This window comes from Apis laboriosa, unplaced genomic scaffold, assembly GCF_014066325.1.
Source record: "Apis laboriosa isolate Shangri-la unplaced genomic scaffold, ASM1406632v1 scaffold104_cov149, whole genome shotgun sequence".
Taxonomy (NCBI): Eukaryota; Metazoa; Arthropoda; class Insecta; order Hymenoptera; family Apidae; genus Apis; species Apis laboriosa.
Window position 1 is genome coordinate 1873353 of NW_025220694.1, and position 72089 is coordinate 1945441.

The 72089-nt window shown below is 26.4% G+C and overlaps 3 protein-coding genes and 1 long non-coding RNA gene across 8 annotated transcripts; 2 read left to right on the forward strand and 2 right to left on the reverse strand.

Moving 5' to 3' along the window:
- Window positions 1-13670: 13670 nt before the first annotated feature.
- LOC122710981 (sodium-coupled monocarboxylate transporter 1-like) lies at window positions 13671-23657 on the reverse strand. Of its 2 annotated transcripts, none has more exons than XM_043929723.1 (15): window positions 23214-23657; window positions 19198-19400; window positions 18911-19070; window positions 18748-18813; window positions 18426-18477; window positions 18286-18353; window positions 15793-15944; window positions 15565-15705; window positions 15227-15451; window positions 14965-15148; window positions 14793-14879; window positions 14491-14660; window positions 14194-14352; window positions 14000-14111; window positions 13671-13929 (listed from the first exon to the last, which is right to left on the reverse strand). In XM_043929723.1, the coding sequence occupies exons 2-15, from the start codon at window positions 19383-19385 to the stop codon at window positions 13894-13896; spliced, it is 1800 nt and encodes a 599-aa protein (XP_043785658.1). In that variant the 5' UTR covers window positions 19386-19400; window positions 23214-23657; the 3' UTR covers window positions 13671-13893. The 2 variants fall into 2 exon arrangements, with proteins under 2 accessions (XP_043785658.1, XP_043786512.1); XM_043930577.1 differs by having other exon boundaries at window positions 19198-19418.
- Window positions 21837-28596, forward strand: LOC122712072. The gene is made up of 3 exons (XR_006346297.1): window positions 21837-22094; window positions 28146-28268; window positions 28448-28596. It is a non-coding gene; the product is annotated as an uncharacterized LOC122712072 (long non-coding RNA).
- On the reverse strand, window positions 25122-31088 carry LOC122710291 (endoplasmic reticulum transmembrane helix translocase). Its single transcript, XM_043928449.1, has 19 exons — window positions 30964-31088; window positions 30601-30880; window positions 30164-30429; window positions 29867-30095; window positions 29639-29792; window positions 29345-29497; window positions 29074-29256; window positions 28848-28985; window positions 28641-28761; window positions 28412-28566; window positions 28126-28301; window positions 27808-28047; window positions 27500-27715; window positions 27242-27431; window positions 26888-27136; window positions 26468-26804; window positions 26183-26354; window positions 25957-26100; window positions 25122-25864 (listed from the first exon to the last, which is right to left on the reverse strand). Exons 2-19 carry the CDS (start codon window positions 30865-30867, stop codon window positions 25757-25759), a joined length of 3498 nt encoding a protein of 1165 aa, XP_043784384.1. The 5' UTR covers window positions 30868-30880; window positions 30964-31088; the 3' UTR covers window positions 25122-25756.
- A 987-nt stretch (window positions 31089-32075) lies between these two features.
- On the forward strand, window positions 32076-50089 carry LOC122711173 (protein spaetzle 5-like). 4 transcript variants are annotated; one of them, XM_043929808.1, is made up of 8 exons: window positions 32113-32160; window positions 32684-32853; window positions 35652-35806; window positions 45193-45282; window positions 46418-46576; window positions 46675-46833; window positions 48374-48616; window positions 49493-50089. In XM_043929808.1, the coding sequence occupies exons 2-8, from the start codon at window positions 32788-32790 to the stop codon at window positions 49662-49664; spliced, it is 1044 nt and encodes a 347-aa protein (XP_043785743.1). In that variant the 5' UTR covers window positions 32113-32160; window positions 32684-32787; the 3' UTR covers window positions 49665-50089. The 4 variants fall into 4 exon arrangements, with proteins under 4 accessions (XP_043785659.1, XP_043785915.1, XP_043785825.1 ...); XM_043929724.1 differs by having other exon boundaries at window positions 32076-32853; XM_043929980.1 differs by having other exon boundaries at window positions 32076-32853; window positions 48437-48616.
- The last annotated feature ends 22000 nt before the right edge of the window (window positions 50090-72089 follow it).

Genomic DNA, 72089 nt, shown 5'->3' on the forward strand with positions numbered 1-72089 from the left:
TACACCGAATCTAAAATGACTCGTGCAGACAACTAACTGAATCTGAAGGCATTGTTGACGAAGGGGAAAGAACAGCTGAACTCGACATAATCGTTTCTAACTATAGTGAACACGGTTCTGACAAGCGTGGTGAAAAGAAAGGAATAGATTTAATTATATATAATTAATATATATCATATGAATCTAAAAAAGATCTGATTCTTATTCATATAATCTTTCAATTTTATACATTTTTATTCATTGCTGAATATTAAAATTCAGTATTTTTTTCTATTCTGGTATTACTATACCAGTATAATAATATAACAAAAATAGAAAATTTTAATATATTTACAGAAATAGTTTAATAATTCTTGATCATATATCATGTATTTTATTACCTATCTTTATTATAAAAGAAAATATCAAATTGTGATAGATTTTAAGATTTTAAATAAAAGTTCTTCCTTCTTTCTTATACTTATCTTATACTTAATAGTATAAGATTAATTATACTTAATAGTATAATATTTCTTATACTTAAAAGTATATTTAATATTTTTGGTATTATTACATTTTACTTGTAGCACATGTATTGATGGATCAATTCTAAAGGTCAAAACAAATATATAGGTAAGCTAATTAAAGCTTATTGTCAAGTTATAAACAATTGAAATGTACACTATAGTATATACATTATTGTATGTACAGTATCATAAAATTTCTTGTCTTGTTAAATAAAGTAAGTATCATAAAAAAAAAAAATAAATAAATAACGAACAGATTGCGGTTGCGATATTGTTGACTCAATCAGTTGCCTGAGAAAACTGGTTATCTACTCAACTAAACCGCGAGTTGGTTAATTAACTGCTGCTCCATGCATGTTGTCGCATTTCTTTTAATTAGTTTGTTCTCTCTATCATCTACAATCTAATGATCTGTTCATTATGTTTTTATTAAATGATGTTATTTTAACAAATATAAATTCTCCATGCATCTTTCCTTCTCATCACAAAGAAAAACAACAAAAGTCTCTTAATTATACAATACTTATTTACTTCGACCAATCTATTCAGGGATACTATAAAATATCAAAGGTAATAATAACTTTCAAAGCAATGATTGTCAAGTTAAAATAAAAAAAATATTATCGGTGCTTCGAATTTTTTTCGTTAAAAGATTCTTCAGATTTTAATATTCTTTCCTTCTTTGTTTTTTTTTTTTATTTAAAATAATTTAAAAAAAAAACGTACGTGTATCGATATCCTTGAAGACATATATCCACGATAAAGATTAAGAAAAGGATCTCACAATCTCGTTTATAGATCGAGAAATATAAATTTTTTAGGTTTAAATACACAAGTTAGCGGCACAAAGCCGGTCACACAGGAGACGAGCGTCTAGACGGACGACGTTGAAATGGAGCAGGTCGATAACGCGATGCAGCACCTCGAGCCGTGACGTGGCTACGACATCGGGATTGTGATTAGGGGCTGGTCGGCAAACAATGCCTAATTACATAATTATTGTGCCGCGGGCCCGTAATTAAGACACATTACTCCTCCCGGCTGGTAATTCATTACGCTTAATGTCTTCCCTGCCTCCACCGTTTCATCGCGGATGACAGTCGCGACGGTTCCGCTAAATACCGTTACCGTGAAATATTACCGACCACGACCAAGACCACGACCACCACCACCACCACCACCACCACCACGACCATCACGAGCCATGTCGACGGAGTCGAGAGGAGTCTCATTGCTTTCTAACAAAGCGGACCCTAACTAGACGCTCGTGCACAAGGATGCCGTTTGATCCTTGGAACGATGTATCAACGATGCTCGTTTTATCGGCCACCACGTGGATAATTGTGCTATCAATCGATACCGATTGTTTCGTTAGTGGGAATAAGTGTGAAGTTGTTGCTGCTGCTTCGATTAGGGAACGATGAAAGGAGCAAATGGATGAATGGGAATGAAAAGAAAGAAATGTGTTTTTTTTTTCTTTCTTCGTGTAAGATCGTGATGTTTTCTCTCTGTTTTAATTGTTGAATATTATCGAAAATGTTATAAAAGAAAATGTTCTTGAGTTTACAATAATTGTGGTATTTTTATTCTTGTATTTTTACATCTCGAATTAATTAATCTTTCGTTTCGAATGTTTAATATGAAAATTACGTTGATTTTATGGGAAAAATATTGCACGAGTTCTTACATTCTATCTTCCTTTTCGAAAAATCTTTTCTAAAAACTTGTCATACGCTTTGAACGATGTAGATTCATATCTAATATTTATATATGAAATATTAAATAATTTAAATCGATTATTCGAATATTTTAAAACTCATTGAATTTAATGTTATTCCTAGGATTTCTTAAAATTTTCCTTTATTTTATATCTAAATACAATTGATTTTGCTACAAAATTTTGCAGCAATTCTATTTCTAACCAAGCCAATTATATCAGACATTTATTTAATTTTTTTTATAAATTGCCGTTCTCTTTTAAAAATCATATTAAAAGTGTAATGTAAATTTAAAAATTAATCTTCAACATGTAATCTTTAATATGTAATTTTTTTCGACAATATTATTTTCTTATATATATTCTTTCTTGTATTCAATTTAATAATAGTTTTTTCCAATTAATGTAAATTATTATTATTATTATTATTGTTATCTTAAATTTTCTCGAATCGAGATGAGTAATCCTAATTTGATTAAATTGTAATTTTCAACTATTAATTATCATTAAAGTATAAAATCAATTAAGAATTTTTTTCATATAATTGTTTTTTTTTCAATATTTTTACCACTTATTAATATACTAACTCCTGTTATAAAATATATTTGATTTATTTTTATACAAACTATTATTTTGAAATTATTGAAAATATTACAAAATTTTTTGTTTATTATTTAAAGAAGCTCGAATGCCAATGTTTTAAACGAAATTATATATTCGTTATTGCCAATTTATTATGCTTTTCAAGATAAATACAACGATGCATATATATTATTTTTTATCAATAATATATCGACTATTTTTATAAATATTGATACAAGCTTCAACTTCGATAAAGTTCTTCTTTAAAATCCGCAAAAGAGTAAACAATCGAATACCGAAGTTGACGCTTGCTACCAATATTTATAAAAATATTCGATACATTATTGATCAAAAATAATCGTCGAATTCCTCTTCAAAAAGCGTAACAAAACTGGCAATATTAAAAAACACGTGTAGTTCCATTTAAAAAAAAACTTACATTGGCATTCAAGCCTCTTCAAACATCAATATAAAAAAAAAAAAAAAATCGAAATATCATGTTAAGTTTCCCGCATGAAGTCAAACAACTTCCATATGAAACATTTTTTTCGTATTTTCAAATAATTCAGAAAATAATACAGCACATATATATATATATACGAGCAAACCCAACATGCTATACATTTTTATTCCTATTATTCGAAATAAATTTAACAAAAAAATTCCTCTCCCCGAATTCCATGTTCCAATTTTCAATTCCATGCGCAAATTTCAAATCTCCATTTGCGAATATTCCCTCGCGTCTCTAAGCTAAATGTGCCATTTCGCAAAAAAAAAAAAAAAATTCTTGAAAAATAGCATGCAAGATAGGAAACAAGCAAGCGAGCAAGCCAATGATCAATCGCAAAAATTCATATGGTAAATTGCAATGTCTTCGCCGTTTATTTGAGATCGTGAGAGGAGAGGAAAAGATGAACGAAACGTAATGTTTCTCGTTGACAAGGGTGACACGCGAAACACACAGGGCAATCCACGTTTCAGCGAAAAATATTCACTCGTCATTATGTCCGACACGAAGCGACGAGGTCCCGATGGGCCTTCATTGAAACTCGTGGCGAGATTGGCGGATGCTCGATAGAAAGCGTAATCTCGATATGACGGAAACCTCTGCACCCTTCGAATCCCGTAGGACTCGTGACTGGTTAAAAGATTACCGTGAAATCACCTGGCCGCGCCTTTTCGCACTGACTGTCTTTTGTTAGCTTCTCTCTTTGCCAACGTGATTGTTGCGACACGCACTTAAGTAATTATGACGTTATTGTGATTAATTGCCCTGGCTAAGGTACATCTTATCGACGAAGCGCTTGCTTAGGGATTACATGCAATGAAAATGTGAAAGTTGGAAGAGAATACGTGTATGATATAATAACGTTGCAATTACGAAGTCGTGTTGAAATACATGTATCAATAGTGAGATACGATTCAATGAGGAAGAAATGAAGTGCTTTTTGAAGAAGGATTATTTTATCGTGTCTATGAATTAATATTGCTTATTAATCATGTTTGAATTTTTGGTATGTTTTTGATATGTATAAAAGAAAAAATAAGACTTTAGAAAAAAAAAATTCTGTAAATAAGATACTTTTATCAATTATTGTATTTTTAGATTATTTTTTCGTATGATAAATTGTAATACTACAAAATTTAAAATAATCAATTTTTAAAATAAAGTTTAACTATTATTCTAATTAAAAGTGTAAAATATTTATTCTTCATTTCAAAAACAATATTTCTTTATGATTCTTTATGATTTAATTTGATTTGTTTATAAACTTTGTTAGAAAATTTAAAAAATAAGATATATTTGCTTTCTATTAAATAAAAAACGGTAAAATATTGATTATTTGAGAAAGATATATAGATTTAGATAAACAGGAAGAACAAATTTATGAATTATGAAATATTATTTCTATGAATGTTTATTATGAAAGAAATGTATTATAAAAAAGTAATCGTTTTTAGATATTATCTCAAAACATATTTTCCATAATGTAAACATTTTTAGATATGCTATTTTAAATTTCTTATCAGTCATTAGATAATCAAAATTCAGATAATCGATGTTCTACTATAATACGAATAATAAAAATATTATTTTTATTTTTTTTCAACAATTTAGTAATTAAAACAGTCTACTAATTAAATTTTATATTTACTTTTATTATTATGCCGCATAGTAAATGAAAAAAATTTTTTATGATACCTTCAATTATTGTACACCTTGCAAAAAATAATTAATTTTATTTTGTAAAAAACAAACAATATATGGAACATAATAATTTAGAGCATAATATTTGAAAAAAGAACAAAATAATTGAAACGCAATAACTGAATTTTTCATTTTTTCTCGAGATTTATTTCCAACTATTTGTATTTGATCCATTCGAGCCATTTCATAAATTTTCATTATTTATTTATTTTCTCTATTATTTAAAGTTATTTTAAACTTTCCCTTAATTTTTATCAATAAAATAAAATATTAAATTATATTTCGAATACAATGAAAAGTAGAAACGAAGTAAATCAAATATCTTAATCATAATTTAAAAGAAATGAATTAAAAAAGTAATCGATAAAATAATCAATTCATCAATTGTCTTAAAAATGAAAACTTTATATTTAATACAGTTTTGAAGCTTTTCCTTTTTGCTTGCCACATGAAGTCAAAATGCATCGATATAACTCATTCGTTTGATCGATCTAGCGTAAATTAAATATCAACAAAACATGCGTTTTCAATCGTATAACCGTTCTAATTACCTCTGTGGTTGTTTACAATGGACGTTTCAAATCAAAATCATATATAAATTAACCCTGAAATTGGCAATATATACGACCAATAAAAACGATCGTTTACAAGATGGAAATGTCAAATCTGTCGCTAGGACGAATTAATGTTTAAAAGATAAATAAACATTAACAGCTTTATGTTTTAAAAAAAGGAAAAAAAATGCACCGAATAGAGAAAATGGAACAATTATAAAATCGATGATTATCTGCTTTTTCAATTATACGATGCATACTTTTTCGAAATAATCTATTTTTACATGAATACATATGTTTTATACCAGTACAGATAATATTATTCAATTTATTTTTTTGATTAGTATTACATTTAAAATAATATCATTTAATTTAAATTTAATTTATTATTTGAATAAAGCGCCCTCTATCTAATTCATATCTAATTTCCCATATATATATATATATATATATATATATATATATATATATATATGTGCATTTTTATTCTGATAAAGAATTACACATAGCAAAATTAATTTATACATGATTTATGATATATACGTATTTATCAAAAAGATTCAACTTGTTTATTAATATTTATTAATCAATGTGTTTTTAAATATAATTATATGTTTTATTTCATACAAAGATGGAAGATTAATATTAGATAATATTATTACTTACCTAAATTACAAAATCCTTCATCATTAAATTTGCCAATCATGCAAACTTCTGGTTCTGCATTCATATTCTACATCTTACACTTCACTTGCACTCTTACACTCATACACTTTATGTTTTCATTGATTTAATTGAAAGAATTATACTAAAACTATAACAAAAAACAAAATAATTTGCATGATATGATAATAAATGCATTTACACACTTAGCGCCTATTTTAGTTGCGCAGTTGTCCTTTGCGCTATGACGTCACGGCATGAAATGAATAGAAGTCTAGATGTCGTTAACTTCGCTATTCATGGTTAGCAAACAACTTCACGTTGTTAATGATTAATGGATAATTTCGCGTATGTTATTGGAAACTTCATTCCATCATGGGATTATTGGATGTTAATATTCGATTGGCATCAGTCATCGTTAACTAAATTGATCAGGATACACATAATATAGGTATACTATGCATATTATATATATTAATATAAAATATGTATAAAATACAATTGTGTTAAAACTTATTAAACGATCACACCAAAAATGGAACAATTGAACGTGGAAAAAATTTCGAACGCTATTTGATCACTCGAAACAAATTAAGCGCAACGGCTGTTATAAATTTCATCTTGACGAACGATAAAATCGCCGCTACAACCGCACTCGATTTGATTGGATTTTTTCCTACCCCTATTAATAATAGTCACGTTCAACACTGTTCATGTTACGTGTTGAAAAATATTAAATTGAGCATCCAGACTTTTTAAAATTCATACGTATTCTGTGCGATAAAGTATGTATATACGTTTTTGCTCTATTTAAAGTCGTAAATAAAAATTTCTTTCATATATTTTTTTGCAAAGAAACAAGAAAAATGGAACTGTGAATGAAATGTAATAAAAGAATTATCATGAATAATTGTGAAAAACAACTCAAAATAATTTCTTTAAAATAATGAAACAAAGGTATTTAGTTGATTCATTTGACACGCTATTGAAAAAGTAGCAAACGCATTGACGATTGTTAATAGGCTCTCCCGACAATACCAATTCTTTTTAATTTCGATAAAACGGTAGATAAATACAACTCGTTCGCTGAATCGTTCAATTTAATTAAAAGCCTTTTCGTGTGTGCAATTTTCTTCAATTAGCGAAACGGCTCCCTTTAAACACGCTCCTTTCACGAGTGTATCACTCTATCTTCGTTACAATTTATCGAACGTTCTACTGGTAATTATGCGCCTTTATAACTTGCTCGCCCGGCTAATACGTCACGTTTGCGCGCGAAATTTTTATTCTAACGATCTCGTGTATCGTGTACAACATTTCGGAACACGAGCTCGCCACAATCCATGACGGCACTACTCGATCTACATTAATTGGCGTCATTATTGCTCTGCCCATTTTTTGAGATAAACCGATTTTCCGTCTCTCGTTCCGCATTAAACTGTGCACGCTTATTTTGTACTTTTTATGCCTCGAGTGGTTTTCCTTAAAACCCTGTTTTTTCAAGTATTAAAAATATCCTCTATCAAAAACGTGAAAATTTAAATCCATGCGTATACAAAATAATAATAATAATTCAACCTAATTGTTCATTCTTTTTCTCTTTAATGATTTGATTGTTGATTATATCTTTTTTTTTTCTTCTTTCTTTCTTTTAAATTGAATTTGTTATATTCTCTCATTTAAAAAATATATTTTTTTTTTCTAAAATATGATTTGCAGTGTAAATTAACACGTTGCAAAAAATTCTATTGAATAAATACAAGAATACCTAATTCCATGGGTTAACATTCGAAGCCTGAGCTTTCTGGAGATTTTCCGTAGCCAAATACAACGATGACGATGCGACAACATACTCTGAGAGTTCGGAGGTCTATTTACACGAGTTCGCAAATATAGCCATAGGTATCGAAGCCAACCGAAGCGAAGAATTGATAAATTAGTTATTCCCTCAGTCTGCTGCTGTTCCTCCAGGTACGTTTGATTTGAGGTTTCGAATAATCATACCTATTTATATTGAAAATCTCTGGAGAAATTCTCAACATTCGCTTATCTAATACATATACATGTTTGAAATAATATTATATTCATAAAAATATTTTTTAATTACATTATTTTTTCTCTTTCTCAAATTGAAAAGTAATTAAAGATTTTTAATATTTAAATAAAAAAATATTAAAATAAAATATTGAATAAAATATATTTTTCTACAAATCTGAACGATTTAATGAGATAAATATATATAATTTAATATACTTCAAAAATTGAGGATTTCAAAAGTAATCTTTGTAAATTTTCATTTAATGAGATTAAATTTTCTTTAACGAAATATTCATTATTACAGGAATTATAAATAGTATCTGTAATTTTATCGAAAAAAGTCTCATCAAGTTATGGTGAATCATATGATTAAAATTGTCGCTTTTATCATAAATTCTTTAACAGTGAGTGGAAAATATTTTTATATCAATTTGAACAATTTAAATTAAATTTTATTCATAACAAATTGTATAAAGAATATTTTTCTATGAAAAACTTGATAAATATATATAATTTGTATTGCTAAATATGTATTATAAATATGTATAATCTAATACATGTCAAATATTGGAAATTATACGAGATTATAAATTATTTGGGAAAGCTTTAATAGAAGGCGTAGCTGGCCCGTTTATCATCGGATAACAGTTCCGGAGTACATCCTTTGAATGTAACTCTACCCTTGGGTAAACAAGACTAAGGGTTATGACCATTCTCGTTTGTCTTTGCATTCGGAGAATCTTCGCGCGAAATCCCTAGCCAGGACCCAATTAACTGTCTAAGAATTCGATTCTATCCCATGGTAATTCTAAGATAGTACGACTCTAACGACAGATTAGGAAAGACAATATTTGCTGTGATGCTTCTGCGCCTAATCGCGTATTGCCTAGCAGATGTGCTTCACTTAATATCGCTCACTATTTGTCTTTCCTTCCAATAGAAGCTTGAGACTTAAATAAACATAATAATTTAAAGATTATCAAAAATTTTTGATAAATTTAAATTTTTATCATTCATTTGTTCATCATATTTTAAAAATTGATAATAAAATTTTTAAAAATTGATAATAAACTTTGTACATAAATATGAAATTTTTCTTTTTCTTATAATAAATATAATTTAAATATTAAAGCTATCTTGTTTTTATAAATTCTAAATTAGAAGAAAAAATAATAGTTATTAAGAGCAAATAAATTTATTATAATGTATTTAAAAGTAATAATATTATAATAATGTAATGGAATGTATGTATAAATATAAAGTTGAAATCATCTTTATATTCGATTTTTATACTCTCTGATATCAATTGTCTAATTATAAAATCACATAAAATTACATTTCAAATGTTTTTTCTAATTTCTAATATATTTCTAATTTTGTATTTTCTAATGGTAATGATTTTTTAATTTAAAATTAATTATTATAATTTATATTTTCTTCTCAATATCTAATGATTTTACATTTATAGGTACTTATTGTTTCTCTATATCGAATATTACAAGACTATTATAATTACTATTTGGAATTAATTAAAATTGCTCTGCAACTCAAATAAAAATAATAAGTTAGTAAGATAAAATATATAACAAAAAATATATAAAAATTGAAACTGTCTTCTTATTACTGCAAACTCTTTACTGGCTATATTTTTTGCAGAAAGTCACGTCCAAAATGGAGACAACTCAACTAAATTGCAACGTGTCTAAGGATCCTCCGTGTTCGACCACAGAGACCCGTATCCGCATCTGCGACGGTTTGAATTGAAGATTTTTGCGGACGGTAACTCGTTGGCTCACGCGCTAACGTATTTGCAAGATCCGCTGTGCTGATGGACATATAATGCGACGTGTGATTGTAGGCCCGCCAATCGCGGCCGATTGTGCCTCTGAAGGCCCGCTAACTATCTCAAACTAGCCCCATTCAAACCGCCACGACCTCTCTCTATCCATCTCTATCTACCAACTCGGCCTCTGTATCTCGCTCGTTTCAACCCTTATTCACCACCATCTCCCGGTGCCCGTGCGTCTCGTTCATCCCCGAACTTCGCATCTTCGTTGCTCCCGACTCGTGTCTCGTTTGCACTGACTTCACATTCCGATTTTCCCTCCTCTTCTGTGAAAACTCCGTCCTCGTTCGAATTCGATGTATTTCTTGCCGCACGTTTCTTCTGCACGGCGCACATCCTTTTCTAATTTTCGACTGGCTCTTTCACCGCACACGTAATCTTCTATTTTATTCGCTATACCCTTCCTAATGCGATAGCTCGGTCCATACAAATACAGCCACAGCTTCACCTGTTTCCTATCTCGCCTCACGAATCGAATGTTTTACCTCTCATTTAAAATTCTTTATCTCGCTCCATTCAACTCTCACTATAGAGACATTTCGTTTTTCGAGGTTTTTCACGATTCTTTTCACTTCATTATTTAATCCTAATTTATCTATTTTCTTTTCATAATGTTTAATCATGTATCTTATTTAATTCGGTTTTCTTAATAAGTAATGTTTAAAAATCTAATTTGAATGAAAAGATAATAATATTTACGTTTAATCTCTATTTTTCAAGTAAATTTTTAATCTTTTTTTTTTTGAAGTATATATTTTATCAGTAAAATACTGTTTTAAATGTTAATTGTGTAATTTTAAAATTTTTCAAATGTTTTTTGAAAAAAAAAGTAAAGAATTATTAATATTGAGTTGAAAAAATATATATATTTTTCTTATCATTGTTTTTTCTATATATAATTTAACATCGTAATGATAATTTTATAATTTTATAAATTAAAATTACTTATCAAAATTGCTTATATTTATAAGTTTAAAATTATTGCTTAAAATTTTATAATGATTTTTTGTAACTGAAATTAGACTTCTAAAATGACATTATCTTAATATTATATAAACTCTAATCGTTTCTTTTAAAAAAACATTTCTAATCATACTTCATCATTATCACCTCTCATTCGTTTGATTTTCACGATTATACTGATACCGCTTCATTTCTCTCTCCGTCATCCCCATTCTCTCTATCCTTTCACCACTACCGATCATCTTTCCTTTTCCAACGCCCCTTATCTTTATTGTCGATCTCCGTTCAACCTGTTTCACTCGTCGGCACAATCACGTGTTACATAGGTACATACATTCTACTAGGCTATTCGTCCCGATTCGAATTCTCGACCCTATATAACCGTGGCACGTTCTACGTGGGAATTTCAAATCTATCAGCAACCCAGACGAATGCAAATCGCGCATGAAGCGCGCTTAATAAAGCCCGCACGCGGCCCGCAACTCGCAATTTTCTTTTCGACGCTACGTGTCGCGCGCGCTCCTCTTAATGAAACCTTCGCATGCACTGTGCGAGATTCACAGCTACGTTTCCATTCAACACGCATCTCCACTTCGATACTATTAGAAAAAGAACACGTTCAGGATCGTTAAGATTCGACAGAAAGAATTAGGCGATTTTATATTATTCTGTTGGAAAAGAATCGTATTTATAGGAAGAAAAGAACAAAATCCATTTGTAACAACTTTAAGGAGAGTAAAAAAAATTGCTTACAGAATTATTGCTTTAAGAAAAACATTAATTGAAAAAAGTATTATATTTTTACACAATAATCACTTAATCAATTGATAAATCTTCATTTTAATTTTTGAATTAGAATTTTTCAAATTTGATTCTGATTTGTACCGAAATATTAAAAAATAGTAATTTTTTTAACAATAAACAATAAAAAATATAATCTATTGATTTAATGCTGAATATTATTAATCAAAAATATCATTTTAAATGCAAAAGAAGAGCATATTTGCATATTTGTATTTTTATTGTAAAATAGAATCTAAAGTCTATAATAAATTGTTTATTTTTTATCGACATTTACATTTAATATCACATGATGTAAAATTTTTTTAGTATTTTTAATTGTATTATTTAATTATATATTACATCTTTAATAATTTATCAGACTATCTTTTATTCTGAAAAAAAAAGAAATCTGAACTAAAAATAGAAAAATCTAGCAAAAATCTATAACAATTTACGAAAATTATAGAGCAAAAAGAATGCAACAATAAAAATATTATACAAATTTGAAGTAACAAAATTAAAAAAAATTCCGATTTCCTATCACAAATAAAAAATTATATTTTTAATTTCTTATTCATTCATGTTTTTAATAATTTATAGAATAATGCGAACTAACATTCATACTTGAAGTTTTATTTTATTTTTGTTAAGAAATCCCATTTCGTTTCATTACATCAGACATTATTCTCACTAACTGTAAAAATATATATCGATGAAAATATATATCCTTTTTCCAATGAATCTGTTTTGAATTATTTCATCCAAATAAACGTCTCCTCAAAATATCAAAAAATGTAGTGATATGTGTGAATATCAATCTCGATGATCAGTATCAATAATCGAACTGGATAATGCTTTTTGACTAGACATATTTCTAGGCGAAAATTGAATTTGAAGGAAACAGAGTCAAGAGATAAGCGCGGAGAAGCGTAGCAGCTATTTGCGTGGCCTTAATAAGGACGTTTGATGGCGTTGGCTTTCCCTTAACAAGCCGGCTAATATCCTGGGGCCTTGGCTCCCCTTGGTCTGTCTTCTCTGTCCCTATCTCTGTTCCTTCTTCTCACTTCCTCTATCGACTTCGCTAACCTACCGCACGGTGAACACCGTCGGGAATCACTAAAGCTTGAAAACCGAACAAACTCAGTTAGAGAACTCGGTGTGAGGAGCAACTGGACCTAGCGGCAAAACCGAGCCTTCTCCGCATCTGCGATTCTCTTACGCAGCTTGCCACGTTTATAAACTGATTTTATTCAGTCTTGGATGGTCGTTTAATAGTTCTAATTGTAATTAAAAAGATCATATTAAAAACCATCTTTATCAAATCTTTTTCTTTTAAGAAAATAGAGACATATTTTAAAATTTTTAATTTTCCTTCTGTAAATTTAAATTTTTTTTAACAAAATATTTGTGCATAATAATACATAAATGCTGTAAATATTATTTATAATTATAATGCAAAAGAACTTCATTCAATCTTCATTCAATCAGAAACTTGTTATGAATCTTATCATTAAAAATTATTTTTATTATATTTAATTTTTTTATAATAATATTCTATTAAATGTTTTCAAATGAATAAATTTAATAGAATATCACTAATGAATAATTTTAATGAATAAGAAATGAATAATTTTAATGAATAAGAATTTGGGCTGTAATGATAAAAAATTTGATAGTAATATAAAATGCATAAAATATAATATAAAAATTTATTTTATGTATATTTTTTAAAAATTCTATATAAAATAATATACGTATTTCTAATAATTGCATATTAATATATATACACATGTACAATAATAAACTTCGCTTTACTTGAATTAGCAGATCTACAACTTATGTAGATACCATAAGAAATATTATCTATAATATCTTAAATTTAAGTACTGGAACATGATCAAAGAAAAAGTAAAATTTCACAAATATTTGAAAATTTTAGTTTCAATATAAAATTTGAACTATTCAAAATAACATTTGCAGAGATATAACAAAACTTTAATTTCATTCTTTGCAAATATTAAATAAATTATGGATTATGTTATAACGCTATTAGGAAAATGTTGATTTCTCTATAACAGAAAAGAAAAAATTATTAATTCAAAAAAATATTTTTAATACTTTTAATATATAATTAATTACCCTTTTCTTTTTCAAATCGTATAATAAAAGACTTGCTGTTGTTGCCAATTCATTATTTCTGCTATTATTTTCAGTATTAGTAACATATTCATTTTTAGGTTTTGGAAGCCATCTAAAACATACGATATTTTAGAATAGGTTGCATATAGTTAAATAGTTAAATATTAAGTAAAGATATATTATTTTTAACTTACGAATGAATCATTGGTGAAAGCAATTTTTTATCGATAGAAGAAACATCCGTAGGACCAGTCCACCAACTAATGAAATTACCTACGATGATGACAATTAATGTGCCTAAACCAGTGAACCAATGATATGACAATCGATAAAGAGGAAATACATCATCTTCACTGAAAAAAAGACATTTTTATTTAGTACTTGTTTCAAATAAAGTAACAAACAGACCAATTTATCTCTGATTAATTTCAACAATAATTATTTAGAATTTAAAGATTCAATAATTATAATCAAGACTAAGATTAACTTACTTTGGACGATCAAATTGCTTCAAGAAACTTTCAGAAATATTGCCTTGGCAATGAGAAAAGAGCACCGGAAGTTTTTTAGGAACCAGGAGACCGGCACCGATGGACCAATTTGCACCTAAACTCGCCCAGCCGGCGATTACGAATCCTACGATAGCACCCATGAATGCACCCTAATTGATAGAAAAAAATGATTAAAATTTTTATAATTATTTATTGAAATACTATAACAAAATACTATAAAATTACGAAAATGTGTAAAAAAAAATACATAAGAAAAAAATAATATTCCATAAATAATTTACCTTAGAATTTACCCATGGAAAGAACATACCTAATGTAAACACTCCAAAAGAAGTGCCTGCAGCTATTGCTGCTAAGCTTCCAGTTATCTGAAATTATATTGAAATAATATAAAAATAAAACTTTATCAAGAAATTCTTATTTTATAAAAATATTAATTGAAAAGATACTTACAACTAAAACACCTCCTAATTTTTCTACTAAAAATAACAATCCTATAGCTATACAACCAAGCAAAACAACCAAACATTTTACAAAAATAAAGGAGCATTGGTCGCTTGGTTTCATACCGAAGCATCCTTTCACGAAGTCTTCTAAAACAACCACTGACGTCGAATTAAAACCTACAGAAAGAGTACTGGAGCAAAGTGAAGCACGATTTAATAAAGAATTATAATTATATTATAAAAAATTAAAATAAATTTATAACATTTACCTGAGAGCTGCTCCAAAAATTGCAGCAATAAAAAGACCTGGCACTCCATGTAAATGTTTTGCAATTTCCATTACGTAAGCGGGCAATAATTGGTCATCGGCAGTAATCAGACCGGAAGCTCTAGGATCGCATTTAGGTGGAGACCACCAGGCTACAAGAACTAGGCCACACCAACAGCATAATGATATGAACAACATAATACTGATAGTAAATATCGCTAATGATCTAAAATGAAATATAAAATAACATACAGAATCATTACAAATATAACTATCATTATAAATATCATTATAAATATAATTTTTTTTACATCAAAAATTAATTTTATACTCACTTACAGTTTGGACGTTTTCAAATCTTTCAATGATCTGTATCGTTGAACCATAGTTTGATTCACGGATATATAAGCGGTACTATAGAGCCATGAACCAATTAACACGGTCCATACTGTATGTCTTGTATAAGGAGATGGATCAAAACTAAAGAAAACAAGAGGAAAATAAAATAATCGATTCATAAACTTATCCCATTTTCTAAATACATATATAAAATTAAATACTTCTTACTTCAAAAATTCAATTCTATTGGCATCCAAAGATCTCTTCCATATCTCAGCAGCGCCAATTTGATAAGTACCCAATATACTAACAGTGAGAACACCAGCGACCATGATTCCAACCTGAAGCGCGTCTGTCCAAACTACTGCTTTGATACCACCCTAGTAATCACATTCTCCAATTAAACCCACCTTTCATCTACATAACCATCATGATAGCCACGAACAATCGCGACTAATTATCCTTTCATCGAATTCCGTCTCATCTAATATTACATTTAAAACAACGAAAAAATAACAGTATACAGTAGTATATTATCCATTTAAACATCCACAATTGAAAAAAGAAAAAGAAATGAATGTAAGTTACCGATACTCGATAAACATAGACTCAAACCACGTTTAGTTCTAAAATAAAGATTCTAAAAATCGAGATGGAGATAGCGACGAAGGAAATTTAAGTGGCCTCTTTTACTCATTATACAAAGTTTCTCTATAACAAGGGCCATCAAAACATGGAGGAAGAATTATCGAACGAGCGACTGACAAAAAAGTTTCATGCACACAGTTTTAGTATACGCGATCGTTAAGCGAAGGATAAGCTTGCAGACGGAGCAAAAGCGGTAATAAACAATTTTCCAAAGAGTCACTGGGCCGCGATAAATTTTCATTAATTCGCGGGCCACAACAAATTGCTTGAATAATTACAAGCGCGCGCGAGCATGCGATTAATCACTTCGGCGTTGGCTTTGTGATCTGCTAGCACGGGGAACGAGCACTCGACGTGCTCCGCGCCATTGTTTCCGCCGGGCCATTGTCGAGCTTTCAGTTTCCGTCCATAAACATTTCCAGTAGCCGGGTCCGCGTGAGAGATTCTTCGCGGCATTGTCCACCGAAAATTGTTTCCTACCAGCTACCGGCGCCCTCCCGTCCGAGGAACTCCAGTTATCCCCAGGAGAATTCGCTGAACCGGCGTTCTTGGAAAATTAGCTCGCATATATACCTAGACTCGAGACTTCGAATTCTGCCTCTACGGTTGTTTTACGCGCATCTCGTCACCGTATGCGATACATCTTGTTAACATCTCGCGAGATGAATCCGCTTCGTCATGATCGTTTAACGCAATCACGTTCTCCTAATAAAATCCGTCCAAGGATCTCAGACTTTGATATTGACGGAACATTATTGCCATCTTGGATTCCAGTAAGATGAATTTAGAATAATAGGTTTCAAGGTGATTTTCTTGTAATACGATTTATATTGTCGAACGTAATATAATATATACAGTAATTCACAAAATTGGTCGTTATAAAGAAATTTCGAAAGAAAGATAATTTTAATTTTAATGAATTTAATATTTGCAAAATATTAAAGCGTAATGAATTGTATATTAAATATTTTTGTGAAATCAATTTCCAAAATTTTCACATGTTCATTCATTTTCAAGTTTTTTAAATGTAATTTTGCTTAAGAATTTTTATTATAATAGAATATTAGATGGAATATTAAAATTTAAATAATTTTTAATATAAAAAATTTTATTCTATTTCGTACCATTAAAATTATATTTGAAAACTGAAGAAAGTGAAATTCTAAATAATAATGAATGATATTTCATTCAAAAAAAAAAAAAATAAAGAATTGAGTTTTTATTTTCTCAAAGATATTTTTTATAAATAAAAAAAATATTTTATATATAAATTCATTGTACACATATATACAAATTTTCATTAAAATCAGAATTATCGAATTAAAAAAACATAGTACACAATAATATATGTTTCATTTCATGAATCATTATATTTATATATACATGTATTTGATGAAAATTTTTAAACGTCAAAAATAAAAAGAATAAAAATATTTAAAATCCAAGATTATGTCAAGTTTATTTGAAAGTCGTTCAGTCTAAAATGTTATTTTTAGCTTAAAATTTCAAGACATGACAATCATTTTTATTTTTATAAGTAGTTTATATTTTCAATATATATATATATATATAACTATATATATATATACTATNAGATGTGTAAATATGAATATTTAATTCTTTTCCAAAAATTTATAAACAAGAATCATTTATAAAACTTCACGAAATTTCATGAAACTATAATTAAAAAAAGAGAAAGATAGTCAGAAAAATATTCACAGAGAAGTTATATGTACAACTTTTATAGCTCATAGAATTTATGTCTTTGTCTGGCGCTACCTGAATATTTTTTAACTTTAAATATGTGATCTTCCAGAATTTTTCTACAAAAAAATATACATTCTACGCGTTCAATATTTATATGAATCCCAGAGATGTACATATAAAATGAAATTTATTAATATAACGTAGAATATTGTTTTTTTTTTTAAATCAAGATAAATAAAAATCATAACTTCAATATAAAATTATCTAAAACGAACTATTTAAAAAGCAATTATGTGAAGAATCATTTCGTTTTATCGCATGATTGATTGACGTATATTGAGATAAATTTTCAAAGCATGAACTTACCAAAACAGTGTAGAACATGCATATGAGACATACAATGATCCCGATCAAATGTACATCGATACCGCTCACTGTAATTAATCAGGAAGATTTTAGTAGTATTCGGTTAATATTCTATTATAAATAATATCGGCACATAATACCTTGATTTAGCGCTAATGCTGGAACGTAGACCACGATCGATTGGTAAAGGACCTAAAATTGGTTTATTACGATATTATTAATGCAACATCGCTATCGACCATTGGCCATTCTCAAAGAGAAGCAAATTAAAGTTTCGTGTTTCCGCAATGTAATATGACGTAATTTTGTTGCAAATAAATTTCAATCATCAAATTAAAATCAATGGTGAAATCATTTCTTCCAAATTTTCTTATTTCTCTTCGTAATTTGAAATTTTTAATTTTTTAATTTAAAATTTTAAATTTATCGACACTGCCTTACAGCATAGATATATGCACTTACCACGTCAATTATAAAGATCAACGATATGAGAATCCTTACGCCGCGATTGAATCTTATTTCCAAGTACTGCAAAAAAAAAAAAAAACAATGAAAATAAAAATTACACGTCATTATTATTAAAATTAAAATTACACGTCATATTTATTAAACGTTATAAATATACCTCGTAAACGGAATTTAATCCCAATGCAACGAAAACTGGGGCGTAAATAAGAGCCACGACGAGACCAGAAAAAAATATGGAAATAATAGTGATCCAGTATTGAGTGCCAAAATTATATATCTCCGCAGGTGTTCCAAGAATCGTCACACCAGATATGAAACTAAAGAGAAAAAGAATTATTCTTTATACATCTCTTATAGTATTTTACATTTTATTTCATAGGGCAAACATCAATGATACTTGTGACGGCTTAATACAGTGGCAATTAGATTCGAAGGATGGAATACCTGGCAACGAGAGAAGCGGAGACGGGTAAAAGGGTCATGCTCTTTCCTCCTAAGAGATAATCTTCCGTGCTCGACTTCTGTGCTCCCTTGTAATGCCATAATCCTGCGGCAGCAGATACGGCGAGCATCAACGCGAACACCAGCCAATCTGCCCAATGAAAGTATCCTCTTTCCTCTGTTTCTAGCATTCTGGCTCTGGGAAACTGGAGCCAAGCGAAAACCTGATTTATAAAGCTAGATTTGCTTAATAATGCCGATAATAGGCGTAATGGAAGTCAAATAACACGTACAAAAACTTAATGCCTCTTGGAATGATATGAATAATGGATTTTTAAAGATTTATTTTCTTCCGTGGCTACGCGAAATATAATAATAATAAAGCATGCATTAATAAATAGATCTACAAACTTTTGTAAAGATTTGGAAGAAATATAAAAAGATGAAGAAGCGAAGATTATTGTCTTCTTTTTATCGGATTTTAGGTATAAAGCAATTAAATAGCAAATTAAAAAAATAAAACTGCTATTTAAAATAAGTTTGAATGTAATTTATGATTAATTCACCATATATTTTTGTAAAGTTTGTATTAAGTAAATTATAAATTACAAATGAATGTATTATGCTAATGGTCTTTATAGCTAAAACATGTATAGTGTTAATGGAATATAAGACATATACAGTTAGTTCATGATGTATTTACGGAATTCTTGTCTTAATGCACACATCTATCGTACATGTATGTTCCTAATTGGTAATTGACACGTGACCTTAATGCGACTTGCAGCTGTTAGTGTTTCAATGGAGCTTGTTAACTCGTTAAGTTCCATCCAGACCGAGAGACAATTGTTTGCAGACATATATCCGTAAACAATCCGCGTACATTGTCCGTGGATAAGGAAAGACAAAATATAAATTCATGCGTATATTTTGTCTTTCATTGGAATGAAAAAGAAGAGAGGATATCTGCAGACAAATAATGAAGAAACGTGCAAATAAATATTTTAAACAACGTTAAACAAATATTTTATGCTAAAACACTAAATATATATCTTAACATTTTAGTATTAATTATATAAGAACAAGAATTGCTGCACGAAAGTTAACATCTTTTCTTTTTATTTTTCAACTTTTTGTAATATTTGTAATCTCGAAATCATTTTTAGACATCCTCACAAAATTTCTAAATTCTGCTATTTATATTTAATTTTCTAAAAAAATTTTCTAAATAAGTTTTTACTAATATCTATTACTCGATAATTGTTTAATACTTTTTCTTTTTTCTTCTAAATTAAAAAACAAATTCCATAAATCATGTGACAACAATCTTACAAACACATAGTTAAGATATCGTTAAATATACAGTATTATATACAGTAAACGCACTATATACTTTTTATCCAAGAACGTCAGAGATTGTATGTAGGCTATTTATAGAGATATCCTTCAATCTATATAAGATTGGAATCACACGAATGATTTGAAATAGGTAGATGTGTTAAAATATATATCAACTCAAGAAATAGATTTAGGTTAATAGCTCATGCAACAAAATGATAATGTTTCAATCTTGTTTGAATTACTGACTTAAATCTATCGCTTAAATTGATGTCTGCATCATAATATATTTTATCTATAAATTACTTAATGTATAATATAATATCAATAACATCGATAATTTCTACGATGTATGTTGAACATTCAATATTGATATGTTATTCTGTCCATTTTTTTATAAAACTGAATAAAATCAATGTTCGTGATGATCCTGACCTTGTATTTGATATATGATATCGAAATAAACTATTCGCATTTCAATTTTTTCATTTGATGAATAAATAAATTAAAATTAATGTATATGTCAATGTATTTATGTATATTATGTATTGAAAAATTTTTATTCATCTATTTTTTTTATTTATTTATTTTTTTCAAAAATCAAAATGCAAAAAATTTTCCATAATAATCATATTAATAAATTTTTTATTTAATTATCATAATCATACATAATCATATATATATAATTATACATAATCATATTTATTAAAAGAAATTTTTAATTATCATTAAGTTGTATAATAAATTCGTTCTCATTGACTCATTGATTAAAGAGATTTTGTTTCCTATTTAATGAGATTATAAAGGAATGCTTTGTTATTTCTGTTATTTTTCTTAACTAAAAAATACCGTGTTTAACTGAATTAAAAGCATTATTCATATCTAGAAAAAGGAACTGTTTTTTATTATGGCAATGCACAATTGCGTTATATAAGTTTTAACAATGCATTAAATTATTACAAATTATTTGAAATTTTATTCTAGCCGTTATATTTATTATATAGACTTTGCTCTATATGATTTTTATTTGTTTCATACATTGCAAAATTTTATCAATAGAGATTAAGAACACCAATAAAATAAACATATCTGAAATATTTGAAGTTTTTAATATAAATAGTTTATAGTAAAAAAATATTTAATTTAATCAAAATATCAGAGAAATAATAAATAGAAAAATCATGACATAGACAAATCAAAAACAAAATTACATATATAAAATTAGTTAAATAAATTTTGAATTAATTGTCAGTATTTATTATAGTATATATTTCTTACAAAAAAATGCAATCGGATTTATCAATCTAATTTAATAATACTAGATATTTAAACTTAGCGCCATTTGCATTAGTATCATTCATTCTATTGTAGATGTCAGAAGCATACAGAAATCAATTTTGATTCAAGGTAGTGAACTATGTTTCACATTACAAGATATAAATAGACATGATTAGAAGACTTGTAGAATAAAGTGAGACGTAGAACTTAATGAAAAATTATTTCAAAAATGTGAAAAATAATCATATATATAACAATTCATGTGAATATAATACATTAATATCGTAAGTTTTTATTTCTTTTTTTTGAAAACGGAAATTTATTTATTTCTCAATCTTTTTCTATAATTCTCGATCATATACAATTATGCATATTGAAAAAAATTCTTATATGTTATGCATTTAAAATTTATAACAAAAATTTGCCAATTTTTAGTAAAAATCTGTGTGAAAAATTAGTGAAAAAAATATTTAATATCATGCTACATACATACATACATATGATTTCTTGATAAGTATATATGTACATATGTAATAACGTTCGATAATTGTCTTCTATTAGGTTTTATACATGCAACATAATATAAATATATATACGTGCAATAGAATTAATATTGTTACCGACTGAAAATAATCAGCAAACGATGTAATAGAGATCGATTATGGATAAGTATTTACTATCTACTCAATTTTATAAATAGTTTTCCTTATATTTAGCAACCATAGGCTCATTCGTATTCGTATATATTATTTAAATTTTTATCTTCTGCATACAATAATGAAAATATTATAAGCACAATTTATTTATATTTAATTATATTTTTATTTCAATTTAATCGATGATCGGTAAAAATATAAAAAATAATGAATAATTTCCTTTAAACGTTAAATTCCGATTAGTAATTTTCTTTTTTCACGTTCTGATTTTTTTTATTTGTTATTCAAGTAATACTTTCCAAGAATTTACTTCTACAAAGCAAGTTTTATTTAGAAAGTAATTGGTCTCATTTTTCTTGTTTCTGTCCTCATTTTATAAAATATGCACAAAATAATATTTAACTTGCAACAAACGAATTTAAATTTGGAACGAATTATAAAAATAAATATTAAAATGAATCAATAAATATAATTCAATATAAAAAATTTTAAATGAGCATAAACCATTAATTTAAATATGTATACATAATATAAATAATTTTAATTAAATAAATTGTCATGTTATATAAACAATTTTAATTATTTATATAATATAGAAAATATTCGTACAAAATAATTAATGTAGAATTATTTATTTCTTTCATGAATATTCTAAATTAATATTTAAATGATCACATAACAATTTAATAAAAACAGAAAAAATAATTGAATTGTTCAATATTTACTTCTATATACTGATTCACATACCAAAATAAAATTTCAAAGCTATCGATCAAACAATCAAACGCAAAGAATGACGCAGGATGTCAAGCACAACCGCGAAAATCACAATGAAAAAGTGCGGTTACGTGACTCGAAATATTCATAAACATATTTTTGTTAACAGATATAATGCAAAAGATTTACACAATTTAAATATTAAAAAAAAAAAAAACACGCAGCAAAATAACACAGTCAATAAATATAGTTAAACAAAAGATATAGCGTAACGATCAACCATGTTCCGTGATCAACAGTCAACTGTCGTAAAGTTCGATGTTCGATGTGCAACAACCGGTTTCTTCGATTGAAATCTAAAATTCATTTAACTTTTTATTCTAGCAGTAAACAATTTAAATCACAAATTTAATTGATTTTTTTATCAATTGTTTAATATTAAATTAAATTAATTGCGTGATATTAAATTATAAAGAACTTAGATAGGAAAAAAAGATTAAGAAAATAAAATCATACTGTCAAAGACAATATTGTGAAATGTTATATTATTATTGAATCAAAATAATTATATAAATATTCTTCCTGTATGTAATTTCAACATTAATGAAATAATATAAGGTAAATGTACAATTTGTTAAGTTGCTTCTATAATTTCAAATCAAATAAAATTTGATGATTAGACAATTATATATAATTAATTCTAACCACATACTGACAATTATTTTCTATTACTAAATATATATATATATATATATATATATATCTTTTTAAATTACTTGTATTCTATTTCTTCTTTTTCATTTGGTATATGATTATGTATTTTTACTTATCACGATAAGGATATATAAGATATAAAAATTTTAATTAAAATAATTTGAGGAAATTAAAATTAAAAAAAAAACAATTAGTGTTTATAACAAAGTATTTTCATATCATATATCATAATCATAATAAATAATTATTGTATAATAATTAATAATAATAATAATATAATTATTCATATAATAATCATAATAATAATTATTCATTATAAATAATTACAAAGGTAATAATATATAATCAGCTTTTATTTAGGATTTTCAATCTAAAAATATGATGCTGTAAAAATTTGCATCATAGTACAGCAAATACAATACCATTTAATTTTGAATAATTTTTTTAACATAAGACTTATTTTTTTATATTAATTGTTGTAAAAATGGCAATATTGAACAAAGTATATGCATTCATTGATCACATCTAAAGTTCTGTGTGCACACATTATTTGTTAACCAAACAGAAACACAAACATTTTTAATAAACAAAGTCATATATTTCTAACCACTTATATTGTTTATACTGTTAAAAATAGGTTGGAAATAAAATTGGAATGTTGTAATTAAAATTATCTACTTTACATTAGTTCATCTAAATTTGATTCCAATATATATGAAAATAATATACTAAATAAAAAATATAAACTCAAAAATTTAAGTATAATTTAAGTTACATTTACTATTTGAATTAGTTTAAATATTTATATATTATATGCATATTTTATGATATTAGTGATAAGAATTATTTAAAAAAAACATGTTAATTATACAAAATATAAAAATTATAACTTAATAATTTCTATTAAAATAATTATTAGTATAATAAACAATTATAATCTATATGTGGGATTTTACCATAAATTTCAAACATCTAATAATTTTCTTTTTATCTATATACAGGATATTAATATATTCGTATGAAACTTTTTGAGAATAGATTCTAAAATTTAAAATAAAAAAAAAATTGATATATAAAAATATTGGTTGAGGCTTACTTATTAAATTATAAGCAATAATGTTTGACGAAACGAATTCTATTTTCATTACGCTTTATTATGCGAATTTCAATTGCTTATAACTTAATAAATAAAATCGATATTTTTATATATTAACTTTTCTTTTGTTTTTCTCTCTAGAATCAAGTCTTCAATAATATATTCATTAATATATTAACATCTTATATAATATTAAAAGTCAGTTTTTTTTATGTTTTAATACAATAGAGAAGTTTGTTTTATAAATTCTCATAAATCAGGTTCTCAAGGTACACTTATTGTTTCCAAATATGGTATATATAATAATAATGATATTATGCATTATTTACTTATCATTTGTACACACTCACATTGCATGCTCTTTTTACTATTTCACTTTTTATGGTAATACTTACACTCAGTAAAACATACATACCACATACTCATATACATATGTGTGTATTTATATATATATATATAATATATATCTCAATTTTTTTTAATCTTCTTATTTCACAAAGAATTATCATTAAATTTGTCAATGAGCAACAAAGATTTCATTAATATAAAACCATCAACAATATGAATTTTTAATAATGACTTCTCAATTATATATTGGTCAGTCTTTTAAAAGCATTATATTCCATATAGGAATCGTAATATAATTCATAAATATAATAATAAACAAAGATAATTTGTTCTTTGTGAAATAAGAAAACAAATTTGTATATTTAATTTTTCGCACTTTTCGAGTTAAAAGTGGAATATAGAAATTGTGTACTAATCACAGTTTTTGATGTCTCCCTTCTCCAAAAAGCCATAAGCAGATTCTATCAACTATATATGCAAGAATAAAGTCTGCTATTAATACTTGAATTAAAAGACTGCGGAACTACAAATATAAAATATAAATTAGTATATAAGATAATAATATAAATATGAACTCTAACTAAAAACTAAACTAAATTTTTTTTATTCACTTACATCACTTGGAAAATCTACAATTTCAAATTGTGTTGCTAATTCAGGTAAAAATCCACATGTTAATCCCAATATAACGGCAGCATTGCCTATAAGACTATATAATAAAAATTTATTTTGTAATAAACTTTCCATATATGGATGACCCTATATAATAGAATTGTTAAATTAGAATGAAATAAAGTTACAAAAAGTTGTAAATGATATTTCACTTAGCATAGTACTTTACCCGATAATTAATTGCAAAAGTAGAAATTTGAATTGTCATTGCAATAATATAAACTGTACTATTTAATAAATTTGGTTCAAATGGTTCGTCTTCATCATTAAAATTTGTATTCAAGGCCATACTTTCATTATATGGATTATTTGGAGCTAATATAGCTGCTAATTTATCACTCCTTGTTAAATAAAAAAAAAAAATTAATATTTATAATTTAATATTATTAATTCTTTAGATATTTAATATATATTTGTATAATTTTTAAATATATTTTTTTATTATTTTACTTACTTTGGAGATAATAAAGTAGCTTCCTTAACTAAATATACAAGAGAAAAAAAATGTACAGCAAATTGAAGAAGTACAGTCGCAATCGTATATAAATTAAAGATATTTGGAAGAGGTCTTTGTTTAGACAATGTTTTCAATGGTTTTGATCTTGATATGAATAAGAAACAAGTGGCTAGTAAAATACCCTGTAATGTAGCTTGTGCATCACTAAATTTTATTCCATCTAAATAAAGGACAGATTGGCTATATGCAAGTCCTAATGCATTAAGTGCTAAAATTTTGAACATCTGCAAGGTGGTAACTAAAGTGCATCGTCCTTGCTTAATAACATGGCATACTATAATGAAACAAATATTAATATAATATTATATAAATTTATATTGATACTGTTATTAGAATATTGTATACAATAAGACTTACTACATTGAATCGACGACATTTTGCTAGTGAAAGGTGCAGCAATTGATGCATCTCCTAATTTAACTATAACAGATTGTTCTTCAAGTTCTTTCAATATTTTTTGTATTCTTGCTCTAGTATTAGCAGAAACTCTTGGATTATTTCTTGGCCCATTTGTTATTGTTGAATTTGAAATGGTATGTTCATTTTTCATATTATCTTGCTTTTCAGCAGATACTTTTTCTGGTAAACTTGATAAAATTGCAACACCTAAATAAAATAAGTTAATAATATAATTTTATATATATATATATATATATATATAAAACTATATAAAACTATATATATATATATTTAATATATTTATATACTAACCCACTTGAGCATGTTTTAAAGCACCAACATCATTAGTACCATCTCCACACATTAAAGTTGTGTATCCTAAATTTTGCAATGAAACAATTATAAATTCTTTTTGTTTTGGTTCACATCTTGCAAAAATTACAATATGTGGTAATAATTTACGAAGTAACTCTCGTTCATTATCTTTTAAATATGTTAAACCCTAAAAATGATATATTAAAAAATACACATATTAATATATATTTAAAATATTTTTTTTATACAACTTACTTCTCCTGTTACACAAAGTGCATATTCTCGCCATATTTCATTATTCCGAGAAACATTTTTTATTTCCAAAGGTAAATTTATTTTTCTATCCACACTTTCCCATATCCATTCTCCATTATTTGAAGTCAATATAAGCGTAATTGATTTTTTTGTAAAATGTAATTCACGACTGACATGACATGCTGTTAAAGGATTATCACCAGTAATCATAACAACCTATAAAAATAACAACTCATAACAACACTAAAATTATAAAAAAATAAAATTTAAACATACATTTAAGTTTTATATATATATATATAATTTACCGAATGTGAAGCATTCACGATCTCTTTAATAACAGCTTTAGAATCAGGTTTAAGCGGACAACTTATAATTACAAATCCAGCAAAAATGAGATTTTTTTCTAATTCTTCTCGTGTAAGTTCTCTTAAATCTTGCGATGATAAAGGACCAGGAAGTTTTCGATATCCTAAAGCTAAAACTCTTGCTCCACGACGCGAAAGCGATAAATATGTTGAATCATAATTATCTGGTATAGATGATAACTGAAAAAAAAAAATAAATAAATAAAATATTTAAAATATATTATGACAATAAAATAAATAATTTATTATTTTACAGACCATATTCTTAATAATTTCAGGAGCACCTTTCACAGTGGTCATGTAATTGATTTCTGAAGATCCAGGTATTGTATATCCAGCTACAACTGACATACGTTTTAAAGCAGAAGAAAAGTGATGTCTTTGTACGATTTTTAAGACAGGTGATTGTCCTTTTCTAGGTATCATAGAATCAGCTAAAATAAATAAATTAATTATATTAATTAATTAAAATAAATTAAAATTGTTAGAATTTTGTTTGTAAAAAAAAATTTATATAATATAATAAAAATATATAATAAAATACTTTTTGTAAGATTCCATTTAATAGCTTTTAATGTAGCTTTCTCAAGAGGATCTCCAACAATTCCATCATCTAATTGTACAAGAGAATGGCATGTTGCAAGTACTTGAATACTTTCTATAGGCGCATCAGAAAGTTGCATAACATCTGGTTTTCCTCTAAAATAATAAATGATTTTTTAATATAAATTCTTATATTAAATCAAATTTAAAAGTTATTTGATTATTCTTACTCAATCCCTGCTATACCTTCGACGACCAAATTATCACTAGTTAAAGTACCAGTTTTATCAAAACAACATATTTCAATTTTTCCAGCAAATGGAATTCTAAAAGGTTCAGTGCAAAATACACCTATACAATAAAATTATTTATTATAATTTTTTATTAAAAAAAATATATATGTAATTGAATATTATTTCCACATATGTTCTAAATACCTAATTTTGATAAGGCCAATAATGAAGTATTAACAGCTAATGATAATTCAATAGGCAATTCTGGAGGTACAACTGATGTTAGAATAAGAGTACATTCCAAGAATAATTTATATCTATTTCTAGTAGGATCTTCACTTCCTGTGTATCAATAAATTATTAGTAATTTAAAAATATTTTTGGACATTCACTTAGATTAATATGTTTTATTTATTTAGATATTATATACCTTTAATCCACACATATGATGCTGCAGCAATTGCAAAAATTAGCAAGAATAAAATAAAACCAAATGTTTCCAAATTATTAGCAGTAACACGTTTAACTCCAAATAATATTGTTCTTAAAAGTTTTCCCTGTGATGTTGAAAATCCGGTACGTAAAACATAGGCTACACAGCCATTATCAGTAGCTGAAAGTTTCCACATAAAAAATATATAACATGTATTGTATGAAATTATTATATTTAAATTATATTTAAATTTAAAGTAAAAAAATACCTTTAAGACCAGATACACTTTTACTTGGTGGAGTATGTTGTACAACCTTTGTACCCCCAAAAAGTACATGAAGTTTATCATCACCTTCTATATCCAACTGTCTATTTCCATCAATTTCTTCTATGGGTTCCTTCATTTGAGGAACTGATTCACCTATCAATAATGATAAAATTAATAAATTAATCATTAATAATAAAATTAGTAATCATCAGTAATCAACTACAATCAGTAAACATATAAAAAATCAAAATTAAGTTACAAATTAATATCCTATCTAATTCATAATTAATTCACCTGTTAGCATACTCTCGTCAACAACACAAGGTCCTCTTAAAAGTAACATATCACATGGCACTAAATTGTCATTTTGAGATCGTGTAATAGATACAATATCACCAGGAATTAATTGATCAGTAAACATGGAATGCCATCGTTTGTTCCTGTAAACCTTTGATAAAAATGATATTATATATATTTTATATATAATATATATGCATTTATTTGCACAATATTCATTAATACCATCATTGTGTATGGTTTATTTCCCATTTTTCTAATTTCAGCCATATTTCGAAGTTGTTGTTGCACAAGTGTACATTCAAACATAATGAGCATAACTAATGTAAATATACTATAATACCAATATTTATCAAAACACCATAATGCTACGCAAAATAGTTGAAAAACAAAAAATGGTGCAATTGCTCTTTCTTTGAATAGTTCTCTAAATTCTGGTACAACCATATCTAACCTATATGAAAGTAATAAAAAATAAAATTGAATTATATAGTTTTTAATAATTTAAAGAAATATATTTACTTATTTTTCCCATATTTTTCCTCTGCTGCTGCAATATCTTTTTCATCTAAATATCCTCTCCATTCACAATAATGTTTAACAGAATGATTAATTGGAAATTGAAGACCTTGAAAAATTTTTTTATCCGAGTTCCAGTAATACTTGGTTTTTTGAAATATAAACCATGGTTCTTGTTGTTCAGAATGATGTAGTTTGACAAGTTCTGAACTTCCATTATTAGGAGTAGGAACTACTTTTGCAATTTTCGCGTTATATGGATTTTTTTCCTAAAATAATTTATATTTTTATAATTTAAAATTTCCCGTCAAGCAACCATGTGACTTATCGGAATAGAAGACCGGTTCGAATGGCTGCCACGTTAACGAAACATATTGAACAATACACGTGCGAATTATTAAATTAATATATTTTCTTATGATAAACAATCGTCAACTCACCGAGCTACAATTAAAAAAAGTGTGTATATGCACTGACCACTGGCAACACAAACATATGAAAATTTGTAATACGCCGATAGCTGCAATGCCCACTAAACCCGCATCATAATATTCATCAATTCCGTAGACAAAAATCCAACTATAAATCCACACAGTGTGTAATATCACAGAGGGCAGAACATATCCCGTGAATAATAATTTCCGAGGATTATGCAGAGTGACAGTTTGTACGAGTTCATCTACCCGCGATGAAGCAGTAGTCGCCATGGCTATGATCACGCTATGCCGTAACAGGAGCGTATAGTTTTTAGTATTGAGAGATTTGGGTTCTTCTCATGAAATTTAACGACACAACAAACTCACATAGCAAAACATATACATAACAATTAATTCTTTTGAAAGGTGTTCGAAATATGTTTAACTCTTTCGCATCTTTCTTCAATATTTTATATATATACTAATTTACGTTAACAAGACAAAAATGAAATTTATCCAGATTACTTGTCTGGCATCTTGTGGTCATATTTGGAACTATTTTTGATAAGATTAATTTTTTTAATTATGTATTTAGTTATTACTGATTTGTATTAATCTTGTCAAAATTTATTATTTTTTATTCAAATTTAATATTCATTATGCCTAGCATTTATAAATTTACATTGTAACTCTGAATTTTCAAATATGTAAATATATAAATATAAATAATAGATTTAGTTAAATTTGTTATTATTTTTAATAATTAAGCAATTAGAATTCTAGTGAAAAATATTTTTCATGAATATGTAAAGTTATAAAAATATTATCAATTAACATTAAATTCTCGATTATACACACAGATGGAGTTGTTACATATTTTGCATGATTTCAAATGACAGATGCGCATGACTTCAAAAAATTGTTTTCAATATTCAAAATATAAAAATCATATTGTTATAATATAACAATTATATTATTGTTTATTAAAAAAATTATTAGAAAACATTCATATTTATTCAAAGATAATAATAAATCAAATACTATAATCAAATATAACATAAAAGAGATTAATATTGTCATCAAATAAATATTTTCTTATGATTTCTTTCAAATAATTGATAATTGTTTTTGTTTAATTATTTTTCATATTTATATATTAAAAAACATTTCCTATTCAAAACTGTTCTTAGCTTCATTAATAAAAAGAGATTGAATCAATTCTAATCGATAATAAAAAAATAAAAGCAGAACCTTTAAGTATCTAGTCGACCTTCTTTACGCAATTTCATTGATCCCGTTCTAGCGTCACAATCTTTGTCAACGTATAAGGTCGAATAGAGCGCGATACGGAACACGGGCACTAGTGAAAGTATATACTTGTGCACCCCACTTCATCACTCGGTCGGAACTCGTGCATGCGTGCAAGAGGAAGGGGTACGGATGCGAGTATTGGTATCGGTACACCGAGTTACCCACGTTGCTAGGTAAGATTGCCGCGTTTAAAATCGTACAGGACAAACCCCGACGGAATCTGGACTTAACGCCACGGAATACATATATACGGTGTCAGTGGCGGTGACTAAGGTATCGACGGTCATACTCGTTCTCTATAGTCTGAGTATACCGTCACATAGTGGTGCTTGTAATTAATCTTTCAAGTGTGAATTAGACTATAATTATTGCATCCGTGTATCGTATTTAGTCGAAATATTATTTAATATAAATTAAAAATCTTATGCACAACGAAAAGTTTCATTCGTTTCAATCACTGATTTTGTTGATTCCTGTTCATGTATAATTAATCATCCTGCAATTCACTTGTGTAGTCCATTTTTAAGAAAAATTGTTTTTTTTTTTTTTTTTTTTGACAAATTAATCGTTCACAGCAAGACAGTATCTTTTTCGCGGTCGACAATATCTGTCAACGGTCGCGCCACACATGACTCAATGATTACACATCAGCGTTTCTACGATCCATCTAGCTTGTAAAGCGCATCTACGGATACATCGACACGTGCTTCACTATAATCATTTATCGTGTTACGGTAACCTAGTTCCGTGAGACTCGCGCAATATTTATAATTATGTGATTTGATTTTTTTAAAAGATATGAACCCTCGCGAAAGGTATCGCGGTGTGGTTAAAATTAGTTACAAAAAATAGTGATATAATTGTTTTGACTTGGTGAAGTGTTTTCAAACTGAATCTATTATGGTGATCCGAATTTGGTATTTTATCATCTCGAAAATGAAATTATTTTTGGCCGTAATAATGATTGTAAGTAGAAATATGATTTTATTATTAAAAAAATTAAGAAGATTGAGTATATCTTTGTATCTTAATAGTAAATCTCGTGATAAGAATAGACAAATTGTCAATTGTTTCATTTTTAATGCATAAATGTGTACATGTATATGTATATATATTTCAAGATCGAGGCGAAATTTCGACTGAACGCAGCTTAGATTCGACGTGGTTAGAATCGGTAAAGATAACAAGTACATAACTTTCTAGTTTGCCGATGAATGAAACTATTCCGAAATCAAAGATTGCCTTAATCCTTGTTCTATTGTTGTAACATGAAATTATAATGAACAATAAATAATTAAATATCGCTAATTATAAATAAAAATTTACATTGAAATATTTATAAATATATAATAAATTTATATCATATTTAAGTGTAAGTATTAATATATGTTATTGTTATATTTATATGTGTTTGTAATATTGTTATAATATAAATGTTAAATAATGCCAAATATATATTACAAATATAAAAATTTATAAAAAAATGTAATTCATTTGAATAAACATTACAATGGAATAAGATATAGAGGCAAAATTTTTTATGATTTTAAATAAAAATTAATATAATAATATTTAGTTATTAAAATTAAAATTAAAAATAAAAGCTATTAAAATTTAATATTAAATTATTTAAAAATTGCTATTTTCATTGATTTTATAAATTTTTGTTTAATAATTTTTTATTTAAAAATTAATTTATAGAAACTATATTTTACATATTAAATCTAAAAAATTAATTTTTTATTACAACATTTTTTATTAAACAATTAATTTTTTATTATTAGAAAATAATTATATAATTTTGATTTTTTTCGTTCCACTTTACTAAACACGCATTTCACGATAGTACATATGGCTACTATGTTAGACATTATAGCAAACAATGATCTGTAGAACGAATAGTTCCTTGTATCGTGAAAGCTGTAAGTGAAATGTAATGCTCAGTTCTGACGCGTATTGTAATATCTGGCGTAAGACTCTCTATTCAATCTTTTGTAAGATTGCGACAATCTCGTACTTTTCGTAATACCGGATGTATATATCAGTGAAAATAAAACAGAAGATTTTGTATATATGAGTGAATGATCGTAAAACTGATAATTCAGTTTGGTTAAAATCAAATGGATCACTTTTAGTCATAAATTTATATTCACTATGTTTTCTTATAATATAATTCCAGTATTAGATATTTTTTTAATTTAATTTAATAAATTATAAATGCCGTCCATCATTTTCATTTATGATTCGTTTAATCTTCTTTCATTTAAAATTTTTTTAAAAATTAAAAATTATTATAAATATTATTTTTTTTTATTAAATATTTATAATTCTATCGTTTTATTTTCGAAAAAATAATTTAATTCACAATATTTAAAATTTTAGAGTATTTTTTGTACATCAACAAAAAACTGATATTGATTATCATGAGTTAATTGAAAGTGGTATAAGAAAATTCTTAAATGGTATTGCACCAACATATTACATCACATTTAAATATCGCTTCATAGATTAGAACAGATAATATAACCAGCATTGAAGTTTCAGCTCAAAAATACACCAGTGAAAAGACTTATGAATAGTATATTTATCTTACAATATAAACATTTAAATTTGTACAAAACAATTAGAAATGCAAATGAGATAGATCATTAATATCGGTTATTTTTAATAAAAGTAGAAGAACGTAAAATTAACATTCCATATATGTATAGCGCCGCGAGCTAATGGAACCATTTCAGAGAAGCATGATTCACTGGAATTCCGCAATAATGAAGAAGAAGATTTCTCCTAATAATCTTTATAGAAATTTTATACTAATTAAATGACTGAGTTACGTTAATCTCGATTTTATTTAGCTAATATAAATATATGAAATGAAAAATATTAAAAAATTTTCTTAATATTTTAAGCAACCATTATATTTATCATTATATCCAAGAATTTTATTTGTTCTAATATATGATATATTTATGATATCTTTCAATTTTTGTTAATTCATTAATTTTCTAGATCAAATAATTGTATAATTCTATTTGTTCTATTCATTTTTATGATAAACGAAAAATTTCCAAAAATTTGGAAATAAAGAATTTAAAGTAAAAATATTAAAAATCATATATTAAACTTATTTATTATAATCAGAAATTATTTAATAATAAAAAAAAAATATGAAAAATTTAGAAGCTAATCAATGTAAATCTTTGAACACAAGTAAAAGTTTAAAAGTTTCTTTATTATTTATATTTTTAATTGACAATTAAATTACTATTTATTTTATTGTTTTATCGATTAAAAATTTAAATAATAAGAAGATTTTATATAAAATATTTTTGAAAAATATGATTTACATTGATTATTTTTGAAATCCTTCATATACTGAAACAATAAGACGAAATAAAATTTTAGATAAGTATAAGTCAAATTTAAATTTTTGCTTCATCAAAATTAACCAACTCTATTTTTAATTATTTCTAAATAAATTTTGAGTATTTTATCTATTAATTTTTCTTTACTTAAAATAGTTGTAATATCAATAATTTCTTGCATAATCAATTGTTTTCAAACTTTTGAACGATATATTTGAATGAAATATATTTTAATTGTTAAGTGTTAAATTAATTTCGTAGATCAAATAATTGAAAAATCAATATACATTTATTGCTTATACATTTGCTAACCAAAAAAAACTAAACGTTTCGTGTATTTGTTATATGTATTTCATTGTTTTAATTGCACATTGAATTTTATTTTCAATTTGATTGCAGACATCCTTAGTGAACGCTTACGACGTGCCTTGCCCCAAGTACGGATGTCCAGGACGACCACGTTACGAGCCTTTTGTACCTGCACCTCCAGGGCACACTCCAAATTGCGCAAAACCGGGACAAACGTTTTGTGAAAGTCTCGATCATTATCCTCGGTAAGAAGGTGATTTAATAAAAAAAAAAAAAAAAAAAAAAAAAGAAAGCTTATAGATCATAAGATACGAGTTCGTTGCTTAGAGAAAAAAATATTAATTTATATTTTTCGATCGGCATTGAATAATGCACATCAAATATATTAATTTTATTGTTATTGTTAATTCTTCCAGCGTTACAATACATCATTAAAAGTAGATTGCATAATGATGAGAATTTTTCATCGTTATGATTATATTTAAATATCGTTATTATTATTATTATTATTACTATTATTATTATTATTATTATTATTATTATTATTATTATTATTATTAACTTTTTATTTTTATATTGCTATTATAATTTCGTATTTTTCACATATTGTATTATTTTGAAACATGCAGTGAATAAATATATAGAATAAATTTTTTTCATTTAGAAATTAGTTTTTGAAAAAATTAAATTTGAAAATTCGATTATACGATTTCTGGATTATATAATATTCAATATTTATTTTCTCAGAAATATGGATTTAAGCGATATAATTTCATTTTACATTTTTTTAGTTATTTTTATATACAGTAATCATTTATCAATTTATTTATATCCATTCGAAATAAATTTTAAAATTATTCAATTTCATTTGTATTTAAAAAAATTTTCAAATTTAATTTATTCGAAAACGAAATCTCAAACGAAAAAATTTTATTCTATTTTTTCACGTAAAATTATCCTCCATCGTACTTTTTATATATTTTTATCCTATATCGCTATAATATGTCATTATAGTTGTACAGTTTGTTATTTTACTATTGTAACGTGATCGTATATTTACTGCAACAATGCCATAACATTGAAGAATTATAACTTTAAAGAAAACAAATTTAAATATTTCCAAATTTCCTTATAAGAATAAGAATATCACATTAAAATTTCAAATTGAAAGATCAGTATTTGTTTGAAAAATTAATTATAAAATTTTATATAGCATTTTATATAGCAAAAAGTAAAAGAAGAAGATTATTCATAATTTTATTAATCATTAATATTATTAATAAATTGCAATTCTTGAGTAATATCATTATTGCAACAAATAAAAGATATGTACATGGTACAACTGTTTAAAGAGTTAAAGATTTAAAATAAATTTCAAAAATAATAAACATTCATTCGCTGGATTTTATCATGTTCTAAAATTGAGAAATCTTAGTATTTTCATTTGAAAAGACATCTTTCGCCATCAAAATTTCTCGAAAGAATTTCTTTAAAACCAAACTATAGATAAGATTAAAAGAAGTACAGATATTAAAATTTCTTTAGTTACTGAAGTTTATGTTTCCTCTCAACCTACTTTGAGATAATGTTTCTTTCATTTTTCAAGAAATGCATTGAAAAAAAAGTGATAGTAATGACATAACAAACGTCGGATGAGTTTTTGTGAAAAAATGTTGTCGTTGTAATATGCAACATTTAAATACTCGTGAGATACTGCATAGTAAATCTATGATGTCAGCCCTATTATCACATTTGCATGATAATGATACCTCTTGACAGCTTTGTGAATACGAGTATTATCATTTCAAAGAACTTACTTAGTCTTTTGTTTACTATGAAATAATAGGAAAAATTGGATCATCCATTGTACACGAGATTCATTAAAAATCTTCTTCAAGATTCTTTATTTTTTTATTTTTAGATCGCGTAACTACTCATTTTTAAAGAATAATACTTATACTTATAATTCGCCTGACATTTGATTTGTCTAATTTAATTTAATTTAACCTAACTTAATCTTTCAAATATAAAAAAACATTTAGTATTGGTTTATTGCATAGAGAAAAGAATTTCACCAATAAATCGAACTGTTTTCTTGAATTTCCAAAAGTTTCGTGTATGTGGAATTTACAAAAATATGGTTCACCATCTTGTTATTAATATTCTTGACGTCGCAGCCGTTACTATTCCTGCATGTGAATCAGCTGATCGTGCATGGCGAGACAAATTTCAGGAAGGGAAAGTTCCGGGATAGTGAACTTGCTTAAAATCGAACATATCCTGGAGATTTTCATATTCTTTCGTCATTCACTTTTTATTCTTTTCGTTTCACGCCAAAAATTTTTTTGATAGGATGGAAATACGGTGAAGAAGCAATTGGTGAATAGGAAAATTTTAATGAATGTCCAAAGAAGTAATTCTTAATGTATATATTTTATAATTTGTCAAGATATATTTTATTTTTTTGTTGATTATCATTTATGTTACTTTTTCAATTTTTTAACTTCAATTCAAATATCATAGAAATATCTATTTTATTTTTTTAAACATGAAATAAATATGTAAAAGATTTAGGAAAAAATTAAAATATTCGAATTATGGTTTGTTTTATCGAAATTTTTGTTTTATCGAGTCAAAAAAATTTAACAAATTAAAATTTGATATATAAAGATTTTGTATATAATACTTTTCTAATTATGTATAAAAAAAGAAGATATATAATTAAAAAAGAAAAGAAAATATAATTTTTAAAGGAAAAAAATTCTAAGCATCATATTTCAGCATATTTTCAGAGGTAAAATAAAAAAAATAAACAATAATTGATTATTAGTAGATTATTACATATAATTACTTTAAATTATAGAAGCAATTTCATATAAAAACTTCACAACAGAAGTAAACATTAATTGATAAAATCGGATTATTTTAAATTTTATAAAAATAAAATAAACTAAATATTGTGATTCGAATTAAAATAAAATTGTATTTTGATTTAAAAAAATTTTTATTTTTTGAAATGGAAAAAATAACAAAATGTAATGGTTAAAAATAACAAAAATGTAAATATATATATATTTGCATATATCTTTATTTTTGAATTATTATTTTATTATATTTTACATTTTTATTATCTAATTTTTATGATTCATATGCTAATATTACTGAATAATGTGATATTTAATATATCTTTTTTGTAATTATCATAATAAATATTTAAATACTACAATATAATAATGTGTAAATATTTTCTATAGTCACTATATATGCATATTATCTCTCCTTCATTACTACTACTTCATTAGATACTTAATACTAGTATGGAATTAAGAAAATGAATACTCTAATTATAACAAAATGTTGATATTAATATATCATTTGGATTTTAAGAAAATATTTTTAATAATCTTAAATTTTAATATTTTAACTTTTAATCATTAAACAATAATAATAATAATTCGCATTTATTAATAAAAAAACATTATTGAAAAATTCTCTGATTAATTCATATATTATCAATAGATATTACACAAAATAAAAATAAAAATTCTTTATTTAAAGATCTTTATTTTATTTATTTATTATATATAAAAAGAAAAATATATATATGATTTATCATAGTGCTATATATATTTTTATATTTATAGTTTAGTTTTTTTTAATTTTATAGTTACGTGAAAATGAATTATTAAATATTATTAAAAAATATCATATATAATATATTTGAGTTAAAATAATATTCAATTGCTGTAATGAATATACAATAGTGTCGAATATAATTCTTAATGTTATACTCTGTAGTTAGAGATTTTCAAATTATATAAATTTTATTGGATATTTAATTAAATAATTAAATAGAAATTAAATTAATATCTAAATAACAAAAAGCATCGTATACCATTTATTTTTTACAATTTATTTTTATCATATTATATATATATATATATATATATTTTCGCAATAATTTTTTATTCGCGTTGAAGTCAAATCGATTTGAAAGCGACAAACGATTACGTAAACACGGACGTCATACCGATACGTTTTATTTCTTGATCAGCGTAGCGTGACCATGGCCTTGACGCGGTCATACCTTGTTAGATAATTATCGGGACCGTTACAGATCGAGATTCATACTCGAAGCAATTCCAAGTTACACCTGAGGTGCATCTTCAGATTTAAACAGATTTATCGCCACATGTTTCTGATTAGCGTCAGGGATTTCTGTATACTACCGGATACCATTTCTGTTACGATATCTCTTCACTTCCGTGCTCTTATCTTGCAAATTCTCATAAATTAATTTATTGTATAATAAGAATCGCGATACATAAATATACAAGGTGTTCACGCTATTCGTTTCTCAGTGTTTTTCTCGGAACTAACTAGATTTTAAGAAAAAATGAAATAAGCAAAAATCGTTTCGAATTTTTTTCATTAATGAATTTCTAATACTAAATAAAATTCTAAGAAGAATTTTTAATTTTTTGTGAATTTTTGAAGTGATTAATTTCAATCTATCAAAGATATATTCCAATTATCATTTTGTAAAATTAACATGACGAATTAAAAAAAATTTTGTTTTTCGAATTTTTTTAAAAGACATATATATATAATATATTGCCTTAACAGATTTAGTAATTGCCCATTAAAAGATTTAGATTATTCTTTTTACCCATTCTTTTACCCATTAAATTTTATTGTATATAATAAATTATTGAATTTTTCTCTTCAGTTCAAATTACTATCATAAAACTTAATGATTTATTATCAATTTAAAACAATTACGGAATTTTTATTTCACAATCACTTTTGTAAATTTAAAATTAAAATAAAAATTTGTTCTAGTCATTGCATTGTGCATAAAAAGCAATTTTTTTGTCTTTTATATTCTCTTCTAAAATATATTAAAAGAATGTTAGAAATTAAATTGTGTGAATATCTGAATAAAACGAAGAATTATGATATCTGATAATTACAGTAAGAATATTAAGATTCACTATGAAAATGAAATTCATAATTTTCATTATGAAATGAAGAAAGTTTCAAGGAGTAATACATTTGTTACTTGGTTATGTAAATTATTTACAGTTGCATTAATAAGTGTTAACAACTTGAACAGATATTTGTTACGATATGAAAGGAATCTTCAGTGCTTCCAACGTTCGAGCAAACATGTAAAATTGTGTAGATACTTCTTTGTCGTCACTTTCTATTGAAACTACATTAAGCAATTTATAAGTTTTCTATAAAAATTCTATAATTGTCAAATTAGAAAGTTCCGTGTTTCTCAAATGGCTTGTTTTCATATCTTACGAAGGTTAAAAGTATTCGAAGTAACTTTTCAATAGACTTTATTTTTAACCGTGAGATTATTTTCATAAAAAAAGTTCTCGCATGATAAGTTTCAATGAGAATTTTAGTATGAATGCTTATAAAATATAAAAATAAAAAAAAAATTTTGTTAATTATAAAATATTTTTAATAAATTATTAAATTTTTTTTCATTAATAAATATTTAAAAAACTATCATTAATAAATATTAAATGTTCAGTGAATTATAATATATATAGTATAGTAATAGTATTAAATAATATTCTTTATTCTATATAAGCATATTAATAATATAATATTAAACTGTTAAATAAAACAAATATTAATTTGGTTATTTTATCTTTTTATTTATTTCATGAAATCTTTTCTAGTGAAATAATTTCCATAAAACTTTTACATGCAAATTCTAAAATATTTGTTTCATAAAAATATTTTTTTTAACATATTCGCATATTTATATACTTTGAAATATAACTATATAATATATAACTATATATAACTATGAATTATATATTTAATTATATTGTATAACTTTATCTTTAATTGCTTTAAAATATTTATTATTTATACGTGAATATACGTAATAAACTCGTACAAATATTAGCCATCATTATATACAAAACAAATAGGTTAAAAAATTCTTAATAAGGTTGTTTCCATAAAAATTTTATAAATATATTCTTAAACAAAATATACATATAAGTTCAAATAGAATTTGTTTAAAAACGAAAGAAAACTTTATTTTGATTTCTGTTTTAAAAGTTTGTCATCTCTTGTCGATATTATGATAATAAATGGAATTTTTTGCATCATTTTCATTATTATTTTTTCATTTATTATTTTTAATTGATATCATAACATGATAAGTATATTACTTCTTATAAATCTAAATACGTCAAAACATCGCGAATTGGTATTTATGTGGAAAATTTAAGGCAACGATGATTGTGAGTGTTGATAGTTCTTGACGTCTAACTAGTAATTGTGTACAGACATGTAGTAATATACTATGCATAACAGGAAACGTTAATATGTGGCATTGTTCGCTATTTCCCGCCAATTCAGATCCCGCCAATCAAGTTCCTATCAAGTTCATTTTCTTTGTCGTTAAATCTTCATTTAGTAATTTTATTTATCTTATCTTTAAAATGTTAAAAAAAATGTTGAAAGAAAAAAATAAGAATACAAATAAAAAGATGTTAATTTTAGAATTTGGATTTTGTAGAATCGATTTTAAAAATCAAAACAATCCTAATTTAATTATACAATGTTTTGATCAGTATTTCTTACACATTTCTATCGAGTGAAGTGAATTAAACTTTTATTAGCTTTTATTATCATTGGCAATTATTAAGATTTTACAATATACATTCGAATTTTCGTAACTCAACATTTTTGTAAAATGTTTTTATTTATTCTTTTATATATTTTTTTATTGCACGTCAAAAATTTTTATTAATCGAAATATAAATATATATCTTACGTTATTTTTATCTCTATAATTTAAATTAAAAATAACTCAATATATTAATTTAATACAATATTCAGTCTGTAAGTAAAATTAAAATAATATACGATATAATGTATTACAGCTGATAATCGATTATCCGATATATCTGTCTATATTTTCAAATTTTTCTATATTTCAATATTCAAAATGTTTTTAAACTTTCAGATGTTAAATATTCGAAACTTATGAATTTTCCTTTTTTTGAGCCCTTAAGGAAATAATAACATTCGAGAATAAAACATTTGTGAATCCCGAAAGTATTTTTCGCAACTAACACATCTTCAAGAATAACTTTCACTCTCAATATAGTCCTCGATGACAAAAAATAACTTTCAAGAACGATTCATCTATTTAGCACCCTTATAATTAGAAAAATATTAATCCTGATACAAAATTTCTGTACATTCAATTTTCGTTTATTAAACATCTTTTACTCAAAAACTTTATCCCAATTTTATCTTTTTTTCCTCAACTTTTTGTAATCAATATTACATTCTAATGTAATTTTTATATAGATTTTAATTTTACAATATATTGTTACAATTTTTTTTAACTTTTTTACTAAGACAAAAAATGTTATCAAAAATGATATTATTAATCTTATTTCAACTATTAAACATTCTAATTTTTAATTAATTTATTATATTCCAATTATATTATCGTCAACATCATATTTATTGCCAAATAAAGAATCCATTTCGAAAGGATTATCGAGGTTTGATTGCTATAAAAAATGTAAAAAAAAATCAGAATCTTTCACGATTTTTTCCCTCGGCAAACGCAACCGGACGAAGACAAATGGACGACAAGGGAAAAGTTCGAAAATTCATCGGTCGAGCGCAACGAGTGGGATCAAGATCATGAGTTAAAATGTCGTCTCGGGATTCGAGGTCAATCCCTGTCTCTCTACTTCCGTCGTCCATTGACGAATCACATCAGTTCGAAAGTTGGTCGTGCCCGTATAGCACCGTATAGGCCGCTCGCTGATCGAGATGCAGCCCGCGAGAAAACAACTTTTAGGCGTGGACCATGAATTAAACATCGGGACATATCTTCTAGCCGGCGTCTTTCACCGGTGGAGAAAGTTCTCAAGATTCGATGGTTCTTTGGCCACGCGCGAAATTCGCGCACGTGTTTATTCTTTGCATGGGATTTGTGGGTCGCCGGAAGATCTATTCGTCTCTGTCTCATTATTACCTTCATGACAATTGATAATTATTCAGACGCATATATAGTATAATGGATATCTTTTTTTCGTGGATATCTTTTTTATTTCGATTTTGCTTTATACCGTTTGTTTGCTTCGTGACGATTGGTAATTATTTAGACACATAGTTGATGTCTTTCTGTTTTTGTTTCCAACAGAGGATTTTTAAATTTGACGATAAGAAATAGCTTTATTTTGATAAAAAATATTTATACATATTTATATACTTATTATTAATTAATATTTGAATGTTGTAATAATAAAATAAAATAGAGTATATATGTTATAGTTTTTTAAGATTGTATATGTACGTATATTTATTTTAGTTGATAAATCATTTAATAATATCTTCTGTGATACGAACGTATTAATATTGTAATTGTAATGTGATATACTAATCTATTTTTAGCAATGTAGGAAAATATTATGTTTCAATAATTTCAATATAAATTTTAAACATCAAGAAATAATAATAATAATACATAACGAAAAATATAAATAAAAATATAAATAATTCGTATATTGTCGTATATCAAAATACGACAATAAAATAATATATTTCATTTAATTTTATTATCGTTATAAATTTAAAAAAATTAATTTCAACAAAAATATAATTTATCATAATGTTATAAATATTTTCTTTTTTATCATATTTTATAAGATTGTACTATATATGTAAGATTGTAATTATAAAAGAAATAATCACAAAGAAGATACAAAAAGTAATCCGAAGTTCATAATTACGATATTAAAAGAACAAATTCGCAAAGCTTATGATAAAAATTTCATATGATATCCATATATATATAAATATATGTATACATGTATACCTATGTATATTTCTATATTCGTGTTATTCCATATTATAAATATATAAATATTATATTTAGACATAGATATATAATATAATATATAATGTATATTTAATGTATAGATATATAATGTATATTTAATGTATATATTAATATATAATGTATATTTAATATACATTATAATATATAATGTATAATTAATGTATATATAATGTATATTTTATTATGTACTTTATTATATAAAATTCAATTCTTATTCATTTTTTTTTTATTACAGTTCTTTTGTTTTAGAAAAAATTAATGTATTTAATTTTTTTTTTTTCTAAAGTTTTTCTTTGAAAATCAAAAATTAAAGTATTTTATCTTTTTTAAAATTCGAGTTATCGTATGACACACATATAAAGTATATGAATGAATGTAATTATCTAACGTTTCACTTCTGTAAAATCGTTTTGAAAACAGTTATGAAGTATAGAAGAAACTTCTACCAGGTCATGGAACCTGGTTTCCACGAACTCATGAATAATACATAGAATAGATAAGCAATTTTGTATTCATCTTTGAAATGATTCCATTAAAGTTAGGTCAAGAAAACATGTATTGGTACTCAACTTTGCATTGTGGCCAATATCAATGTTCATTTGCATTGATCGTTCATCGGTCAAAGATCATGTCAAAAATATAATTGAAAAATTATATATACATATATATTGACCTATTTTTCTTTCTTTTATCAGTAGTCTTAATTTTTCTTTCTTTTCTCTGTTGCAGACAGTTAATTAAATTTCTTGTGGATAAATGCAGTTTTGACTTTAGCACTGTATTGAGAGACGAATCCAGAGAGAATTTCAATGTTTACAGGTATGTTATTTTTATTTATGATTTGGAAATATATTTCTACTTTGTAATATAGAAAACATTATTAAGTACTTCATGGAATTAAAAAATTATTTACAAGTATATCATAAACTGATGAATTTTTTTCATATCATATTTATAAATATTTTATATTTATTATAATTTTTTAAACATATTTTATTTATTTTGTAAAAATTGCACAAGGCCTAATAACTTGATTATTCAAGTTTTTCCGATAAAAAAAAAATGTTATACTTATAAATTTTTTAATTTTTATAAACTTATAAAAATATATATAAAGTTATAAAGTTATAAAAAAATTATAAAAGAAGAAAATTAAATTCTATTACTTCGGACCAATTACATACAAGATGATTCAAGATGAAATAAGTAGAGAATTTTTCTTGCTTAAAAATGATAATATCATGGATTGCAAAATTAGAAGTCGTATAATTATGAAAGTTACTTGTTACAAATGTACTAATGTACTCTATAAAACTAAATATTTGTACCATTTGATAATTTTATTTTTGGTTGATTTCTATATTGATTTTTTTAGGTTGATGAAAATTTGAAAATCATTTTTTAATCCGAAATATCTCAAATAAATCGCAAGACAAAGAATTAAAAGATAATTTTAAGACTCAAACGAAAATTTGTATATATAAAAATCCGTGGAAATTTATTTTTCAATAAAGAATTATAAAGCATATAATTTTCCAAATGAAAATGGCCATAAAATGAAATGATTCTATGTCCATTATATTCTATCTATCTTAAATTTTCAAAAATTTTCTATTTTCGTTTAAACACTTTCTATATCACAAGATTTTTTAAAAATATTTCAGAAATGGCATTATCTTTGTTATAATTTATCTTAAATTCCATTTTAAACTTTCCAAAATTTTTTCTTTTCATTTGAACATCCTATATATTCTAAAATTTCATGAAAATTTTGTCAAAATATATCAACGATCATAGATTATCTTTATCTCTTTTCAAAATTTTTGAATCAAATAAAATGACTTTATGTCTATCACATTTCTTCTTAAATTTTCTATCTAAAATTTTTTCTTTTCATTTGAACACCCTATATACTCCAAAATTTCACGAAAACACTCCGTCGAAATGAATCAAGGACGGATTACTTCTTTTCAAGGTCGTTTCCGGCGGGTTATGATTATCCAGCGCACGGGAATGGTCAGTTCGATTCTGGATTACCTTTTCTACCGCCATCTCAATATCCCGGTCAAGAAACTACGCTTCTTTATGGAACTCCTTTGAACGACACTCATGGGTAATTTCGATGCTAATTTCGCGCTAATTAAATTAAATCAATTTAATTATCCGTTTTTTGTCGGTAAGTAGAGTAATCCGTATTCCTCTTTATGATAGCTACAAGTACACTACACCGGCTCAAGGGAATCCGTTTCTCAGCGATGAGTCTTTCAAATATCATTCTGAAGGACAAAGAGTTACGTCGGATCATCCCTTCTATACTCAATCTCAACCTTTGAATGCCTTTGGACAGGCGCAAGCATGGTGGACGAACAGGTGATTATTCTAGTATTGAGTTACTAGATAATAATGGTGTTGGTTGGGAAAGATAATTTAAAATAGTTTTAGACATAATTCTAAAATTGAAATGTTTTTATAAGAAAATATTATTTGAAAATATCATTTTATTTTAATGCTTAAATTACGAATTTTGTTAGTGGTATTTAACAAATATTAGTGAAAATAGAAGATACAAATTTCAACATAAAAATTGGAAATCTTATATTTAATTCGTGTATATATAGATTTTAATACTTATGTATGTCTTATTATAGCATAATAGTGTGAGTTTAATATATTGTATCAAATTCAGAAAATGTTTATTAAATATTATTATTTGAAATATATTATTTATAAAATATTTATTAAATATTTATATTATTATTTGAATTTTCTTGTATTTTTCAATAAAATATTTATATCAAAATAATATTTGTATAAGATGATATATATTTAAAAAACTATTTCTTTATTGAAATATTATTTCAAAAAAAAAATTTAATTGCAAAATCCTATATCACTTGAAGAAATATGTAATTCTTGAAAATGATTTTCATTCTTGATTTCATTCTTGAGAATGATAGTTTTCAGAATTTTGATAACCTTTTGAATTTTTAAGGTTCAAATTTCATCTTATAAAATTTATTTTTTTAAAAAATAAAATTGTTATAATGTTATAAAATTATAAAAAACAGAAATCAACAAATAGATATTTTAAATGAGTAACAATTACACGAAAAGAAATAATAAAAATGCTATAAATAGTTCCGAAATCGGTTTATAAAAATTCGTAAGATAGAAAAAAAATGATATATATTTACATAAGGATTGATTTATTTATTATAAATTTAATTATGCTTTAAAATTAATAATTTGTAACAAAAATCATAAATTTCAAATCTTAAATTTTTTGATTTTATTTTAATGTGCATATTTTTTTTTTTTTATTTTAATATATTATCTTCTGTCTTTTATAATTTTATGATATTATAGATATTCTCTAAATTGTTTCTTTTGGAAATGTTGAAAAAAATCTAAATCTAATCAAAACTTAATACGAATTTAATCTAAATACAATTCTTTTTTTTTTATATAAATTATTTTATTATAATTTATTTTATTACAAATCTAATACAATGCAAATCTAACTCAAATCTATATTAAATCTATTTTAAATCTATTTTAAATCTAATTCAAATTTATTCTAAATTTTAAATATATCAAAAATATTCTATATTTTATTTTTATATCTCAAAAATTAAGGTTAAATAATAGTTACATTATAAAAAAAATTAATAAATAACATATTTTAAAAATATAAAAATCAATAAGATAACTCTTATTCTAAATATGTAATTAGATAATTTTTTTATACAATTTTAATGAATTTTCGATATTGTTTTTTAAAATTATACAATTTTTTTTATGATTTATTAGTTTTAATTATGAATGAGAAATATAATATATCTCTTTATTATATTTCTTCTATTTTTTTTTATTATTTTTATTATATTTTTTATATTTCTTATTCCTTCAGGTATGTGCGAAATAGTAAACTTACACCTCGTTCACTATATGAAAATCCCTTATTGAAATACAGTAAATTGAGCAAGAAGCGTAGAAAAAGGCAATCCGATCCTGATGCGATCTCACTTTGTCCAACTGAGACACAGTATATCATGCCGAGAGCGGCTCTGAATAATCAAGGAAACTGGATGTATGTAGTGAATCTCGAAGAGAATCAGAAATATTCGCAGGTAGTAAGGAGTGAAAAATGCACGTAAGTCCTTATATTTAATTTTTTCTGGTATATCAATACAATAATATAATAAAATATAATAATATAATAAAATTTGAATTTTAATTGTACAATTTTTTAAAATATTGAGCTTAAATTTGAAAATGAAATTTGAAAAAAAAAATTGAAATAGATATATTTTGAAAAAATAATTTGATACCATTATAAGATACAGAATATAGTATTTATCATTCAATGTATTTTTTTTTATTCTATTTTTTCTTCCTTTTATCATTTTAATGTCATTTTCAACATTATCGATGCAATGTTATAGAATAAGATTATAGCATTAGTAGTGGTCGGAACTGAAATTAAATTTTATACAAAATTAGTAATTAAGTATAAAGTAGATATCTTATAATCATACCATAAATCATAAAATTTAACTGAAATTTACTTTAAAACAATCATTAATTTTTTATTTATTTTTTTATCTATAATATCTGCGAATAAAATCGTTGATAAAATTGTAAATAATGTAGGTTCTTTATCAATAACATATTAATTGCTAATTAAATTTTTAATTGTTGATTAAATTTTTTCTTTTTTATTTATTATTAAAATTAATTTTGATTTATATTAAGTTTATAACACTTGTGCATTGTTCTAATTTATTAATCCTATTAATTGCTTCGTATCCAAATAGTAAATCAATATTGGATTATATTCAAATATTCATAAATTGTAATGTCATGAAGTTAAAATGATTTTTAAGTTAAAATGACTTTGGATTTTATTTGATAAATACTATATAATATCGATAAAAAAAATAGATAAAAAATTATTAATCTCTAAGATAAATTTTAATTTTTTATTAAAATTTTGAGATATTTTAAATTTTATTTTATTTTTTCTTAGAATGGATGTCTGCAATGGTATTTGTTCTGTTCCTACGGGATACACCAGCAGATGTCAGCAGCAGTATGTTCAAAAGCGATTAGTAGCCTTACAAGGAAACGGAAACCAGTTGTATACTGACATATTTTGGTTCCCTCATGGTTGTTCATGTGAAATTATTGCAAATTACTGAAAAATCAATTAAATCTTGAAATTGAAAAAAATTTAAAACAATTGCATTTTCGTATGAAAATGTAATATTATAAAATCGTCGAGATGAAGAAATTATCTCGTTAATTTGAGCTTTCAAAGCAGAGAATCGCCATGGTAGTTAATTAATGAAGTGAAGGACGAGGTCCGAAATATATGAATTTCGATGTTCTACATAAATAAACAACTCAATTTATATAGAAAAAAAGAAGAACTTAAAATATTAATTAATTTTATGCTCTTTCTTTATTTTATATTTCTTAAATTTTATTTTTATTATTTTATTAAAAAATATTTTGATAAAGTAATTTAATAGCACTAAAATAATTCAAACATTTATAAATCCATAACTTTAGTGAGATACTTTGTACAAGTTTTTCTATAGTTGGTAATGTAGATAAACATATATAAATTAATCGATTACAATTTTGCAATTACAATTTCCATAACAATAAATTTCAATATTATTCAAATATGTAAAAATCATGGGAAAATAAAAACATATTTTTATAACTATAATCATAAGAAATAGTATTTTCTTTAATCAAAAGATGTCGTTATTTATTCCGAAATTTAAATCCTTACAAAATCTTGTTCGAATTGAATCGAATATTAATAATAATAACATGCACTTCATGCTTCCTAAAATCGCACGTGTCACACGCTTGTTATAATTTTTGTATCCTTTCATAACAATATCGATCTCGATAATAATTATCATCCCATTTCGCGAAAAATAAAAAGAGACTAATTTATCAGTTCACCGACCATCGATCGACGTTTGAAACGAACTCACGAAAACTCACGAATCGCGTGAAATACTCGTAAATATTCTCCATTAGATAATCGATAAAATAATAATATTTTTATCTATCGTCATTTAAAGATTCATTTCCATGAACAAAATTATTCTCGTCTCGACGTTTCAGATAAATTTCTGAAGCGAAACCCAAACCAAATTTCCAATTTACGCGCGATAGACGTTGTTGAATATCGCGTGGAAAGCAATTCATGGCCGATCGTAACTGTTTATCAAGGACAGAGAGGGTGATATAGGTTAAGCCGCGTAGATCGTTGCGAAACGCGGATGCGACCTCGCAACCATGAAAATAAAAGTATCTCGACTCGCGTCGACCGTGATAAAAAGGACTAAAAGGAGGAAGACAAGAGGGCGGTGTCGGGGGTGGAACCGATGGAGGAGGGACGAAGGGATGGGGAAATAACTGCCAGGAGGTCAGACACGCGCAGGATGCGCGGAATTTTCTCTCTGCGAGGCCACGCACACCCTTCCTTCTACGCGGCTTTTTTTACGATCGTTCGACTTTTCAACCCTCCGCTATGCCACGTTTCCGCTCCGTTCGATTCCCATTGTATGATCGAACGAATTCTAGAAAATTTCTTTTACTTAAAGAGAAATGACGAATTTTGTTCAGTGAAAAAGAGAATGGAAAATGGAAGCGGATATTTTAAACATTTGGGGAATTTCCTTTATTTACGGAAACGACGAGTTTCGTTTCGTGAAAAAAAAAAAAATCGAGAACGAAAAATTCTGATGAATAATAATGGAATCAAATGCAATGTATTTGTAAATCCAAATCAAATCCAATGTACAATATTTATTTCATAAGAATTGAATATTATTGATAATATATATGCATTAATATTGCCATTTTTTAAAATCTTAATAAATATTTCAATATTGTAATATCTTTTATAAATAGAATCTCTTATAAATAATAATCAAAATATGAAAGTCAAAATAATTTATTTCGTTGAATGTTAGATTATAACAGGTTATAATCATTTGTTATTAAAGAAAAATGATAATATGAGATAAAAAAAATTGATCATATATAGGACAATTCCTATAATAAATTTTGAAAAATTATATAAATGTACAAGCAACAAACAAACAATTCTTACAATTTTTATTTTAATTTTTATTAAAAATAATACTTGTTGTTTACGATATAATTACATTAAAAATACGGGAATGATGTTTTTAAAATTTTATAAAATACATATAATGATTTATTAATCTTCAATTAGATCATATATGAGAATTGCAATAAGTATTTTCAAAAATAATTGAGAAAATTAATTTTAAACAATGTCTTAAAAGAACTTATTCAATTATTTTTGAATTCTATTTAAAAATATCATTTTTTTTTTTATTTATAAAAAATTCGAATTTTCTCTATCAATGTTCAAATTTGCTCGCGATATGTTTAGTTCCATCACTACTAACTAAGAATTCTAAAGGTTAATGTATTGCAATAATAGTATGGAGGCGTGATATATTTGGTAAATGAAGATTGATAAGGATAGAGAAAATTATATTGAATTAAAATGAATTAATGCGCGATGCACGCGATCGAAATATTATCAAGGGCAACAGAAAGCTCGCATTTCCGGCGCCTGTGTCCGGTCTACCAGATCACAATAGCGATTATCGAAGATTCGAGGAATCATGGCGCACTCCTTCTGATCGAAGTATTAGGAAATACTTCGAATCATTCTAATGCGAAATGAAAAAATTCCTTCGTTCAATTTGCGCAGAAAAAATTTGCTGTCTAAGTAATGAAATAAAATCTTTCAAACCTCAGCTAAAAAAAAGACTACATTTTAAGAAGATTTATACAAGAATGGATGTATATGTTATTTAAGATATAAGATTCTTTTATAATATTAATGAAACATTTGTTTAGCATTTTATTTTATAGTAAATCGACGCCTTCTCATTCGATCGTAATGTAAATAATTATTGCAACATTCATTCTTGTCAAAATCCAGAATCTTAAAATATATTAAGTTGTCCTGTTTCTTCATTTTTCATTTTCTTTATTTTTTATAGAGAAATAGAAATAGAAATATTTTTCTAAAACTTATCATTTTATTTTATAAGAATAATCGAAGAATAGATTTTACTCACACGTTTCAATATTTTATCGTTTATAAAATTTTATACATGCCACTAAAAAACTACTTTGGAACTTTGGCTCGAATTTTATAAAATTTTTTTTAATCAATTATTTTTACGTATAATTGTAAAGAAATAATCTATTTTCCAACAATTTTCCAAAATGACAGTTAACGTGCCATTCGAAACCTAGAAGAAAATTAAACATCCCGATACGAATCCTCCAATGAAAAACCAGACTGCTCGTGCAAACAACAAAAAGAACCTTCGGGAGGAGACATTCGAGATCCATTTTGTCATTCAAATAAATTTCCCAATTATATATATTTCCTGTGCTTAAAGATTAATCCGTATCTTCCGACCGATTATAAAGCTTGTGTATTCTGTAAAACGGTGCTAGGGCCTAGACTACGCCCCACGCACGGCGCGTATTCTTCTGCGAGAATCTCGGCTTCCGGCTGGTCGTGAAGGCAGCAGGAAAAATTGAAAGCTTCTCCCTTTCCCCCGCCCCTCCGCCCCCTCCAGTGCCAGTGTCCTCGGGGTGCGGCGGGTGCGTACGCGTACACGCATATACGACCGCGTAAGTGCGTGCTATAGATTTCGTTCCACTCTCTCTCTGCGAAACGGTGTACTTGTGCGTGCCGCTCCTGTGTGCCGTATTCACTCTCTCGAGGCTTGTGCAACCTCCCTTCCGCCCCTCGGCCACCCTCGCCGACCAACCTGTGCGCCGGAGAAAGAGAGAGAGGGAGAGAAAAAAAAGGGGTGAATTTCTAGGCACGTAAGCGCTCGTGCAACGCACCTAACATCGACTATCTGCGTGCACTTGTGCTCTACGCGCTTCCCACCCTCGTTGGCTGCGACTAGCGATGGCCTCAAGACGCTTTGGTTTCCCTCGCGATGTACCAACGCGAGTCAACAACTCGAGACTAACTGATCGATGATGATTTTTTTCTTCCTGTGCAACATTTCCTCTGTGAATAATTCTTTTTTTTTAAATGTGATACTCGGATTCTCTTCGAAGGGATTTGAGCGTAAGGGTTAAATTTATTATAACGGATAGAAAGTAGATGGAAACTGGATGGAATGGATTTTATGCGATGTTATTTTTTGGATTATATGTATAAGTTGTTTTAGAATTAATATAACGTTATTATTCCAAAGTAATTTTTATTTTATTTTAGCTATATCTTTTAGTATCTTTCAATTCCATCATTTTTTATTATTATATTACTTAAATTTCTTTAGAGGTTATAACAGGATATCTACTATGTTTATATGACAATTATGATTTGCGAGCTATATTTAATTTTTTTTAAGATATTTGTTAATTAAGGAATAAGTCGAATTTCAGTATTATAATATTGAATTATCTATTAAAAAAAAAATGAAATATAATGATTTGTCACAGTCCTGTGGTTTTTAAACAGATAACGTATTTTGTACAAATAAATATAGGAAATACTAAATACTGAAATATTGAATTTCAAAATCAGCATTGTGTAATCATTGAATATACGGAGTTTTAAATATCAAATTAATTTAGAAATCTACAAAATTGTTATTCTTTAAATTATATGTAATATTTTTATTTATCAATTATATATATATATATATATATATATATATATATACAATAATGATAAAATAAATAAGGAATGAAGAATATTTGTATTATTAATGATTATACATATAATAATAAAAGATGTGATTAGATATCTATGTGATTTAAAATTTAAGGGTAATAAGGATTAGCTATTGTATTATAAAATTAATATCCATTGTGAAAACTGACAAAGATATAAGATATAAGAATAATAAAAATAGATAATGTAATCCATATGGCCATTTTTAATATGGTCACATGAAATAAGCTCCAAAATACGTCATTTTTTTATTGAATTAATATTTTAAAATATAAAAGACATATCTATTGAAATTACAGCTATATGCGATCAACAAAAAAAAATTTTAATGAATTTTAACTTTATGTAAATAAAAGAATTATTAGACCACAATAATTTTTACATTACATTCAGAAATGATAAATCTAAAAATATTATAAATCTTACATCTATTAAAAGTATTAAATATAAAGTATAAAGATTAAACGTGTTCGTGCATTTTAATTGATTCAAACATTTTTTTAAATTTAAATTTTAATAATTTGAATTTTTCTTCTCTCAGCATACTACAACCTGTCCACATTATTTCAATATGACATATGCTACAAAGGAATACGGAATAAAAATAAAACATTTAAAAATAAGTTATTTCTATATTTTTATACTAAAAATAAACTTTTTAAACACAATCTTTGAAAATATAAAAAATATTTATACAACAATGAATAATAAAAATACGTATAAAAATGATCATACCAACTCACTCATATACATTGTATCCATATAAATTAATGCGAATTATAAATTTTAATTTTTAATTTTTACTGAATTGTCTTTTCTTATTCCAAATAACTCTCGTATCACGTACGATTTCAACTTCTACCATATACCATTTTCGCATCATTATACCTTTTACCTTACCTACCTTATCCACCTGTTTAACACGTTACATCGAAAGTGATCAAAACCACTTACGGTGGATCGCTTATCGAAACTACCTGTAGATCCAAAAAGAAGAAAAAAAAAAGGAGAAATAAAACCGGGAAAAAAAAAAAATAACGAGCACGTCAGCTTGCACTATCGTAGCCGAGGCAGTCACATCCCCCGTCCACCCCGCTGCTCGCTGTAATCCAGGAGCGTGTAAAGAGAGGGGTATACGCACACGAGGTGGATGGCAACGCGGGCTACTTGAAGGGTTTCCATTTATATGCGCGCACGCACCTCGCGTGGAAGAGCGCGCGCACGCAGCCCCCGAAGGGCGAGCGAAACGACCAGCGACGGAGCAGGACAAACCGTGGGGGAGGAGGAGGAGGAGGAGGAGGAGGGGGAGTTGAAGTCGCCTCCCGGAGGAGAGTATATATTACATCCATCCCCCTTTCTCTCTCTCTCTCTCTCTCTCTCTCTCTCTCTCTCTCTCTCTCTCTCTTTCTTTCTTTCTTTCTCTCTCTTTGTCCTACACCCTTCACGCTGGTAATAGGCCAACCGTGTATCAACACACGCAATTATCCTGCGCGAGTTTCCTTTCGAGAATCGAAGGACGATGAATTTACTACTAGTTTTGGGAAATTAATTTTGGGAAAGTGATTTGTAATTTTTCTTGGAAATATGAGGAAAAAATGGTTGATCGACGAGGGATGTATGTGTATATATATATATATGATTTGTTGGACGTGAAAAGGGATTTAGTTTAGTTTTTTGGCTAGTTTTCTTTGGAAATTTTAATTAATTTTAATTACTTTGAAGATAGAACAATGAAAATAGAATTTGTGCGTGGAAAAAGAATCTAATTAAGTATCTTATTTCCTGGAAAGGGATCTGAGAGGTTTGAGGCTCTTCTTGCATTCAATGATATAATTGTATTTTATTAGAATTTTGGATGAAAATTCGAATGGAAAAAATATCTTTTTATTTTGCAACTTGTTGCGTAATATTGCGTATTTTTTTCGAATTTTACTTAAATTATAGATACATATGTATCTTCAATAAATTTTTTTCTGGACGCAAAATTTATAGGTAATTAGAAAACACAGTTTGGTAATATTGTGTTAATTTAAATGTACTTTCTTAATTTTGTTAATTAAAATTTTTATTATAAAAAAACATTGTATGTTCTTTAAATTTTCTCTCCTCTTGCTATAATTTTTTTTTAGTTGAAAAAAGGAAAAAATATTTCGAATCGTAGATTATAGACACAATTTCATTAAACGTTTCTTGTAAATGCAAATAAAAATTCATAGAATAATGGAATTAATTAAAATACGATGTATATGTTAATTTAAATGTATTTTATTAATTTTCTTCATATTTATTAATTAAACGTTTATTTTAAACAGACGCTGTGAATTTTTCTCTTAAACTTCTCTTTTGTTAAATTTCTGGAATTAATTTCATAACTTTTTTTGATCGAGAACAGACGAAAATGTTTTAGATGATTTATTTTTCTTATTAATGAATATGAAAAGTAATGTGTATTTTTTCTGCAGAATAGAATTTTAAGAATTTTTATATTCGTGGAAATTAAATTTGTAAAATAGGTTGTTACATTTTGGAGAGAAGAGTATGTAGTAATGGGAGGGTGAAAGGTGAGAAATAGCGTTGGACACCTGTTTCGATGGTCCTTTTTAGGGTTGTGATCGGAGGGTAGCTTTAAGTTCTTTGAGGGTCATTCGTGTAGGGGTTTTGAGTTTCTATTTATTTACGTTTATCTAAGAAAGATAGAAGATTAGGCCTGCATAAAAGTTTTACGTAATCAAATTGTATTTTTAAAATTTAAAAAAGAATATCTTTTAAAATTTAATTTTTTCCATTTTTATTTTCCAAAAAGAAAAGAAAAAATTCTAAATATATTTCTCGTTCTCGTTTCTTCTTTTCGTGAAATTAATACGCAATTCGATTTATTCATCTTAATTTCACTTAATTTCTACTTTACAGCGCGCGAAGAATTACAAAATTTTAATTGTTCTCCATTTCTTTCTCCCTCATTAATCCTCAAGTATCCTGTTCCATTTCTTTTTTTCTTCGTTGCCACACAATCAGAGAAAACAACAGAGTTAGAAATCTCGCGGCCCAGCTCGATTTTTATCGTTCCTCTTTTCCGTCGCAACACGCTCTGGAAATTTCTTCTTTTTCTCTTCTTTTTTAGCGAATTCATTGCGTTTCTTATCGATTTTTATCGACAGAATTTTTAAAAATATAGAAAAAATTATAAATAGAGAAAAAAAAACATTGATCTAATGTCTCAAAATGTATAAATAACATGTATGTCTTCAATAATATAAACAAAATTATATTAATATATTTATAGGACATCTTTAAAAAGTCTATTATTCTAGAGATCCAAATATTATTCTAGAGAAACCAAATATAAAAGTTGGTATGAAAAAAATATCAATTGAAACTTATTTATTAAGTTATAAGGAATTTAAATTCGTCTTAAATAAAACGAGATGATGGAATAAAATGCAAAAATAGACCACGTTTCTCATTTAACCTTGCTTCATCTAATTCAAAGTTAAATTACTTATAACTTAATAAATAAACTTTAATCAACATTTTTTATATATTAACTTTTGTATATTTTAGCCTTTAGAATCTACAAAGGCTTCCCACGAATATATTTGTATGAAGACTACAAATTTAAATAAGTTATTTTTTAATTTTTATATAGGATAGTAGTTTTAAAGTTAAGTTATCAAAACATTATTTTGAAACTTGTTAAATTTTCTATCTTTTTAACTTTGGTATATTAAAACGCTTTCTTTTAACTATTAAATGAATAAAAAAAACCAGAAAAACATTAAAAGTTGATTCAACAAATTTTTGTCTATATTCTTCATATTTTAAGTAATATGTAACAATCTCAAAAGATAATATAAGTAAGCTATGCAACATCACATTACTTTTTTTATAGAATGGCATTGCTTCTTAGAACAATGTATCTTTCACATATTTATACATTAAGAATATTCAATTGGTTTTAAGTATCTAAGATTTCTATTTAAATAAGATATATATTTAAATATTAGAAAGAAAGTTATACAAATCTTATAATTATTTTGCAAACAGAAATGAATATTAAGATAATCAGAAAAATATAATAATTACAAGAAAGGATTAATGAAGAATTAACACATTTTCATATATTTTCAACAATTTTATAATTATAATAGTCTACTCATAATCGTATTTTCCAAAATCAAATTATTATTCTCCAATCAATCCTAAATAACATTTTCATACAATAATATCCATTATAATAATTTAACATAATTATATATTCCAAGATCAAACTATCGCTCTCCAATCATCTCAAGATTTTATAAAAGTTACGCTTATTTCCCTAAATCAAAAAATAGATAACATTCTCACAACAACAATTTCCAAAATCCAAATCATTTTCACGAAACTTTCACAGAATCAAACTATTCCTCCTATTATTATTATTATTATTATTATTATTATTATTATTATTATTATTATTATTATTATTATTATTATTATTATTGTTATTATTATTATTATTATTGTTATTATTATTATTATTATTATTGTTATTATTATTATTATTGTTATTATTATTATTATTGTTATTATTATTATTATTATTATTATTAAATGAATCAAATACATAACATCTCCATACAATAATCTCAATATAATCTCCCCACAATCGTATTTTATTCCATAATCAAACTTTATCACATCCCAAATTATCTTGTTTATCGTAAATCAAAAGAAAAAAAAGAAAAAAAATAAAGCAAAATAAAATCAAACGTTTAACGCGTCGCTTTTTTGAACTTTATCTCGTTCAACACGAGATCGTCTCTTGGTTTTCTTTTTTTTCTTCTTTTTTTTTTTTTTTCACTCGCTCTTATCACCTTATCCCCGTTGATCGGCCGGAGCGGAACGCAGCGGACGGCCCCGGTCCAGCGACGTCGAGCGCCGGGATAAAGTCACGAGCAGTAATTATGAACGATAGCTGGGGAGAGAGAGGATATAATTGTGATTGATGGAGAGACGAGGGGGAAAGGGGCAGGGTGGGGCGAAGGGGGTGACTTCCTTTTAATCTCGAACCACTAACCCTTTCGTTCGCTCGCCCATTCCCGCTTCTGCCGGCGCGTCGACGCGCGGCCTTTATTACCTTCAACCGGATTTTTCCGGAAACGGAATTCGTAGACCCCCCCCCCCCTCCCTCCCCCTCCTCCCCTTCTCTCCTCGCCTTCTCTCTTTCCCCCGCAAGCGAAACGAGGATCGATACGACGATCGATCTCGATTTTCGATTTCGCTCGAAAATCGTTGTTCCTTGAACAGTGAACAGTTTTTAGAGTAGAGTAGATGGAATCCTTTTCGTGTTTCGACGAAAATGCGAATATGTAACATGTATATAAATACCGCGTGTGTGTTATATCCAAGGGAAAATTTCGTGGGAGACTTGGAGCGTAGTAGAACTATGTCGTTTTTCTTTTTTTTCTTTTTTTTAAGTAAAATGTAAATTTTATTCATCACGAAAGAGAGAAAAGGATGGTTTTATTTAATTTTTGTAAGAGTTCGTTCGATGTTATTTAAAGAAGATGTATCGTTCGAAATTTTGTATTGTAAGTTATAAAAGTATCGTTTAAATAATTAAGATTATATTAAGTTATGTTAAGTTAAAAGTGAATATACGTGTTTCCACAATTTGTGGAAATTGTGGTTTGTTTTTTACAGTAGAATTAATTGGAGAAAAAATAATAATTCGAATTTTGGGATAATTGGTTAGAAAGAATCAAATTTTGAAAAAAAGGAAAGTAAAAATTAAACAATTTTCAAATGTAGATGTTTATTATTAAGTAAAAGGAAATATAACTTGTAAGAAAAATATATTATAAAAAAATGAATTAATCATTTTTAGATAACAGAGTACACTTCTCAGAATATAAATATTTTCATATATATTTATACAGTTTAAATACTCATTTTGTGTTCTTATTGGTGTTCGGTTATTGGATAATCGAAATTCGAATAATTGACCTTTCCCTAATGTTGATTGCTAGATTATTCTTATATTTTTTGTTCTTATAAATTGAGATTTGTTTAAACAGATGAACTTTCAAATTATTATATATGAATAATTTTACATATAGTTTAGTTATGAAAATTGATATTTATTTTTTTAGACTTTTCGTTTCATTGAGATTTATAAAAGTTGCGAGGATAAAGCGACAATGAATAAGATGTAATAAATATAAAATGGAAAACAATAGTTAAGAATAGTTGAGAATAGTTAAGAATAATGATATTAAACATAATTTATATTCGCATTTCTAGGAACGAAAATACAAATGCGTAGAAATTATGTGATCATCTCGATTTTTGATACTCGTAAGTACTTGAGTCACCAATGAAACGACGGAAGTATTTAAATTCCTACAATTACACTTTACTGCGATTGAAGGGTTTATGATAAAAACGACTTTTATTATAATTCCAATCCAGTCACAATATCCTCGACAAATTCATAAATTGATTAAATATAATTCTTATGTATAATACAATTATATACTGATAACACTGAAATATAGCATTCAGATAATAATTTAAAATCAAATTTAATTAACGAACGTTTTTTTATAAAAATAAAATTTAAATTCATGGAAAAAACAAATTTTAGAATGTTTTTCTATTCGTTTGAAGAAAACAAATTAAAGAATTGTCTGTTTCACACGGTCATCAATTATTCTTTAATAATTTTTTAATATTATATTAATTGTTTATGCATTTGTATAATTCCATTATTTTATCGTAACAATAATTTGTTGTATTTTTATTATATTATATGGTATTATATTGTAATATATATATATATATATTGAATAAAATAAATACGAATTTTTATAAAGCATATACAGATACGATAAAGAATTAAATATACAAAAATTTGCAAGATATAATGCACAGAAATATATAAAATAAAATATTCAAAATATTATTTAAAATATAAATCAAATTATGTTCATTTACATTCTATTTCCTTAATTTTAATTATAAAATTATACAAATTTGCATAAAAATCTTCGCTAAAGGGAAAAAATATACAAGAATCCGCACAAAAAAGAAAGATACAATATATAATGTACAAAGATATATAAAATATCCAAAATAAGATATTCCATATTACCATATTTAAATTAAATTATATAAATTTGAATTTATGAAAATACAAATTTGCATAAAAATTGTTATATAAATTAATTCTTATCGTTACCTTTATTATATAAATTATATGAAATCTATAAAAACATACGAAGATATATATATAGATACCCCCAAAATAAAATATTCATTTACCATTCATTAAAAAAAAAAAAAAAAAATAAATCAAATATTCTTTAATTTTTTTGTACGAAAATACAAATTTACCTATTACGATTACAAATAAATATAAACAAAATAACAAAATATGAAAAAAGAAACAGATGACCCATAAAAGATTCATCGAGACACAATGTCCACATTCAGATTTTACAAGTGGTGGTAAAATTTCATCGTTTCACGTGGACGGGCACCGGCTCGGTCACAGGGTTTCGGCGGAGTTTCGTTAATATTTAATTTGACCCACTTCCGCTTGCCTGACACCAGTGCACAATGTCCTAAGCGCGTGGTCAGATAGGTCAAGTTTACGAGATACCCCAATTCTCCATAAACCCTTTCCGCTTAGCCGAAACATCCCGCGGTCTTGTGTTTTGCTTTAGGTAGGGTCCTCTCGTTCCTCGCCTCTGTTCTCCCTCCGACGCAAACCCTTCCGTTGCATGCCATTTCGACCTCACCCCGTGAACACCGTCTCCATTTCGTCGGATATCGTGGCCACCCTTTGCCCTCTCTATCGATATAGTTTCCCCGTTTGGGAAGGAAATAAAAAGAATTTTCTTTCTTTTGAATTCAGAATGATTGAAATTAATTACGATAATCGATATGTCAATTAACGAGTCAATATAATTATTCAATTATGTTACGAATATATTTTAAAGAATTTAATTTTTGTTGCATTATATAAAATGTAAAGAGAAAATTAAATTGAAAGAGAAGTATATATTTATAGGCTTGAATTGGAATTTCCTGTTAATAAGAAATATTAATAGAGAATATAATTTTCATTATCTCTTGTTAGGAGAAAAATGAGATTGAGAAATAGTTTGAGAGCATAGGAAAGTTATTCCGAGCAAAAAGTATTATATCATAGGTTGATTGGATTTCGTTCTCGAAATAAGAAAGGTAGAGTAATAATATAATTAGATTGCATTCATTGATTCGATATTTATATATATAAATTATTCAAAATGACCTCTTCTTGTCTTTGCATACACAAATAAGTATGCTTTACCAAATATTAGTAAAATTATTGTGTTAATGTTAACAATTGGTTTTTCTGTTTAATTTTTATCAATTGTTCCAGTTTTTATTATATTTTCAAACTAAATTTTTAATTTCATGCGATTTTATACGAAAAATCTACTACTAAAAGTTAATTAATATTTAATTGTTAATTAATATTTAATTGTACTAAAGTTAATTAATATTTTTATTGATTAATAATAGATAGAATCTTTTAAAAAGAAGAAATAGGTACTTAAAAGATATCAATTTATATAAGTCAATATGAAACAGTATAAAAAAATTTCAAGTAATTAAAAATTAAGAAATTAGAACATATTTGATTTCTTCTAGCTACATTATTTTTTTTTTATCTCGAGAATGAGGATGAATCGATTTATGATGCAAGTATATGTAAACATATTTTTTGTTCAGAATAACTTTTCAAATATATCAAAATTTTTTGATTTGAAACACTGTGCGTATTTCGCTTTCTATGAAATTTTATATCATCCTGTTACTACAAACAATCTATGCTCCATCCTATTTGATTCAAAAATCATGTATCTATTCATTTTAATTACTTTTTGAATTCAATCTTTTTAATCTTAATTCCTTAAGAATTTTTAACATTTTTAAGAAAAATATTGTTCTTTTGAAAATTTCTAGAAATGAAATATAAACATTAAGAAAAGATTATTTTAACAGTAAAACAAGTGAGTTATAATGTATATTTAAAATATTAATATAATGGACTGTAGGAGTGTAGGAATATCTAGAAAGTCTTAAAGTAACTATAAATAAAAAGATTAAATAAATAACCTCTAAGAAATTTTATGTGAAAAACGAAGGTAAACAACTTTAAAAAAACTTGTGATTTTTATTTTTATTTTATCTATTTATCTGAATTAAGACAAAATCGAACAAAAGAGAAATTTAAGTAGTAATAATAAAAAAGGCAGTGTAATTTTTAAAAAAGATAATTTCTGAAATTATATCAAAATACTAATAAACAAAAATATTTGACACGTAGATAAGTGCTAAATATAATAATACACAACAACAATTTAATTATATGTTTTTTTTTTTTTGCATAATCATAATAAACATGATAAATGGATAAATGGATTATTGTTTCAAAATTCATTTTTCTGAAATCATTATTATTTTTCTTGGAATTTATTATTGGCATCTACACGAATGATTTAAATTATATTTTATTATTTACTTATTAAGTAAATTTCAGGTGTGTCTTGTATTACCTATTCTTTTTCATTTTCTGTCATCAAAAACTTCCTATTGTGGCGGAGACAAAAGAAATCCATTAAACAAAAAAACATTAACGAATAATATCCGTTGCTATAAAAGATATCATATCTATAATCTTCATTTTAATTAAGTTTTAATCATTATTAAAAATCTTATTATGCATGCATCAAAAACTTAACTATCTTGTATTTCCATCTCATCTCATATTCCTATCTTTTTCTCTACAAATGACACTAATTAAAATAATATAAGTGATATAATGATACAAGTAACAAGTAATATAATACGTTCCATTATTCAAGCCCTATTAATCTAAGAAATTATAAATTATCAATATAAAGTAATAATGCATCAAACTATTTATAACTTTCCTATTCCTAACAATTTTCTTGTTTCCACAACCGGAAAAATACCAAGCAATCTCGAGAATTAAAATTGAAAAAACATGAAAAGATTAAAATATTAAATTAAATAATAAAATTGCTTAAATAAAAAGAAAAAAAGAAATAAATACTATTTATTTCCGCATCTTCCAAAGAAATTATTCTCTCCAATTTCAATTTAAATCATTAACATCTTCATTAACATTTTTAACACAAACGTAAAGAAACAATCCTATTCTATTTCTCTAAAAATAGAAAGAAAAAAACATTAATCCAAACTCATTCATTTCGATAGATCTGATGATTCTTATAACAGTGTTAATAAAGCAACGCACAATGTCAACAATCTCTCTTTCTCTCTCTTTCTCTCTCTCTTTCTCTCTCTCTCCACGAAGAAAAAGATAAAAAGAAGAAGAAAAAAAAAATTCGCGCATCTCAATCGAAGTATCCAGCACCCGGAAGCTGAACATGCTATCCCCCCTCCCCCCCTATGCTTTATTTCCCTTTCTCTTTCGCTCCTCCTCCTCCTCCTCCTTCTCCGGTTTTTTCCTCGACCGCGTGGAGGTGTGTACGCTCGCCAATATATATAGAGTACGTACACAAGTGCCACGTGCTCGTTGCCGCTCCAAGTTTGCGGGACATCGATCGTTGCCTCGGCCCGGCTCGGCTCAACACGCGGTCCTATGCGACTTTCCTCGTGGCCCGTAGGATACTCTCCGGTGTGTGCGTGCGCTTGCGCCCCGTGTGCCACGCACGTGCACACACCTACGCGCGTAGCTACGGCACCGTGGCGCGTGGTTGTGTGCGCGCGAGGCGTAGTTGTTGCCCGTTTCACGCGTACGGAAAAGGGTAGATTTCTTTTTTCTTTCTTTCTTTCTTTCTTTCTTTCTTTCTTTCTTTCTCTCTTTTTTTATATAGAACGCCAGAGGTACGTGTCAAGGCAGGATCCAGACCTAGATTCCTGATTCTTCGAATTTGCAAGTAAATGTAGGCTTTTATTATATTTTAGATCGAATCGTGCGATACTCGCAGTTCTGATTTCCATATGGAGTAAAAATTGCAGGTTAAAGCGGATCGTAAGGCTGTTTCTTCTTCTTTTTTCTTTTTTTTTTTTTGTGTAAGTTTGATTATATTATGAATTCCTTTGTATGGGGAACGAAATTTTATTACGTGAATATTTTAATATAATAACATGATAAAAAATTAGAAATGTGGTAGTATTTCAGTATATATGAGTGAAGAATTAATTTATTACGTATTAGGTAGTTATAAAATTGTTTTCAAATTTAGAAATATTTATCATTATTTATTATTTAGTGAAAATGTGAAATTCGTGAAATTCTTTGAACGAATAAGATTTTTATTGTATAAACAATGTAATCATAAAAATTTATGCACTTATTCATAAGTAAGTGGAATTCTATTATATTTCAAATAGTGATTCATGGAAAAATTTTTTATGCTTCTTAGATAATTTTGGATTGAATGTTTTGAAAAATTTACTTTAGTTGATTGTATAAGTTTAATTAGTTATCTTAGTAGGTAAATTTTATGAAAATGTAAGTTTTAAACATGAACTTTGATTGTTATTCCGTGTATATTTTTCTTATAAGTATATGCATTTTATTGCTTGCAAAGAAGTTGCAGTTCCAGTATAATTCACTTAAAATTTTTAAAACGCTTTTTATCGTAGAATTACTAAATTTCATTTCATTAATTAATTTCATTTATTCATTTATTCTCGATAAAAAAATCATTGAAACGCTTATTGAAATTTTCTAAAAGATATTTTTTCTTTTTAATTTTACAAAAATTTTAGCAAAACACTCAAAATCATATCGATACCTCAAGCAATGAATTTTTATAATTTAAATCTAAATAGCAGATCTCAAATTCTTGGAAATTCAAGAACCAAAGGAAGTATATTCATCAAGATACTCGTTTTTTCTCATCCATTTCTATTTCCTAAAAAGAAACACGCCTTTAACTGTTTCGTTACAATATTCTCAGAAATGTTTTCAGTAATATAAGTCGAATAATCAAATAATTTGCGAGGAAATATTTAAAGTTTTGCTTTAATCATTTGGTATAATTTATAATCATAATTTTTTAAAAGTAATCCTATAGTTTATATAACATGAATATAAATAATTTAAATAAATAATAAATATAAATTCAATATATCATTAAGTATATCATTATCTATTCTAATGTATTTTAATATTAATTTAATATTTTTAATAATTACAGAAACAAAGAATTTGGTTTTAAATTATTAATTTTTATCTATATAAAAAATATAAGAACATTTATATTTCGGGTAAATAAAACGTAGAATCTTAATTCTACATTTCATAAAGAAATAAAAATGAAATTTTATACGATAATTAGTTGAATTAGTTAAATTAAAAATAAACATTTCTTTATTTAAATATTTGCTATTTGTATATTGATATGAACATAACTGTCTCGATTTAATACAATATCAACATATAAATTGAACATTTGCATTGTGATATACAACAAACGCCACTACATTCTCCTTTACTGAGAATTTCAACTTTAGTCCATGAATTACTAAAACATCTTCTATCATAAAGCTCATTGTCAGCAATATTCTTCAACATATTTAGTCGATTGTCTCTTTGAAGTCCATTCCCCTCTTGGACAGTTGTATCGATAAATGAACTTTATTATGGTATAAATTAATCCAGTAAAAAAAATAGAAAGTAACATAATATTAATAAATATGAAATGTTATTACAAGTACTATCGTATTATTACAAGTAATATCGTTTACAACGTTAAAAATACCGATAATTATAATTGCATCAACATTTTTTCCTCCTTATTTTCACAACCAAGAAATGAATCCTATTAACGTGCGAAATGCTGAAGAATATTAAAAACTTGATTTACCAATCTAAAATTAATCTTCCAAGAAACAAAAATAATATCTTAAATACAATTAGAAAACAAGTACCAATCCAATCTTGAATAATCCCAAAATAAAATTTTCCATAACAAAAACGGAAAAAAAAAAAACATCTGCCTCTCAACATCTCTACACACTCTTTTCCGTCGAATTTCAAACCGAATAACAAAACGATCAACAAAGGATCGATTCACTGCCCAAAAAAAATACCCCACCACCCTATCTCTCATCCATCTCCTCCGATGTACACACTTCCTGCATATTCCCAACGGCGAATACAAGAAAAAAGAAAAAAAAAAAAAAAGAAAAGAAAAAAAAGAAATCATTCGATTTGCGAAACGCAGGTTGCGAGACCTCGCAGCTTCCGCCGCCTCGTAGAGCGCCTCGAGTGCGTTTCTAAAAACCTCAACCTGGATCCTTACGCGCGCGCGCGCGCGCACACACACACACACAGGCGCGCGCGCGCCTAGCGATTCGTGCCCCTCGCTCGCCCGCTCTGCGTGTCGAGCGCGCGCGCGCGCACACACACACACGCACACGGGAGCGTGAGCGCGCACGCACGCAGGCACGCACCCCTGACGGTGGTGGAGCGCGAGCGCGAGCGCACGGGGTACAGCGGGGCTACGCGAGCACGCACTTACGCACGATCGAGGCGGATCGTTCGTTCGCTGTGCGTGGCGCGCACCGTTACCATGACGACCGGTGCCAGTGCCACGCATTGATCGCAGACTCCCGCTCGACGGTGCGTCGAGTCGAGTGCGTAGAGACGAACCTCCTGACGGAGAAGAAGGGACGTAGGTAGGAGAGCGCGCGCGCGCCCGCACGCACCAAAGAGGTACGGCGCTCGGGGATGATGTATGTATGGCAAAGACTTGCCTAGCTGGTTGGCCGCCGTGCAAACCGACTTTTGCCTTTCCTTTTACGTTCAATTTTTTTACGAGGGAATGGGTATTAGAAAAAACGGGTAATGGGTATAGTTAATCCGTATGCGAAAGTATATTCGAAAGGTTGAATGATATAAATACATACAGGAGGAGAAAATCTAATATTTAATAGGAGTTAATGGCGTGTATAATGTAGAGTAAAGAAAAAGGTAGAGAATTAAAAAGAGTATATATGAAAGTTATTCGAAAGTTTATAGAAATGATAAATATGACTGTAAGATGCGGTAGATCACGAAAGTATGCGGAAAATTTGAAGTTGGATAGAAGTTTGTATGGTGTGTACAATAATAATAATAAAAAATAATAATAATAATAAATGAAGAATAGAAACAGTAATGCATGTAGTTTGTTAATGTATATAATTATTCGAAAACTTGCTAGAGAAATGTTGAATGATAAATACGTAGATATTATAAACTCAAATTTCGAAGATAATTGTATATAAATATATTGTATATATATATATATATATATTGTATGTAAATATGTTTATGTTTATATTGGAATACATATTATATATCGTGCAATTTTTTTTCGGCAGAAAATTTCTTTGAAAAAATAAATTGTAATCTATAAATTTTCAACATTTTTTTATATATATTAAATTCCCAGTTTTGCCTGAGAATAATTTTATAAAGAAATAATAAAGAGCATTAAAATTTTAGCTATTTAAAATTTTATTTTAAAATCTCAAATATATTTAAAAATTCGTTCTTTACGAGAAAAAAATATTAAAGCTTTAAAGAAAACTTTTCTTAATTTTATTTTTTTTATAATACTTTTTATAATAATATTTTGAAAAAATAAACATGCATATCCTTATTATTAATTAATTTTGTGCATATATGTAAAATTTTCATTAATTTTGAATACTTATTATTAAAAAAAATTTCAACCATCGTGTATGCATACAATATTATAAAGAATCAAATATAGTAATCAAAATCTATTTAGAAAATTTTTCTAATGTTAATGTTTACGAGATTATATATTAATGTTTATGAAATACTATAACTTATTAATATAACATTCATTTATTAAAATTTTCTTTTATATATAATTCTTTACTTCATACTTATTTAATAAAAATAGATTATTGAATTTAGTAATCGAAAGAGTGCATATATAAAACAATAAAACAATCGTAAAACGAAGAACAAAATTAAAAGAATATTATATACATAATTCGATTATAATTTTCGTACAGGTTTTAAATAATTATTTAATGTTACTTCATAAAATGTTATTTGATTCTTCTTGAATGATGAATTTTAGCAGTTCGTACTGTGTTTGGAGTTTTGGGACTCTGTAAGGTTTCCTGGAGTTTGTACCCAGAGATTTTCATGGGAGTTGTACGATTTCTATTAGGTTTATTGACACTTTTTTAATTACGCTTTGGAATCGAGTTAACTTATATTCATCCGCCATATATTTTTAACAAGAAAATACTTCGATATTATAAATTTTCGCTTTTTTTATACCAGCATAATTTTCCAATAAAGTTTAAATTTCTGCTTAAAATTTTACTTCATTTGAACTGATTCAAAATGATTCAAAATTGAAAATTGATTATTCTATTATTCGTTTTTCAGAAATATAAAGATTCCACAGTAGAAAATCTATATTATACATTTACATTATACAAAAATTATACATATACATTATACAAAAATCTATATTATACATTTCCATTCCCAACATTAAATCTTTACCACTATATATATATATATATATATGTTTCTATCTACATAAATTTACTTAAATTTAATATCTCTGGAAAAAGAATATCCACATTTCACAGAATCCTATATCGATTTCATTTTTCCCATACAAAATTTACCGTGCAACTCGAGCACAATTTTAATTCTCTCTAACTAGCGTTCCAAAATAATCATAAGACAAATTCCAAAAACTCGACGATTCAATCCCTCCCTCCCCCCTTTTCTATATTCTAAAATTTTTAACCCAAAACCATTGTACCCACCCATCGAATGGATTATCGTCAAATCTATATACTCTACCTATCAAATCCCCCCCTCCCATCAATCCACACCGTACGCATCCGCAATTAACCGCGATTATCGCCTGACTGGATACACAGCCTGAGGAAACAGCATTGCAAACCGATATCCAAATGGAAGCGTTCTTCTCCCCGGCCAATAATTCACCGGCCGCGACTTCCTCGCATCTGCGCTCTCTCCTATCGAAACGAGAAACGAGACACTGGCTCCTCGTGATCGGAACGATCCAATGGCCGCAGACACCGTGCGGCCCAGATGTCACGTCGCTCGAATAGGAAAATACTGTGTGTGTATTTTCGATCCCATGTAACGGGACGAGAAGGAATAAGGAAAAGGAAAAGGAGAGGTTCGAAAGAATGTTCGAAGTAAGAAAGGAAGGAAGGAAGGAAGGAAGGAAGGAAGGAAAGTCGATGATCCCTTAGGAGCCGGGGATTATCTCCTCGTTGCCGGTCAGTTTTTGCAGGGGACGGGCGCGTGCCTCCGTTTGCGTCGTGGAGGGGAGGGGGGGGGATTTTGAGCGGGAAAAACGAAACGGCAGAGGAGGAGGAGAGATTTGGAACAGCTGTTGACACACTGGGAACCCTGAAAAAATCATCGACCTATGCCTTCCAACCGGCTAATTTTTAGGGGATACCTGCCCCATACGTGGCAACCGTGTGTGAAATGTGGGCAAAACTGTGTGATTGACGAACCGATTCTTGGTGTTGGTCCAAGGAGAAACAATCGTGATCCAAATTGGCCCCGATTATTTACGCGTTTACTAGGAATTGTTATCGCGTGAATACGGGGTTTATTAAAATTTATGACGTCGATGTTTGTTGTTCGGGATTTATGGGGAAAAGGGTTTCATTTCTCTGCCCTTGTTTCCTTGGGTATAGGCACGTCAAACAATCACGAAGGTATTTGTACTTATCAACTTATAAAAAAATTTTTATATAAAAAATCCAGAAATTTTGATTACATAATAGAAAAGTTTTGTGTATGACATAGTATCAAAACTTGAACATCATATGATATATAAAATTTTGCTTTGTTTCGGATCATAATTTATAAAATTATATTCATAAAAATGAAAATATATTGAAATTTTAAAGATTGATAATTTTTCTTAAAGTAATATCTTGCTAATAAAAAAATTTTTACATATATAGCCCATTATATTTTATATATTCATAATACTTTATATGAAAGAGAATTTATTATTAATATTTGATAATTCAATTTGGTAGATTTTCAACTAAAATCTATAAAGATTTTTGTGACTGTAGATATTTGTATAAAATATTTTTTTTTCTTAATAATATGAAAGAAGATTAACTATATTTCTTTTATAAATTTATTTATCTGGAAAGTAAATAGAACAAAATAATAGCATAAATACGATAAAACAAATTATATTCTATATATTCATTATATTTTATATAAAAGAGAATTTATTATTAGTATTTGATAATTTAATTTGTTAGATTTTCAACTAAAATCTACAAAGATTTTGACTGTACATATTTATAAAAAATATTTTTTTCTTAATAATATGAAAGAAGATTAACTATATTTCTTTTATAAATTTATTTATCTGGAAAATAAATAGAACAAAATAATAGCATAAATACGATAAAACAAATTAATGAAGTTCAATTATTTGAGAACAGAAAAATTTTTTACATATTTTCATATCTAAATGGAAAAAATCTAACTATAAAAATTGCCTTTGGCTTTTCATTTTCATTTTCATTATATTTACAAAAATACTTCAAAGAAAGTAATTTTTTTGTCCACTACATTGTACTATCCTTTCCTAAAACAAAATAAATTTTGATTTATATTAATTTATATTAAATTAAACTTCAATCTTCGTGAATTTTTTTCTTACAGGCAATAACTTAAAAATGAAATAAGTAACTTCAATGCTATATATTATAGTTAAAAAGATATTATAATAGAAGAATACGAAGAACGCTATTA

Bases quoted from the DNA above. Each gene is read 5' to 3' on its own strand.
- LOC122710291 (XM_043928449.1), bottom strand. From the start codon at position 30,867: ATGGCGACTACTGCTTCATCGCGGGTAGATGAACTCGTACAAACTGTC. The intron at 28,762-28,847 runs GTATTTAGAACA...TTTATTGTATAG, and splicing joins ATTGGCCTTATCAAAATTAG to GTGTATTTTGCACTGAACCT. The intron at 26,805-26,887 runs GTAAGTCTTATT...GTTTCATTATAG, and splicing joins AATGTCGTCGATTCAATGTA to TATGCCATGTTATTAAGCAA.
- LOC122711173 (XM_043929724.1), top strand. From the start codon at position 32,788: ATGGTGATCCGAATTTGGTATTTTATCATCTCGAAAATGAAATTATTT. The intron at 32,854-35,651 runs GTAAGTAGAAAT...ATTTGATTGCAG, and splicing joins TTTTGGCCGTAATAATGATT to ACATCCTTAGTGAACGCTTA. The intron at 48,617-49,492 runs GTAAGTCCTTAT...ATTTTTTCTTAG, and splicing joins GTAAGGAGTGAAAAATGCAC to AATGGATGTCTGCAATGGTA.
- LOC122710981 (XM_043929723.1), bottom strand. From the start codon at position 19,385: ATGCTAGAAACAGAGGAAAGAGGATACTTTCATTGGGCAGATTGGCTG. The intron at 15,149-15,226 runs GTAAATGTTATA...ACTTTGCTCCAG, and splicing joins ATTTTTGGAGCAGCTCTCAG to TACTCTTTCTGTAGGTTTTA. The intron at 13,930-13,999 runs GTAATTAATTAT...TTTCTGTTATAG, and splicing joins ACGATTTGAAAAAGAAAAGG to AGAAATCAACATTTTCCTAA.